This window comes from Somniosus microcephalus, unplaced genomic scaffold, assembly GCF_052327205.1.
Source record: "Somniosus microcephalus isolate GS21.2 unplaced genomic scaffold, FLI_Smic_1.0 unresolved_chr6, whole genome shotgun sequence".
Taxonomy (NCBI): domain Eukaryota; kingdom Metazoa; phylum Chordata; class Chondrichthyes; order Squaliformes; family Somniosidae; genus Somniosus; species Somniosus microcephalus.
This window is the reverse complement of record NW_028225184.1, coordinates 43,436,385-43,499,363: the sequence shown is the minus strand read 5'-3', so window position 1 is coordinate 43,499,363 and position 62,979 is coordinate 43,436,385. Positions and strand designations below refer to the sequence as shown.

At 45.2% G+C, this 62,979-nt stretch overlaps 1 protein-coding gene across 1 annotated transcript; it reads right to left on the bottom strand.

The window, feature by feature from the left end:
• Positions 1 to 24,008: 24,008 nt before the first annotated feature.
• On the bottom strand, positions 24,009 to 51,988 carry LOC147087244 (transducin-like enhancer protein 3). The gene is made up of 4 exons (XM_085978130.1): positions 51,917 to 51,988; positions 43,820 to 43,917; positions 26,434 to 26,497; positions 24,009 to 24,692 (listed from the first exon to the last, which is right to left on the bottom strand). The coding sequence occupies exons 1-4, from the start codon at positions 51,986 to 51,988 to the stop codon at positions 24,465 to 24,467; spliced, it is 462 nt and encodes a 153-aa protein (XP_085834256.1). The 3' UTR covers positions 24,009 to 24,464.
• Between the last annotated feature and the right edge of the window lie 10,991 nt (positions 51,989 to 62,979).

The window sequence follows — 62,979 nt, the reverse complement described above, 5'->3', positions numbered from 1 at the left end:
TTTAGAGCATGCCTTATTCTTGTACACATTATGTTAAAGCAGTACATGAATATTTTTAGACTTTGCATTATCCGATTGTATATCTTGTTACAGTAATAGTGTCTAGAAGTGCGGTGACCATGTCAAACTGTACACACAGGACTGACTCAACAACACTGTATTGCTCAGTACTCCCAACATTTAATTTTTCAGATAACCAATGATAGAATAATGGGTGGTTAGAGGCGCACAGCAGACATGTGTCATCAAAGGATGCTTTTGGGCCGATAGCACGCACATGGGCAAAACAACCAGAAGTTGAAGCAAAAACACAACCAAAATCTCACGGGGAAACTCCACACACAGGTCAGCAATCGAGCCCCCATCATAGACGACGATGAAGGCAGACAGCTATGTTGTAGGATGTGAACTGTACAAGGGAGACTGGGCATCACTGGTTATGTACAATGTGTAAAACCGCAACAGATGTCGAACTAAGGAGGTGTCAAAACAAGAAGTGGAAAGGGAGTCTGCACATTCCGACACAGCGACAGATACCAGGGAATGACTCAACCCATAATCTACGTCAAGGAGTTCAGAGGAATTACAACTCAAAAAAAAAATCAAGTGGTTTATGAAAGCTTCCAAGCACTTACATTAGGTTATAGTCCAGTAAAATAAATAAATTATATTTAATTTATTCTGGATAGTTGTTGTCAAGTCATTATCTGGCACCTTAGTAAACAATGGGTGGTCAGGTTTGACGCTAACATTTTTATTGCGTTAGTTATCAAGTCCTGGCGTTCTTGTTCTAGTGGGTACAATGCCTCTTTATTCATTGGAAATAATGTTAAATATTAGGTTGACACAAGCGTATGATGAGCTAGATTATACTTATTATTCCTTCATCGACGCTAGGTCAAACTCCTCAAAGTCCCTACTTGGCAGCGCTGTGGGAGTAACTTCACCGCATATACCGCAGCGGTTCAAGATGGCAGCCCACCTCCACCTTCAAGGGCATCTAGAGATTGGGGCAATAAATGCCAGTGACACCCACATCCTAAGAATGACGATATTAAAAAAAAGAAACACAGGCGTTGTCTGAAGTGCTGTGTTTCCAGTCCCTTGCACCATCTGCTGCTCAGTCAGCAGTGCGATGCTCACAGAAGGTATTAATGATGTTCATGACGACACACAGCAAGGTTAGCGAGATGTCATCTGCATCTGATTGTAGAGAAATTCTGTATCCGGTAAAAGATTCTGATCGCCACGAAACAAGGCCTTAATCACAGGCTTACCACTGGTAAAGGGGTGGGGGGGGGGGGGGGCGGGGGGCGCGCGAAGGAAAGAATGCAAAGGGTCAAGCAAGGAGCAAGAGGCAAGTAATGAAATCAGAGAACAAGTCACACTGTGGCCACCCTCCAATATCATGAGCTGTCTGCAGTGACACAAGCAGGACACCTGCCCACTCTCCCAATAAATAATGCCAAGCATAAAGGATAAAGATTTGGTGGCGAGGTGGGAACCCATCAAACCCCATACCAAGTTAATCAGCACTGTTATATATCCAAATGTAAGGACTACAAATCATTTTTGAAATGAACAAAAATAGTGTAGTTTAAAAAAAAAAATGAACGTCAATCTTAAAACAAGTCCGACAGAACCCTATAGGCTTAAACCGTAAACCCGATGAGGAATTTACGTCTCTAGATCAAAACAGGATCCTCCAGATCCATTTCAAATCCTCGCTGGCGCAAAAGCTATTTTACCTGACTGACCTCTTTGTTGGCAGCTACCTGAAAAGCAGTCTCGGGTCGAGAGGCTTTGTGAAAATAAATGTTCTGTCAAAAATCAATTTACTGTGTTCAAATGGACCACAGCACTTGACTTTTGTAGCACCGTCTGTATTTGATCATGTTTTCAAAGGCAATCCTTTCCACCCCCCACTCCCGACCTCTCTCAGTAGCCTAGGAAACCAGCAGAAAAATCAAGTCCTGGGAAGTTCAACGGCCAATTCTCAATGGACTGGGTTTGAATTCCCTGTAAACCACAGGAAATGAACAGATTATAGCACTCGCTGCATCAGCTTATACTCCGAGACCTTCATACTGTATTACACAACCATTCCAAGTGGATCCAAAGGAAAGCAGCCGCCATATTGTTGGAAGTACTGTAGTTGACTCGAAAACAAACCATAACCACAACATGGTCAGCCACTCGGCATCATTTCAACTTTGATAAGTACACATTTTAAAACCATATAGATTAGATAAGGGAAACGGAGTGGGGGGGGGGGGGGGGGGGGGGGAAATGGGTATTCTAACACTTGTGCTGTCCAGCAATTTAACCCATCAGAAACCTACTGTACTGCAGTACATTAAAGCCATATAATTCAAAACTCAGCATTCAGTGTTGCTTATATAGGGATGCTGTACTCAGCCTACTCACCAAGGGCTTGAGCTTATTTGCTGTTCTGTGCCGAGTTAACTGATGTCAGTTGGAGTTACAGTACTGACACTACAATTAGCTTCAGAAGTCATAGGCTAGGGGGAGGTGAAAGATCGGTCAGCGTCCCAGCTCCTGATCACGATTCAGCAATCCCTGCAGGTGACTGCGCTCCTAGGTCATTGGCTAAGAGGAAGGACTAACTTGGCTGTAAATAACCGCCTTCAAGGCCAGATAGCCATCTGACAATAACTGTCCAGGCTCTCATGTGGCAGTTGGGCGAGGTACTGGAAGGTGGCACAGAGTATCTGGAAATTTGGATATAAAGCTCTCTATTCCTTCACCCAAGTCATTAATAAATGCAGTGAAAAATCAAGGCCCCAGAATAGATCCCTGGGGAAGACCACTTGTGACAGGTTAGAAACATAGAAGATAGGAGCAGGAGTAGGCCATTCGGCCCTTCAAGCCTGCTCCGCCATTCAATGAGATCATGGCTGATCATCCAAATTCAGTACCCTGTCCCTGCCTTCTCCCCATATCCCTTGATCCCTTTAGCCTTAAGAAATATATCCAACGCTTTCTTGAATATATTTAATGAACTGGCCTCCACCGCCCTCTGTGGCAGAGAATTCCACAAGTTCACCACTCTCTGGGTGAAGAAATTCCTCCTCATTTCAGTCCTAAATGGCTTACCCCTTATCCTTAGACTATGACCCCTGGTTCTGGACTCCCCGGCCATCAGAAACATCCTTCCTGCATCTAGTCTGTCCAGGCCTGACAGAATTTTATAGGTTTCGATGAGATCCCCTCTCAATCTTCTAAACTCCAGTGAGTATAAGCCCAATCGGCACAATCTCTCCTCATACGTCATTCCTGCCATCCCAGGTATCAGCCTGGTGAATCTTCGCTGCACTCCTTCCATGGCAAGAACGTCCTTCCTCAGGAAAGGCGACCAAAACTGCACACAGTACTCAAGGTGCGGTCTCACCAAGGCCCTGTACAACTGTAACAAGACATCCTTGTTCCTGTACTCGAACCCTCTTGCTACGAAGGCCAACATACCATTTGCCTTCTTAACCGCCTGCTGCACCTGCATGCTTACCTTCAGCGACTGGTGCACAAGAACACCCAGGTCTCTTTGCACTTCCCCTTCTCCCAATCTATTGCCATTCAAATAATAATCTGCCTTCCTGTTTTTGCCACCAAAGTGGATAATCTCACATTTATCCACATTATAGTGCATTTGCCATTTTTCTGCCCAATCACCCAACGTGTCCAAATCGTACTGGAGTTTCACGACATCCTCCTCACAGCTTACCCTCCCACCCAGCTTTGTGTCATCTGCAAATTTGGAGATATTACATCCAATTCCCTCGCCCAGATCATTAATATATATTGTGAACAGCTGGGGTCCTAGGACAGATCCTTGCGGTACCCCACTAGTCACTGCCTGCCACTCGGAAAACAACCCGTTTATTCCAACTCTTTGCTTTCTGTCCGCCAACCAGTTCTCTATCCAAGTCAATACCTTGCCCCCAATCCCATGTGCCTTAATTTTGCACGCTAATCTCTTATGCGGGACCTTATCGAAAGCCTTCTGAAAGTCCAAATACACCACATCCACTGGTTCTCCCTTATCTATTTTACCAGTTACATCCTCAAAAAATTCCAGTAGATTAGTCAAGCACGATTTACCTTTTGTAAATCCATGTTGACTTTGTCCGATCCTGTCACTGCTTTCCAAGTGCTCTGCTATTACATCTTTTATAATGGACTCTAGCATTTTCCCCACTACCGATGTCAGGCTTACCGGTCGATAATTCCCCGCTTTTTCTCTGCCACCTTTTTTGAATAGTGGGGTAACATTAGCTACCCTCCAATCCATGGGTACTGTTCCAGAGTCTATCGAGTTCTGGAAGATGACCAGCAATGCATCTACTATTTCTAGGGCCACTTCCTTAAGTACCCTGGGGATTTATCGGCCTTCAGTCCCATCAATTTTCCAAACACCATTTCCCTACAAATACTGATTTCTTTCAGTTCCTCCCTTTCATCAGACCCTATGTTCCCCGGCATCTCTGGGAGGTTATTTGTGTCCTCCTTTGTGAAGACAGAACCAAAGTATGAATTTAGTTGGTCTGCCATTTCTTTGTTTCCCATTATAAAATTCCCCCGATTCTGACTGCAAGGGACCTACGCTTGACTTCACCAATCTTTTTCTCTTCACATATCTATAAAAGCTTTTACAATCAGTTTTTATGTTTCCTGCTAGCTTACTCTCATATTCTATTTTCCCTTTCTTAATTAATCCCTTTGTCCTCCTTTGTTGAATCCTAAACTGCTCCCAATCCTCAGGATTATTGCTTTTTCTGGCCAATTTATATGTCGTCTCCTTGGATCTTATGTTATCCCTAATTTCCCTCGTTAGCCACGGTTGAGTCACCTTTTTTGTTTTATTTTTATGCCAAACTGGGATGAACAAATTCTGTAGCTCATCCATTCGGTCTTTGAATGTTTGCCATTGCCTATCCACCGTCAGCCCTTTGAGTGCCATTCCCCAATCAATCCTACCCAACTCGCTCCTCAGACCATCGTAGTTTCCTTTATTTAAATTGAGGACCCTAGTTTCTGAGTCAACTACTTCATTCTCCATCTTAATGAAGAATTCGATCATATTATGATCGCTCCGACCCAAGGGGCCTCGTACAAGAAGATTGCTAATTAATCCTTTCTCGTTACATAATACCCAGTCTAAAATGGCCTGATCTCTGGTTGGTTCCTCGACATATTGGTCCAGGAAACCATCCCGTAAACACTCCAGGAAATCCTCCTCCACAGTATTGTTACTAATTTGGTTGGCCCCAATCTATATGTAGATTAAAGTCACCCATGATGACTGCTGTGCCCTTATTGCACGCTTCTTTAATTTCCCTTTTAATGCCATCCCCAACCTCCGCCTTACTGTTGGGAGGTCTACATACCACTCCCACTAATGTTTTTTTCCCCTTTAGTATTTCTCAATTCTACCCATACAGATTCCACATCATCAGAGCTAATATCCTTCATTACAATTGTATTAATCCCTTCTTTAACCAGTAATGCTACCCCACCTCCCTTTCCTTTTTGCCTATCTTTCCTGAATATCGAATACCCCTGGATGTTGAGTTCCCAGTCTTGGCCATCCTTGAGCTAGACAGGGAAAGGTTGTTCCCACTAGTTGATGGTACAAGGACTAGGGGGACACAGATTTAAGGCTTTGGACAAGAGATACAGGGGGACGTGAGGAAAAACGTTTTAACGCAGCGAATGATGACCTGGAATTCGCTGGCGACGGAAGTGGAGACTAGATAGCATTTGAGGGAAATAAACTTGCAGGGCTACGGGGATAGAGCGGGGGAATGGGACTGACTGGATTGCTCGACAGAGCCGGCACGGACTCGATGGGCCGAATGGCCTCCTCCTGTGCCGTGATGACTATACCCAGATACCAAGCCAGCGCTTGCAGGAGAGGGGTGTGACAATTGGACAGAGGTAGAATATTTCTTTTAGAACGTTTGCATTACCATGTGCCAGCAACATCATGCCTTGCTGCTAGTGGTCATTCCTCGACACACAATGTTGGCCTCATTTTTGTTTGGGTGGGGGGGGGGGGGGGGGAGACGACGGACAGACAAATCAGGTCACCTGACAATGAAAAAGCTTTTCTTTGGATACAATGATTGTTCCATCTTCAAATTCACTGAACTAGTTGACAGAGGCTGGGTCAAATCAGGAGGCACAGCCAGCTGTCCAGTTATCCAAGTGCTCAATACTACCACCATAAAACATGCACCATAAAACCTTTAGTAAGTAAATATTGATACAACTGACCTGTGGCAATTGAGCTTCTAGGAGCGTGGGCCTTACTAGACACTTGCTGTTCTTGCCATTAATAATGCCAGCAAGTCAGTAAATTTACTAATAAAAAGGTTATCAAAATCATATTTTATAGACATGCATTTATATAGCGCATCACAATGTCTCAAAGCACTTCATACACAACAAAGGACTTTGAAGTGCAGTGGCTTATGTTGGAAAAGTGACAGCCATTCTTCACAGCAGGATCCCAGGCACAATTTCTCTTTTGGGTGCGTGGCCCATTTAAACTCTCGCGCATGTGCGAAATTTCACATTTAAGAAGTCAAGACAGCTGTGCAGCTTTGAGGGACCGTTGATCCCAGCGCTATTCACAAGATGCATGACCAGTTTTTGGCGGTATTGGTTGAGGGAGGAATACTACCTGGGTCACTGGGAGAACACAAAAGCTCTTCGAGTAGTGCCGTGCAATCTTGAATATCTACCTCAACAACTGGAACAGGCAGAGGGTGGCAAAACTAAAAGACCCAAGTATAAAATTGGCTGGCATAGGTCAAGTTAAATAACTGCCTTACATTCACATTATCCACATGGCTTCAGGTGGGGTGGAGAGTATATATTGTGCTACACAGGGTGTCTCTGTTGTGTGGGACAGGCTGAATGGACCAGAGAGACTTTTCCTGTCGGTCATTGTCCGTATGTTCCATCTATCTAAAGGCCTGGATCTTGTTCCCCCTCAATATACTTTGAAGATAACCTTAGCATTCAATGCCCAGGTCACAATGCTTGGAATCGGTTGTGTTAGCGTGCAGGTACAGTAAGTAATTAGGAAGGCTTATGGAATGTTGGTCTTTATTGCAAGGGGTATGGTGTATAAAAGTAGGGAAGTTTTGATGCAACTTTACAGGGCGCTGGTGAGGCCGCACCTGGAGTACTGCGTACAGTTTTGGTCTCCATATTTAAAGGAAGGATATACTTGCATTGGAGGCAGAGAAGATTGATTCCTGGGACGAAGGGGTTGACTTATGACGAAAGGTTGAGCAGGTTGGGCCTATACTCATTGGAGTTTAGAAGAATGAGAGGTGATCTTATTGAAACATATAAGATTCTGAGGGGGATTGACAGGGTGGATGCTGAGAGGATGTTTCCCCTAGTGGGGTATCTAGAACTAGGGGGCATAGTTTCAGAATAAGGGGTCGCCCATTTAAGACAGATAAGGAGGAATTTCTTCGCTGAGGGTCGTGAATCTTTGGAATTCTCTACCCCAGAGAGCTGTGGAGGCGGAGTCATTGAATATATTCAAGGCGGAGATTGACAGACATTTGAACTACAGGGGAGTCAAGGGGTATGGGGGGGGGGGGGGGGGGGCGCGGCGGGGGAGAAAGAGAGAGCGAGAAAGTGGTGTTGAGGCCAAGATTGGATCAGCCATGATCTTATTGAATGGCAGAGCGGGCTCGAGGGGCCGACTCCTGTTTCTTATGTGTTGCTGCAGATCTTTGCTGTGGCAAATAAACAAAACCAATTTTATACACGAAACAGATAGAAAGGAATGAAAAGGTGGTAGACACCGTCACATTTTTCAACATTATCACAGAGAGGCACACAGTCAATACGACACAGCTAGGCAGGCCATTAAGCGAAGGCTGAGAGAGACATGGACCAAGCAAGTATACAGACAGCCACAGCTGAAGGTGAGTTGGGTGCAAAATGGCCCCGTGCCATATTAGCAGTCCTGCGCCAAGGGTTCCAAATTCTGGATGACAGCGTTTGCCTCGGTTACCAAGTGGGGAGAGTTTCTGAGTGGATCTGTGAAGTGAATCCAGGGGCAGACGGGCTCCCTCAAAAGAACACCGGATTCTCCCGGGAGAAAAAGGAGGGGGTGCCGATAACAGAGCGCTATGGGACCATTCACGGGGCACTCGGGAATTCAGATTTCCCGTAGAGCCGGTCTGCACCCGAGTGAAACCAAGTAATACACTCGGTCCTGGTTTCAGAAAAAAAAAGTTAAAATGCCCCCAAAAAAACCTGGACATAGTCACAGGAATAGCTACTATACTTGGACAACTTTGCTAAATTCAGGTTTCTGCCTTCACATAAACAGATTGATCTGTATTGACAGGTCAACCCATCACGGTGAAGTCGGGGCCATGAATTACGGACTCCCTGGAGAATATCACTCAGCTGGGTAACACGCTCCAGTACCACAACTTGTGGGCCTGAAGAACCAATGATTGCATATTGATCTAGGCTATTAACGGAATCAGAGAGGGTAGAAGCACCAGAATGCGAGCAGCAAGTACTTTTAACAGCAGGAACCTTGAAAGATTTTACCACAAGGCCATCAAGGGAGCAGATCAAATTTTTTAGACCAATTGTTCTTGAGGCATCAGCTATTGTGATTACTGGGATGTCAATGATTGAAATTTGTGTATATATGAGAGGAAAATAGAGAGAGGGGAATCTAGTTTTTCTCAACCCATGCTAAAATATTGTAAATTCTTCTGTGGGTATAAAGTCCTCACATTTAATCAAAGCAGGACTTTTTTTTTTTTTTTCCTTTTGAGTGTCTCATTTTGCAAAAAAAAATGGGCACAAAAGGAGATGATTTTGTTTTGGGTCCATTTATGGACCCAGCGCGTGCCCGAATTGAGAAGCCGGGGGACAGTCAGGAATCGGTCCTCGGGGCTTGTCTACACATTCGGGGAGAAGCAGTCACAACGGACAACTCACCCGATGAGAAAAAAAATCAATTTCTGCCCGTGGAGCTGGGAAAAGCTTTCCCGCTCCTCCTGGCTCAAGGAAGGTTACTTTCCGTTGGTGCCGAGGCCACTGAAGAACCGTGGGCGGGGTTTGCCCAGAGACCCGCCCCGCTCGGTCGGTAACTCATTTCACACAAGGGCGTCTGTCCTTCAACAAGTATTGGTCCCCTGGCATATGTTAATTAGGGGCCCGACACTTGCTTTAGGTGGCCACCCGGGACGCTGAAAATAAATTTAGCGTGGGACCAATGACAGCGCAGATTGGATGCAGGCCACACCACTGCTAGATTGGCATGCTTTGCGCTCATTTTACACCCGAGAAAACAGGCACTACACGCATACTAATTTCCACCCCAAACTCTTATTTCGCAGTCCTTTAGTCCTCACAGGCTGATTAATCTGTTTACTTAGCTACTTATCTCTGCACAGCCTGGCAGATGGCAAGCCAGTTATTAGAATGAAGTAACCAGCAATATCCAGAGCTGTTTGCTAATCACCTAAACATGGAAGTCCAGCTCCAGTGTGGGAAGGGAGCAGCTTCAGGCTCTCCCAACGAACACGGAATTGCCGTGTGGATACCTTAAAAGTAACATGCACCATCACTGTATATAAAGTGTGGAACAAGGTCATGATATATTTTACCGAAGAACAAATTATCTACAGGGCTTTACAGGTGAGAACAAGTCACATTCAGTTTTTATTACGAGGTTCTGGATTGTAGGATTTTTATTGGGGTTTTAGGGACTACATCCCAAGGTTCTGTTCAATCTCCTCTCCCCAAGACCCACAAACCACGATATGCTTTGAATCTGGTCAAAACAAAAACCTGTTCACGTCCCCACTCGCTTCCTAACGAATGAAAGTATTTAGTATTTTATTCATTCTCTCAATATATGGCTTGCATCATTAGCCACTTTTTACCATTCCCCTTTCCCAAAATCTCTGTGCCTGGCAACTTAATTTCCACCCCCCAATTTAAAAAATAATTAAGCGCTAGTAATTTCAATTCATGTTTGAATGTTTACTTTTGGGGTGGTGAGGAGATCAGAGGACAGGAGAGGAGGTGGAGATTGGTAGCGCATTTCACACCTAATCTAGAGCTGTCTTTTGTCTCCACTAGTCCTATCACCATCTCGTCTCGTTTTGAATACCTCTTAATGTCTCTTCTTGTTCTCTCCCAGCCCGGCCTCTTAATCTATTTCATTCCCTGTGCCTCTTTAGTCTTGATAAAAGGGTTTTGACCCGAAACGTCGACTCTAATTTCTCACCACGGATGTTGCCTGGCCTGCTGAGTTTTTCCAGCATCTTCTGTTATTATTCCGGAGATTGGTAGCACTGGGTTCTTAGTGTATAAATATCACAGGTGCTTTTTCCGTCGCTGCTCCTGCTCGGGACAGTCCTCGGACGATACTCTTACCCAGCTGGTGACGTTCTCCAACCAGAGATGGGCCAGTGAACCCAGAGGCAGGCCGTCACCCTAAAATTCTCATCCCGGTTTTCAAATCCCTCCATGGCCTCGCCCCTCCCCATCTTTGTAACAACCTCCAGCCCGACAACATTCAGCGATCTCTGCGTTCCTCCAATTCTGGCCTCTTGTGCACTCCCTATTCGAATCGCTCTACCATTGGCGGCCATGCCTTTAGCTGCCTAGGCCTTAAACTCTGGAATTCCCTCCCTAAACCTCTCCACCTCTCTCTCTTCCTTTAAGATGCTCCTTAAAACCTATCTCTTTGGCCCAGCTTTTGGTCACCTGTCCCACTAGCATCTCCTGTGACTTGGTGTCAAATTTTGTTTGATAACGGTCCTGTGAAGCCCCTTGGGTTGTATTAACATAACATAAGAAATAGGAGCAGGAGTGGGCCATTTGGCCCTTCGAGCCTGCTCCGCCATTCAATAGGATCATGGCTGATCTTCTACCTCATCTCCACTTTCCTGCGCTATCCCCAAATCCCTTGATTCCCTTAATATTCAAAAATCTATCGATCTCTGTCTTGAATATACTCAATGACTGAGCCTCCACAGCCCTCTGGGGTAGAGAATTCCAAAGATTCACCACCCTCTGAGTGAAGAAATTTCTCCTCATCTCAGTCCTAAATGGCCGACCCCTTATTCGGAGACTGTGACCTCTGGTTCTCCCCAGACAGGGGAAACATCCTCCCAGCATCTACCCTGTCGAGCCCTGTAAGAATTTTGTATGTTTCAATGAGATTACACCTCATTCTTCTAAACTCCAGAGAATATAGGCCTAGTCTACTTAATCTCTCCTCATAGGACAATCCCCCCACCCCAGGAATCAGTCTGGTGAACCTTTGTTGCACTTCCTCTATGGCAAGTATATCCTTCCTTAGATAAAGAGACCAAAACTGTACACAATACTCCAGGTGTGGTATCCCACTAGTTACAGCCTGCCAACCCGAAAATAACCCTTTTATTCCTACTCACTGTTTTCTGTCCGTTAACCAATCCTCAATCCATGCTAGTATATTACCCCCAACCCCATGAGCCCTAATTTTAATAACCTCTTGTGTGGCACCTTATCTAATTCCTTCTGAAAATCCAAATACATCACATCCACTGGTTCCCCCTTATCTATTCTGCTAGTTACAACCTCAAAAAACTCTTAACAGATTCATCAAACACTATTTCCCTTTCATAAATCCATGTTGACTCTGCCCAATCCTATTATCATTTTCTAAGTGCCCCGTTACCATGTCCTTGATAATAGATTCTAGCAGTTTCCCCTACTACTGATGTCAGGCTAACTGGGCTGTAGTTCAGTTTTCTCTCCCCCTCCTTTCTTAAAAATAGTGGGGTTACATTTGCTACCTTCCAATCCAGAATCTATGGAATTTTGGAAAATGACAACCAATGCATCCTCTATCTCTATAGCCACCTCTTTCAAAACCCTAGGATGTAGGCCACCAGGTCCAGGGGACTTATCGGCTTTCAGTCCCATTAATTTCTCCAGTACTATTTTTATTAATAATACATTTCTTTCAGTTCCTCATTCTTGCTAGACCCTTGGTTCTCCATTATTTCCGGGAGGTTTTTTGCGTCTTCTTCCGTGAAGACAGACACAAAGTATTTGTTTAATTTTTCTGCCATTTCCTTATTTCCCATTATAATTTCTCTTGTCTCAGCCTGTAAGGGACCCACATTTACTTTTGCTAATCTTTTCATTTTTACATACCTATTGTAGCTTTTACAGCCTGTTTTTACATCTCTTGCTAGTTTACTCTCATATTCTATTTTCCCTTTCTTTATCAATTTCTTGGTCCTCCTTTGCTGAATTTTAAAATCCTCCCAATCCTCAGGCTTACTACTTTTTTTGGCAACACTCTTCCTTTAATCTAATACTATCTTTAACTTCTCTTGTTAGCCACAGTTGGACCACTTTTCCTGTGGGGTTTTTGTGCCTTAAAGGAATGCATATTTGTTGTAAATTATGTATTAATTCTTTAAATGCTAGCCATTGCTTCTCTACCATCATACCTTTTAATGTAGTTTCCCAATCTACCATAGCCAACTCGCTGCTCATACCTACGTAGTTTGCTTTGTTTAGATTTAAGACCCTAGTTTTGGATTTAACTAAATCACTTTCAAACTCAATATAAAATTCTATCATATTATGGTCACTCTTCCCTAAAGGCCCCTTTACTACAAGGTTATTAATTAACCCTTTCCCATTGCACAATACTAGATCCAAAATAGCCTGTCCCCTAGTTGGTTCCTCAACATACTGATCTCGAAAACTATGTTGCATACTGATGCGCTATTAATTACTCATAAAAGACAGAGAGTTAGGAGAGTAACTAAAAGGCTTTTATTAACAAAGAACAGAGCATGCCTCTCGTGGTTGACTGGTTTCCAAGAAGGCAGGGGGCTGCAGAGCAGTCACCTTTATACCTGGGCATGTGGGTGGAGCCAGGGGCGGAGCCAGCTGAGGCATGCATAGATACAACAGTGTGCAACAACAACAACGGTGAACAACAATAACAGTGGTTTACCACACATACATTCCATGAATTCGTCCTCCACACTACAGTATTACTGCAAATTTGGTTTGCCCAGTCTATATGTAGATTAAAGTCCCCCATGATCACTGTATTACCCTTGTTACATGCGCCTCTAATTTCCAGATTTATACTCCGTCTACGTTAAAGGAGCGATTTAAATGCAAGTTGTTGCTGTCGCCAGACCAAGGCAACTGCGCCGCTCAAATACAGTCGAGGGCAGGAGAAACTCTTTGGTGCATCCTGGTAAACATGCCGACATATAGTTCACCAGACTGATTCCTGGGATGGCAGGGCTGTCATATGAGGAGAGATTGGGTCGACTAGGCCTGTATTCACTAGAGTTTAGAAGAATGAGAGGGGATCTCATTGAAATGTATAAAATTCTGACGGGGCTAAACAGACTGGATGCAGGGAGGATGTTAACCCTGGTCAGGGGGGTCTAGAATGAGGGGTCACAGTCTCAGGATACGGGGTAGGACAGAGCCGAGGAGAAATTTCTTCACTCAGAGGGTGGTGAACCTGTGGAATTCTCTACCATAGAAGGCTGTGGAGGCCAAGTCACTGAATATGTTGAAGGAGATAGAGAGATAGATTTCTAGACACAAAAGGCATCAAGAGGTATGAGGAGAGAGCGGGAATATGGTATTGAGATAGAGGATCAGCCATGATCATACAGGCTCGAAGGGCCTACTCCTGCTCTTATTTTTCTATGTTTCTATTTTTTGCTTCTTTATTTGTTCCAATACCACCCTCGCACCATCGTCCCTTTTGTCATTTAACCTCTCCTGCCTTCCACCCCATCACAGGCCTTCCCATTTGTTCTCTATTTTTGTACCCCTCGCCCCGCCTATCCCCGCCTCTACTTGTTTAAAACCGTTGGAACTGGAAAATGTTACAGCTGTTAACAAAGAGTCATCGGCCTGAAACGTTAACTCTGGTTTCTCTCTCCACAGATGCTGCCTGACCTGCTGAGTGTTTCCAGCATTTCCTGTTTGTATTTCAGATTGCCAGCATCTGCAGCATTTTGCCTTTCACAAGGAGAGCTTGTTCCTTGCCTTCGAAAGCAAACTACAGGCAGAAGCAAATGGCCACGGCAGCGAGTGCTAAACATGAGGGGGGCGCTGGGACACAATGCTTCTTTTTTTTTTTTAAATGGGCACAAGCAAGTTGAGCTTTCATCCTGCCCACGGGGCAGAAAGGTGGTTTTCACATTGTCGGCCTGTAGGGATTACTCCCCCCCGGCCCCTCACATTAAGGGAAGGCAGTCAGCCAGAACCTTTAAAAGTCCCACCTACACAGGGTTACCCATGCACAGTTGTCCCAGTGTTGCCACTGCGTGCATGTAAACAAGGGGCGGGGGTGGGGGGTAGGGAGATTCCAAACACAGGCACAGGCTCGTCAGCTGCAATAAGTCTTACTGGAAGCGTCACAGTTACTTCCCCTGACACATTTCGAAGAATCCTCGGACTTTTCTCTGACTCACTGCTGCAGGAGTTCTTGGTAGGACCGAGACGGAACTCGCAGCAGAGAATAGAGGCGGACACAATTTTAAATGCACCGTCCTCACTTTCAACCCACGATTACAAAAAAAAATAGCAAATAAATCTTGAAGAAAAGCTATTTTATTAAAATCCGGAGTTTAAAAAAAAAGTCACCACAGCTTTATGAGCATGTTCGGCCATTAACTTCAACTCCAACTGAGGAGCCGTGGCTATGTGCAAGTTGATTTATGGCACAGTTAACCTTCTTCTCTCAAGAGAAAGTGAAGGTGTCTTTACATTGATGGAGTGTCGTCAACTACAGACAGTGCTCCTGCCATCAAATGTAAATACAACCTGGCCATCAGGGACCAGGTGCCAGAGACGCACGCACACTGCCACGGTCTCGCAAGCTGCCATCAGGTCTCAAGATGCAACTACAAATGCTGAACTTTATCTTTTAAAGCACTGGGAAACTGCAGATCTCCAGCCTCAACCTGGAGCAGTAGCAGAAAGATAACCAAGGGGAAATGACAAGGTGGTTTTTGGCGGGGGGCGAGGTGGAAAGGAAGGGAAAAAAACCCGGCCTAAAATATAACCTGCCTGAATTCTGGCCTCTTGTGCATTCCCGATTTCCATAGCTCCACCAGTGGCAGCCGTGCCTTCAGCTGGCTAGGCCCCAAGCTCTGGAATTCCCTCCCTAAACCTCTCCTCCCCCACCTCTACCTTTCTCCTGCAAGACACTCCTTAAAACTTACCTCTTTGACCCAGCTTGTCCTAATCTCCCCTCTGGTGGATCGGTATCAACTTTTGTTGGATAGCACTCCCGTGAAGCATCTTGGGGATGTTTTGCTACGTTAAAGGCGCTACACAAATGCAGGTTGTTGCTGTTGTTATCATCGAGAGTCAGCTACCTCGCTCATGAATATAAAAACGCCATGGGAGAAGAGGCAGGGAATTTGAATTTGAAAACCACAGGCTTCTTAAATTTTAACGCCTTTTAAGATCATCAAACTAAACCACTTTCTAGATTCCATCCCAAGGTAGCGGTTCTGCAGTAAGAGCGAGTTGCAGCTCCCCTGCAGTGAAAGTAAATGAGGTTAAATGAAGGATTCTTCACTGTACGGCGCAGAGCATGCACATTACAAATGGAAAGAGCAGAATTATTGTGAGGAGGGAGTTGCCCAGCCTCAGAGCTAGTCTAAATAAAATAACCAATGATTGGACCTCATCACCAGAGCAAATCCCCATCCATGTCCAAAATAAAAAGTAAAAAAATCGCTGATTCCAAAGTAATGATGGAAGGACTTTGAAATGTAATTGATAATACCTTTTGCCTAACAAAAAAAAATCTAAGGGATTTGAATCCAAAGGGATACGGAACCAAGGCGAGAAAATGGAGTTAAGTTACAGATCAGCCACAATCTAACTGAATGGTGGAACAGGCTCGAGGGGCTGAATAGCCTACTCCCTGGTTCCCATGTCAAAATCTTGCAGAGATTTGTTTATTTCTTGCACATGATCTTGTGCTTCGATGCAATGTTGCAGAATAAACACCAGTATTTTTCTCTTCCCGCCCCCCACCCCCCCCCCGCCTCTTTCGTTTTGTATGAAAATGAGTCATTAATAGAAGGATGGTTGTGTATTACACACGAGCACACCCCTGTCCCTAGGTGGCTCCAGCAATTCGAGTAGTGACCTCTAACAGCAGAATGTCCAAGGTTCAACCAGAGTCAATTCACAAAAATAAACTGCCATGGGGGAAATAAGCAGGCAATCAATTTTAAAACTGCAATGTCCTCATGTTCTATGCCTTGGAGATTATTCAACTAATGCTGGTTTATGTTGAGTTATCTCGGGGTGGTGGGTAGAACACTACAATCAGGCTCAGTAACCCTGGGCTAGGGAGTGGGGCCAGGGGAAACAAAAAAAATATCAGCTGTGCTTTCCATTTCTCTAGAAGAGAGAAGGCTGAGGGGTGACCTGAGAGGTCTTTAAAATGACGAAGGGCTTTGATGGGATAGACAGAGAAAATGCTTCCGCTTGCAAGGGAGTCCAGAACTAGGATCAGAATTACAAGACAGACAGTCACTAATAAATCCAGCAAGGAACTCAGGAGAAACTTCCTGACCAGAGAGTGGTGTGAGAATGTGGAACTCGCCAGCACATGGGAGTAGTTGAGGCAAACAGCACAGATGCACTTAAGGGGGAAGCTAGAAAAGTACTTGAGGGAGAAAGGAAGAGGGAAGGATGTGCTAAACAACAACAGAAAATACTGGAAAAACTCAGCAGGCCAGGCAACATCCGTGGAGAGAGAGTCAGTGTTTCGACCTGAAACATTGACTCTGTTTCTCGCGCCACGGATGCTGCCTGGCCTGCTGAGTTTTTCCAGCATTTTCTGTTGTTATTTCGGATTTCCAGCATCCGCAGTATTTTGCTATCGTATTAGTGCAGGAGAAGGATATGCTAATCGGGATAGATGAAGGGTGGGAGGAGACTCGTGTGAAACAAACACCAGCATGGACATGTTGGGTTGAATCTGCGCTATAAATTCTATGCAATTAGGATTGCTGTCCATTGACCCTTGTTGTAAAATGTATTTGTTGGAGAGAATGTTTATTTAAAAAAAAAAAAAAAATCAACTTTCTTCCAAGCAAAGCCCACATTTCGTGTGACTGCTGCCGAGCAGATCACTTAAGTCTAACCTGCTCTTTGACACTCAACCACTGTGCAAGTATTGAACCAGTACTTAGTGACAGCACACGGCCTCTTGTCTGCACCTCTTGTCTGCTACAATTCCAATACGAACAGAGCTAGCCTCCTTTCCCCTTCACTTCGAGTGATCGAGCTGGGAGTTCCAGAGAGGGGACTACACTGGTTGGTTTCTACTGTATTTCGCAGTCCCCACACCCCTGTGGTGTTTCCGACCATCAAGTTCCATCACTCGCCCCAAATGGCGTAGGGTTGACTTTGCTGAAGTGTAATCGAAGCCCAGTCCATTGTGTAGCACACCAGCGATAGTAACAACATGGATTTATGGCTTTATTACGCCTTCTCTGTAGAATGAATGCAGTCTTCACACCAATGGATTCGAAAATAAATTTCAGAAATAATAAATCAGAGCCATAATGCACAGCTGCATTACAGCTCTATAAAACAACTGTGTCAAAGGAATGTAAAACTGCTCGAGCTCCCAGCTTTGAAGGGCAAGTGGGACAATGGCTCTTAATGGGTTACCTTCAACTTTCTATCCACGTCTTAGAAATAATTCAGCTCTGCGGGTACAATACAGCACGATCACCGAGTGACAGAAAGCATTCGCTTTGCCGGCGCAAAAGTGACAATCAGAAGTGGACAATATTTTGCATGCCTGCTTTTTGCTCCGTGTTATCATGTGCTCGTCCCTCGACAATGGGGAATATTTTGCCAGGTTCATATCCCCCGCCTGTGCTGACTTTCGCTAATCTCAGTAAGTGATGGTGGTAGGAGCACTACAACTGGATTCACGTGCCTGATTTTTTTTTTTTTTTTTGGGGGGGGGGGGGAAATGCAAGGGCTCCTGATCAACGGTCCCTTGAAGTTGCGCGACCGCGCTGCCGTCTCAAGGTCCCGCGCAGCTGGTGAGCCAGCTTCTCAATGCAAAAAATACGCGCATGCGTGGGGGAAGTGTGGATGGGCCGCGCCCAACCACACCCCCCCCCAAAAAAAATCAGGGGGAACATTGCTCCCGATTATCCAGGGACACCTGCTGGGAACGCTTGCGTGGACATCGGGCGGGGGCAAGATTAGGTTTGGCTGCGATGTCCCCCCGTGAAAGGAACAGCCTGTTGATATTCACCACCAAAATTCACGTACGCACACACGCATTCTGCACCGCCCGCACACTCCGCACCGCGCGCGCACACACACTCCGCACCACAATGCTTGGGGAGGGCTAATTGGTGTCCTTGAAAAATACTGCAGCAAGGAGTCAATGTCTTCAGTAAAGACCGAGATTAGACAGACAAGGGAAAACAAAACCTCGAGTACAAACAGTACGTTGGTCAAAATGTGAAATTACTGAGTAATTTCCCCTGCTGCCAACCCCGCCCTCCCCACCCTCACACCCCAACCGACTCTGAAAATTCTGAATTGAACCACTGAAGGTTTGGCTCACTTCAATTAACCTCCTGAAATTCATCCCGTCAGGGGTCAGGTTTGATGCTCATCCTGCCAGCTGGTTGCCAAAATTACAACCTCATTAATTTGTTTTCCGAAAACCCTGTAGATTAAAACGCTATTCAATCTTGTCACTCTGCGAGAGATTTCAGAGACTTTCAACTGAGGAGTTTTATCAACATGGAACACTCAGTCCCAACAGCAGCCTGGTAACCATGTAACCAGTAACCAGACACTCAACGTTGATTAAGAGAGGGCCATCAAGTAAACAAAGTGACCAAATTCTCTGCTAATGGGGCTACAACAACAACTTGTATGTTAGCACTGTTGCCTCACAGCGCCAGGGACCCGGGTTCGAATCCGGCCTCGGGTGACTGTGCAAACTCCACACAGACATTCTCCCCGTGTTTGCGTGGGTTTTCTCCGGGTGCTTCGGTTTCCTCCCACAGTCCAAAGATGTGCGGGTTAGGTTGATTGGCTATGATAAATTGACCCTTAGTGTTAGGGGGATTAAATACATGGGGTTACAGGGATAGGGTGGGATATGTGTTGGTGTAGGGGTTACGGGGATTGGGTGGGATATGTGTCGGTGCAGGCTCGATGGGCCGAAATGGCCTCTATCTGCACTGTGGGGTTTCTGTGATTCTGAACGTATTAAAACATCCCAAGGCGCTTCACAGGAGTGTTATAAAAAAAATTTGACACCGAGCCATAGGAGGAGATATTAGGGCAGGTGACCAAAAGCTTGGTCAAAGAGGTAGGTTTTAAGAAGCAGCTTAAAAGGAGGAAAGAGAGGCGGAGAGGTTTAGGCAGGGAATTCCAGAGCTTAGGGCCCAGGCAACAGAAGGCACGGCCGCCAATGGTGGAGCGATTATAATCAGGGATGCTCCAAGGTCAGAATTAGAGGAGCGCAGATATCTCAAGGGGGGGGGGGGGGGTTGTGGGGCTGGAGGAGATTAGAGAGATAGGGAGATGGCGAGGCCATGGAGGGATTTGAAAACTAGGATGAGAATTTTGAAATCGAGGCGCTGCTTAAACCGGGAGCCAATGTAGGTCAGCGAGCACAGGGATGATGGGTGAACGGGACTTGGTGCAAGTTAGGTCATGGGCAGCAGAGTTTTGGATGACCTCAAATTTACAGAGCTACATCACAAAAGGAGATTTTATGCTTTTATTCAAGGATTTTGGGTTCTTCCCCAATAATTCCTAAGCAGTGATTAACCAACATCAGTTACGTGCAGGACTTTTTTTTGTTGCTGTCCTGTGCTGGTGCCAAACACTCTTTATCCAAATGGGCAGTCTTGACCATAAGCCAAGTCAGCGAGTGTTGGTGGAGAGCGTCACAGTCAAAGCTCAGTCCTCCGCCGCACCCGATGGCTACAGCATCAGTCAGGAGCGAGAGCCCTACCCACTGGCTGGCTGCTGCAGCACTGGCAGGTTCTTGGTGATGCTCCCCACGTTCAAATAGCACCCTAAGATTTTAGGGGTAGAAATTCATCTCGGGCGGCAGCGCAAAAAATGGGGCGTTATCGCAGAGGACGCGCGTTGTACGTCTCGGCCCGTTTCAGTTCCATTAACTTGAAACGAGAATTGGAATTAAAACAGAAAATGCTGGAGTGGAAATGGCACAGATGCTAAAAATGGCATCGGGTAACTGGCACCAGGAGGGGAGCATTTTAATCACTGGAACTTTTAATTCGGCAGTGGTTCATCAATTTCAATATTATTCAGTATGTATGGGATTTTGAGTGTGCGTTTTGTTTATTGGACATTGTGGTGTAGAAATGAGTCTCGTGCGGTAGCACACAGGTTGCGACTGCGCCCCACCCAATAAAGGCCAGCGACCCGAAACGTTAACTCCGTTTCTCTCTCCACAGATGCTGCTCGACCTGCTGAGTATTTCCAGCATTTTGCGTTTCTATTTGAGACAGATTAATGTTTTGGGTTTAAGTTTTCAATCAGAATGAAAGATGTGCAAGGCCCTTGGCAGGGCTGGTGAAAGAGAGGGGGCGGGGAAGAGGAGAAACAACCAACACAGACCATCAACTTCCCCTGTGTAATTGGAGGATCTGCCGTCTCTTCTGCCCTCAGCCTTTTCTTTTCTTCCCCCACCCCTAAGGGACTTGCTTATCTTTCAGTTCTGTGGAATGCTTCAATGCTAATCTGCCTTTACTGATACAGATTGTCCTGCTGCATATTCCCAGCAGTGTCTGTTTTTGTTTGAAAAATGCTTAAATTAAAGCATTCACAACCCAAAACATAATGCGGAATATAATTAAAGACTCCTATTTTAGATACATAGAAGATAGGAGCAGGAGTCGGCCATTCGGCCCCTCGAGCCTGCTCTACCATTTAATGAGATCATGGCTGATCATCCAAATTCAGTACCCTGTCCCTGCTTTCTCCCCATATCCCTTGATCCCTTTAGCCTTAAGAAATATATCCAACTCCTTCTTGAATATATTTAATGAATTGGCCTCAACTGCCTTCTGTGGTAGAGAATTCCACAGGTTCACCACTCTCTGGGTGAAGAAATTCCTCCTCATCACAGTCCTAAATGGCTTACCCCTTATCCTTAGACTGTGACCCCTGGTTCTGGACGCCCCTGCCATCAGGAACATCCTTCCTGCATCTAGTTTGTCTAGTCCTGTTAGAATTTTATAAGTTTCAATGAGATCCCCTCATTCTTCTAAACTCTAGCAAGTATAACCCAATCGACCCAATCTCTCCTTGTACGTCATTCCTGCCATCCCAGGTATTAGTCTGGTGAATCTTCGCTGCACGCTCTCCATGGCAAGAACATCCTTCCTCAGATAAGGTGACCAAAACTGCACACAATACTCAAGGTGTGGTCTCACCAAGGCCCTGTACAACTGCAGCAAGACATCATTGCTCCTGTACTCGAAACCTCTCGCTATGAAGGCCAACATACCATTTGCCTTAACTGCCTGCTGCACCTGCATGCTTACCTTCAGCGACTGGTGCACAAGGACACCCAGGTCTCGTTGCACTTCCCCTTCTCCCAATCTATTGCCGTTAAGATAATAATCTGCCTTCCTGTTTTTGCCACCAAAGTGGATAACCTTGCATCTAGTTCCCTTGTCTAGATCATCATTTATATATATTTAACCAAGGGAGTATAAATTGCTCACACATTTCAGCTTCCTGATTTATGATATTGATACAAGAGTGTCCCCAACTCATGGCTATTGTTAACACGGTTCCAGGGATGTATTCTTCTATGTAATGACCAACTAGCAGAGCTCAAAAAGATGTTCCTTGGTCATTGCCAAGCTCCTTGCTCCTCACGGAGGACCTGAAGTGTTAGCACAAAGCCCATTTAGTCCATTGATACCAAAATGCTGTGGTAAATACTGCACTGAAGCCAATGCATCGTAATGTGCGATAGGCTTGCTGGAGACCCTCAATTCATTTATCACATCAAATTGCTCCCGCCACTGCCGCAAGTGACAGGCTTCCACCGACCAATATTTCACCTTCATGTTGACGGCTCGGAATGCTCTCTGCGGATGCAACCCAGGCTTGAAAGGATAAATCTCCAGTCGCACTGCTGGGTGCTTTTGCACAGAGAAAGCAGACAGTTACGTGGAATCTTCACCCGCCCACCATTACTCTTCACTGAAATCCCAAGGGCACTGGCTCAGTTAAATGTTGCAGGGGTCACTGGTGGGACACATCTGGGACACATCTGGAATACTCTCCGCTTGCCTGGATGAGTGCAGCTCCAACAACACTCAATAAGTTCGACACCATCCAGAACAAAGCAGCCCGCTTGATTGGCACCCCATCCACCACCTTAAAAATTCACTCCCTCCACCACCGGCGTACCATGGCTGCAGTGTGTACTATCTACAAGACGCACTACAGTAACTCACCAAGGCTTCTTCGGCAGCACCTCCCAAACTTGCAACCTCTTCCACCTAGAAGGACAAGGGCAGCAGGGACATGGGTACACCACCACCTCCAAGTCACACACCATCCTGACTTGGAAGTATATCGCCGATCCTTCATTGTCGCTGGGTCAAAATCCTGGCACTCCTTCCCTAACAGCACTGTGGGAGTGCCATCACCACACGGACCGCAGCGGTTCAAGGCGGTGGCTCACCACCACCTTCTCAAGGGAAACTAGGGATGGGCAATAAATGCTGGCAATGCCCTGATCCCATAAAAGAATTTAAAAAAACATCTGCTGGAGGGGAGTGGAGTGAAGACGACATTTGCGGAGTTGAGCCAAATGGAATAACTGAACGTGAATAAGGCACCCAAACAGTGTAACTATGCCAGCAGCTCATCATACTTGCCAAACTATCCTATTACTCCCACCCTTGCTCCAATTCAAGAAAGTACAATTTCCAGAGGTCTTCAAGCACAACGTATTCCAAGGGCAGAGTGCCCCATGAACCCATCAGGATATACTGTGACCATCTGAATATTCTCTTCTCCCCCTCTTCCCCCATACAAAGTCGAGTGATATGGTAGCCACACTGGGTACCAAAGGAGATCCTGAAGCATCCTCTGGTGCCAATGGGTCACCTTTCTTCACAACACTTTCAGGTCAACACTAGGCACATCAAATATATCGGTAGCAGAATGCAATAGGAGAACTGTTTTATTTTTTATTTATTTTTTTAAAATTTGTTTTTATGGGATGTGGGCATCACTGGCAAGGCCAGCATCCCTAGTTGCCCTTAAGGTGGTGGTGAGCCTCCTTCTTGAACCGCTGCAGTCCCGTGTGGTGATGGTACTCCCACAGTGCTGTTAGGTAGGGAGTTCCAGGATTTTGACCCAGCGACGATGAAGGATCGGCAATATATTTCCAGGTCAGGATGGGGTGTGACTTGGAGGTGGCGGTGTTCCCATGCGCCTGCTGCCCTTGTCCTTCTAGGTGGAAGAGGTCGCGGGTTTGGGAGGTGCACCTTCCGTGTCTTCAGAACATCCCAAGGCACTTCACAACTAACAGATTACTTTTTGAAGGGCAGTCACCGTCGTTGCGTAGACAAACACAGCAGCCAATTTGTCCATAGCAAGACACAACAGCCAGCAGTGCACTGTTGGCTCAAAGAAATGGGTACGGTTAAGCCCAAGGGGATGTAATATTGCACGGCACACTTCTTGTGGGCGCGGAATTCAGCTTCCCGCGATTCGTCTCCAATGGCGACAGGCCTGGAACCGCCAGTGCTACGGCCTAAAGATACCCAGCTCAAACTGCCCTCTACAGACATGACCCAGGTTCGGAGGGATGCAACGTGCTGGGTCTGCTCCACAGCTCGAGTGGACATAAAGGGGGGGGGGGGGGGGGGGAAATCAGTTGGAACCCCAGTGGCAACTGTGCGTCCTCGTAACATAAGCCACTTTATCGCCGTGGACAATTCAGGCAAAACCATTTAATAAACTGGGAGTTTTATATTGTAATGAGGGGGAGCAGACACATTCTACCAGAAACTAGGGAATCTTTAGTACTCCACTTTTAAGATCCTACACAGTGGGAAATGAGCCCCCAAAAGATATTAACTCACATTAACGGTTCATTATATAATGTCACATTTGATTTCCCGGAACATGAGTGGAAGGAGAGAGTAAATCATCCAACAATAGGCGCGCAACTGAAGTCATCGACATTTACTTTTTTAATATTTAATAAAGGTTGAAAGCTCCGAAGCACTTTATAAAAAGTAATAATAAATGAGACAGTGCCCCATTATTAATTTATCATTCAAATTAATCTGTCGGCATTTTCAATTAAAAAAGAACATTTAATTATTCATTGGTGCATAATTGGAAACTACAAAGAGAGAAAAGTTCGATTTACAACCAGGCTCAATCATGAAATTTGTCACATTTATGGTGGGTCTAATTTCAGGGAGAATAAATAGGTTCTGTAAACACCTCAATGACAAGCAAGTAGAAATGTTTTTTAACAAAAGAAAGCCATTTACCTGTTTGTGCATTTCGATGTTCAAACCATAAGACATTTCATAATACTGGAGAAATCAAACAGATAAAAGAATAAAATGTTAATGTCTTGCACTCTTCTATTATAGCAGAGCTCCCCGTGAATGTATTGAACGCCCAACCACACGGTACAGCGATTAAGATGCACATTTCTGATCTGCACTTGCTCATGCACCAATGCCGAGACAATCAGCTACATATGCTAGGAGCATCACTTCTCTAAAGCCAGGTTCCTTGGGGGGGGGGGGGGGGGGGGGGGGGGCAAGTGCCATAAAACACAATGCATAATGTGAACCTGATGCCAAAGAGAGACACCCTCACCTCTCCTGAAGGCAGTACCTCGTGCTCAGATACAGAGCCACAGGCACTGTCTGCCTTTTGACAAAGACGGCCATTCGTGTTTGAACCTGGACACTTTATGGCCATGGGAAGACCTCCGCTGATTCAGATTTGTTTTCCCGCCATCATGTCTACAAGTACACAACATCTGGTAAGGTCGGGGGGGGGCGGGGGGGAGAGAGAGAGAGAGAGAGAGAGAGAGAGAGAGAGAGAGATCACTGGATAGTGATCAGGTATAGAAACTTCACAACCTAGGGCAGCAAGGCCAAGTTCTGTCCTGGCGGAGGTCTGATAATGCAACTTGGGCCAGGGATTGAAACTGGAACCTTCCGATCTGGTCTTGACTGGAATTTAGTGGATAAAACAAGCAGAACTTGGACCAGGACAGGGTAGATGTTGGGAGGATGCTTCCCCTTGGCTGGGGAGTCTAGAACCAGGGGTCACAGTCTCAGAATAAGGGGTCGGCCATTTAGGACTGAGATGAGAAATGTCTTCACTCAGAGGGTGGTGAATCTTTGGAATTCTCTACCCCAGAGGGCTGGGGAGGCTCAGTCATTGAATATATTCAAGACAGAGATCGATAGATTTTTGAATATTAAAGGAATCGAGGGATATGGGAATAGTGCAGGAAAGTGGAGATGAGGTAGAAGATCAGCCATGATCTTATTGAATGGCGGAGCAGGCTCAAGGGGCCAAATGGCCGACTCCTGCTCCTAATTCTTATATGTTCTTAAATACTTAAAACCATGTAGAGTTTGGTAGCCCATGTGTCCCCATGCATATTCCACAGAACAGTGAAAGGAGGGTGAAATCAAATTAGGCAAGAATGCAAATGAAAGCCAAGGTGGTCACACAGTCCATGACATTTTTCACATACAGATGTATGTAAAAGGAGAGCAAGGTAGCAAGCATTCTCCACTCAATATTCAGTCCATGGGACTGCACTCTACCTGGAAAAGAAATCTCATTACTCACCCCAGAAACATAAAACAGTGTCCACTTCTCCAACAGAAAAATGCATCAGTGGTAGTGTTCATGGAGTGTTAGGAGTACATTCGTTTGAAATGGGTGTGTATAAAGTAAAAAGGAAGTTTTTCAGTGACCCACAACGATCACCTTGGTGACAGAAACTGGTGGCAGGCGGTGCCCAGAAACTCATTCTTGGCTGAAAGGCCCAAGGCCTCGAGTCAATTGGTCAAAGGAGTCTACATCATTCCAACACTAAAACATACATCTTTTAATAATAAAAGATAGGAAAGAGTGCAAGATTACCTGGTGCTTTACAAATCAAGAAAGATTTATAGCTCCTTAATCATTAAGAGATACCCTCCAGCTAGATTTGCAGTCCCAAATACCTATAGAACGTGAGGTGGACTGTCTGGGTCGAGTCCAACCCCTTTGTCAAGCCGGAGTCAAGTAAATGGCACTTACCATGACATAATGACGCTGCATTTCCGTCTTTTCACTGGCCAGTTTGTCACATTCCAACTTGAGGCTGTGGTGATTTAAAAAGACAAAAAGAGTTTTAAAAAAAAGACAAATTCTAAAAATAAAAATTATTTTTTCTTCTCTTCCGGTTTCATTTCAAATTCAAAGTCTGATCAAGCCCTGCCCTTGGGGAAATGAAGTCTAAATGCGTCACATTTTTGTACAATAACCAAATGCATTACACCCCGTTTAAGAAAAAACAATCGACCGCTCTGCCCTCCTGCCAGCACCTGTTGAAATGCAGTGCACTGATGCCAGCAGCCAAGTGGCAATGCTTCATACCAGAGTCCCGTGTGCTGGTGGGCTATTTGACCATGGGAGGTCCCATGGCAGACCCCAACAAAGTCTTGACCCCGACATCCCCCCACACAAGCATATCCCGCCACGGTCGCTACACATGAAGAATGGAAACACCAGTCTGGTTTCTTCTCCTCCACCCTCCCCTTAGACCAGGGGTACTCGAGCCAATTATAAAAAGTTTACATTGCCACCCTGGCAGAAGTCTGCTCACTCCGTACAGACTGGGATTGAATGAGCAGGGCGCGGCATCGCAGTCAGCAGTGCATTACAGGAAACTCTTTTATCCGGCACCGACGGGACCGGCGCGGTGCCGGTTGATCATAAAGTCCGGATTACAGAGAGGTATACTTACCAAGGTACGAGCGCCCCGTACACGGCCACAGGTGCAGGAGTCCCGGTTACACGGCACTTGTGCAGGAACCCTGGTTACACTGCCACAGATCCAGGAGTCCCTGTTGCACAGCCACAGGAACCCCGGTTACATGGCCACAGATCCAGGAACCCCGGTTACATGGCCACAGATCCAGGAACCCCGGTTACACGGCCACTAATATATAGTAAAACTTACCTGAACCTACTCCTGAATTTTGCCGGTTAAGAGAGATTTCCAGATATTTAGGTGCCGGTTAAAAAAAGTTTCCTGTAATCCACTCGGACATTAAGCAGGGTTTCTGCTCACCTTCCGCCAAAGTTACGGTGGCCATTGGGCAGAATCTCTGGTGATAAAACACCAACAGGAACTGGTTGGGCCAAATGGACCATTTCAGTTTGTTAAATCTATGCGACTGTACGATACTTCACCAGAGCAAACCCAACTTGCTTCCCCCCACCCCACCCCGCAAAGAAATATAAACATTGCAAACTTTTAGACTTTTAAAGCAAGCTCAATAAATACTGAAACCCATTAATACAGAAGATACTAAACCACAGTTTAAGTAGGAAGTTTCACCATTATCACCCTGGTTTAACATGTGCAGTGTTATTGCCAGGATTATTTAGCGCACTCTTATCAATATGCTTTACAAAAAGTCGCACCAGCTAACTCTCATCAATACTGTGCTGCTTGGGTACCAACTTTTGCCTGTGCCAGTGGGGCAGGCTCCTGAAGCGGGGCAGTCACACAGCCTCCTGAAAACCAGAATGTAAACGTCGCTGAGGCTGGCAGCTAGGAAGCCCCGCTTCACCCACCCCCAGCGCTTCAGGCTTTGGCAAGTCCCAGCAAATTTATTTCATGGTTACAGCTGGAGCCACCAACACAGGAATTAGCACAGTACGAAAGGCAGTTTTAAATCAACGTTTTAACAGGACTTGAGCACTACTGGATCTATCCGCTCTCCCCGCCCGCCCCACTTGGCGTTACACAGCTCGGGGTGAGCACTGGGATCAATAATTGAGGAGCGCCAGTGAGGGCAAATACTGGGATCAGTGAGCAAAAGGTAGGATTTTCCTGCCCCCGCCTTCGGCAGAAGAAGTCCAGCCCCGGGACTGCCGGGATCTCCTGCCCCAGGCCATTTACACGGCTCATGAGGAACCCAATCATTGTCGAACAGCCCACGTGTGAGCAATGCCACGAGGGATGTGCTAGTATTAAAGCAACACTTCAGCTCCATATTGTTTCTCCCCCCCCACCCCACCCCCCACGATGTTAGAAAACCTAGAAATTAAAGACAAGAACCTGAATTTATATAGCGCCTTTCATGTCCTCAGGATGTCCCAAAGGACTTTGCAGCCATTGAATCACGTTTGAGATAATAGAGCAAATGACCGCATAATCTGCTTTAAAAAAAAGCATTGTGGGCTCTTTCACACCTACCCGAACAGCTAGTCGTAGTTCGATTAGGCACTTTACAGCCTTACGGACTCGATATCGAGTTCAACAATTTCAGATCATAACCTCGGCCCCCATCATATTTTTATATATTTTTTATCCACACTTTGTTTGTGCCTTTTCCTTTTTTTTTTTCTCTCTCCCACATGGCAGCTGTCTTTCATTTCGCCAGCGTATTTCACTTCATCTAGAGCCATCCTTTGTCTCTTTACCTGTCCTATTACCATCTTGTCTCACCTTTAATATCTCTTACTGTCTCTTCACCACCCCCCCCCCACAGACCTTCCCTTTTGTTCTTTCATCCCCTCCCCCATTTCCCAGCCCTCAAATTTGCTTTTTAATCTGTTTCATTTCCTGCTTTTTTTCCTCAGTTCTGATGAAGGGTCTTCGACCTGAAACGTAAACTCTGTTTCTCTCTCCACGGATGTTGCCTGGCCTGCTGAGTTTTCCCCCAGCGTTTTCTGTTGTTAGTAGGTTTGAAGCCTTGTGTGAAAGATGGCACCACTGAATAACGCAGGACTGGGAGACGTGTCAGCCTGTGTGCTTAAATCCTAGAGTGGGGCTTGAACCAACTGACTCAGGGGTGACTAACGGAGTCGAGCTGAAATGTGATATTTCCATTGAGCAAACTATGAAGTGTCATCAAGGCGTTTTTTAGTTACTCTTCGCAAAACAAGCCAAAAGGTTTTGACTCCAGTCAACAATAACTGGTACAGCTTCATGCAGAACGCGGAAGGCCCAAAGCACCCTTGGACTTTTGCAGACCATACTGGCCTCACAGCAGACTCCATTACAAAGCACAGGAATGACTCAGTGCAGCAGAGGACCTCCAGCAGGGTTGGCTCCCATCACTGTGCCTCGCCAGACTGCGCGATGAGTGAGTGTTAAGAGCCTGGGGCAATATTTCAGTGAGTCACTCTGTATAGGGATACTGAAGAATAAATGTGTTCTGGAATGGGAGTATTTCTGCTGCCAAGCGCGAATGGAAAGCAACACCTCGCTTGATCATCACAAAGCACTCTATGTACAGTGATTAAAAACGGTCCAAGAATTAATATGCAGCACCTAAGAGTCGATAGTGATGTACTTTTAAAGTCGCTAGAGTTTCACACAGAATAAAATCAGGGCTAGAGTTTATTTATTTTAAGCCTTTTTTTTAGGCACAGGAAACAGATTTAATAATATTTGCCGAGAGACACAAAGAAGAAAAACAGACTTGCATTTATATAGCGCCTTTCACGACCTTATTAGAAGTAGCGTTGGTCAAGAGATAAATATTGGCCAGGACACCGGGGAGAACTCCCTGCTCTTCTTCAAATAGTGCCATGGAATCTTTTATATCCACCAGAGAGCAGGCGGAGCCTCGGTTTAATTTCTCAGCCAAAAGATGGCACCTCCGACAATGCAGCACTCCCTCAGCACTGCACTGGGAGTGTCGGCCTCGATTTTGTGCTCAAGTCTCTGGAGTGGGACACCCCCATGTGCTTCTGACTCAGAGGCGAGAGTTACCCATCGAGCCATGGGTAGTGGCTAGTTTGGCAGTGTGAGCTCCTGGGGTTTTCTTTTAAAAAGAAAAAAAAGTCACTGTAAACCCCTTTTTCACTTTAAGAGGGATTGTAGTTTAACCAATTTTGTGGCTGCCGAAATCCCTGCGATTTGTTTCCTGGTGGTTTAGCACTATTCGTGGCTGCACATCCTGTGAAAGCAACATAGGTTAAACCAAAATTAAAGCTGTACGAAAGATTAATATCCCTCAGGACAATATGTAGTAGGTGGCAATTCTATAACCAGGTTCCAATGACATTGTAAAAAGTGCTACATCCCCACCGACACCTGGGAATCCCTGGCCCAAGACCGCACAAAGTGGAGGAGAAGCATCCGGGAAGGCGCCGAACACCTCGAGTCTCTTCGCCGGGAGCAAGCAGAAGCCAAGCGTAAGGAGCACACGTCAACCCAAGCACCCCACCCACCCGCCCCTTCAACCACTGTCTGCCCCACCTGTGACAGAGACTGTAGGTCCCGCATTGGACTCACCAGTCACCTGAGAACTCATTTTTAATGTGGAAGCAAGTCATCCTCGGTTCCGAGGGACTGCCTAAGAAGATAATCTATATATTTTTTAAACTCACAACATCGCCCCCACCTTCCACTCCAACCCTTTGATCCCTGGGGCACAGATCCTTTGTGGAGAGAGACCGGAGACGGGACCAGGTGACTGATGAGTCCAATGCGGGACCTACAGTCTCTGTCACAGGTGGGGGCAGACGGTGGTTGAAGGGGCGGGTGGGTGGGGTGCTTGGGTCGACATGCGCTCCTTGCGCTGCCTGCGCTTGGCTTCCGCTTGCTCCCGGCAAAGAGACTCAAGGTGTTTGGCACCTTCCCGGATGCTTCTCCTCCACTTTGTGCGGTCTTGGGCCAGGGATCCCCAGGTGTCGGTGGGGATGTTACACTTTTTCCAAGGAGGCTTTGAGGGTGTCCTTGAAGCGTTTCCTATGCCCACCTGGGGCTCTCGCTGTGCCGGAGCTCCGAGTAGAGTGCTCATTTTGGGAGTCTCGTATCGGGCATGCGGACAATGTTACCCGCCCATCGGAGCTGATCGAGCAAGGTCAAAGCTTCGATGCTGGGGACGTTGGTGCGCCCGTCCTGCCAATGGATTTGCAGGATCTTGCGGGGGCTGTGAGTTTAAAAAATATATAGATTATAACACCAATGTTCCCTGTAACTTTTTTGGGTGCGCGGTCCCCTTAAGGGGCTGCGCGGGCAGCCCATTCAAACTTCCACGCACACACGGATTTTCCATCGAGAAGCCGGCAAGCGCCTTGCGCGGGAGCGTCAGACAGCTGCGTGACCACACGGCTAAAGGGGCGCTTTAATTAGAACTACTACTTTTTTTTTGTAAGATGCCCAATCGGGTGGGAGGAGGCTGCAGTGGAGCGTAAACACTGGTATAGACCAGCTGGGCCGAATGGCCTGTTTCTGTGCTGCAAAATCTATGCAACGTACGCCATGCTCCAAAACAAAAAAAAGACTAAAGTGATGTGAAAAGGCTCATCAGCAACCAGCACCAGCAATCCCACGTGGCGCAATTAATTTTTAAAATCTAATTATTAAAACACACACACACATTTTTGACTGCAGCACTTTTGTTAATAAATTCTCAAAGAGGTCAGAAGCGGCAATGATCTTACTGACAAGTATACAAACAGGCCAACGGTAATGACAGATTTCAGATAACAATCACAGCGGAACGCTCATACATACAAATCACTCGGCGCGTGAGATAGTGTTAATGTCATGGGCTCTGTATTCAGGATGCCTGCAGAAAACAAGGGCCACGTCTTTACTGCAGAGTTTAAAAACAAAGCAACACCATTGTATAAATGCCAGATCAGATCCACCGCAATTTTAGCCTCTAGCCTTCCAGCAACTAACTGCTAATCTGCTCCCAGATAGATTACACAATGCTACATGTGGCCAGGACGAGGGACTCAATCAAAACTACAATGAATACCCGAAACGTCAACTCAAATTTCTCTCCACGGATGTTGCCTGACTTGCTGAGTTTTTCCAGCATTTTCTGTTGTTATTTCGGATTTCCAACATCTGCAGTATTTTGCTATCGTACTAATGAATTTCTCTCAACTTGACAGACTTTTATCTTCAGATGACAATGCGGTGCTAAAGCGGCCCCAAATGTTCCACTCCCTAGTGTGGATACTGCCGCCTTGTTCTGGTCTCCACGGTAACCTGTCCAGGACACCCCTAATGCGACAGCGTGCCTCGAGGTAATTCCAAGCTTTAGCTGGGAGCAGGGGCGTTAAATCGGTTCTTGGGGTGGGGGGGCGATGCGGGTAAAGTTGCATTTATTGCCCAGCTCTACCGGCCCTGAGGCGGCGCGCTGGGCAATGGTCCAGTTAGGCTGCGCAGCCTTGCAGCGGTCTGGAGGTCCCGCGCAGGCCGCTCAACGGCTTTACAATGGAATTTGAATGAGCCGCCCAGCCCATTAAAAGCACGGTCAAGTCAGGACACCAATGTTAATGCAAGCAGACTGACAGTGGACCTGCTCAGCATGGTTAGCGTGCTATATGAACAGGCACTGGTTGAGGTGAGGGAGGAATGTTGGTCAGGATTCCTCTCTGATCTCATCTGAATAGAATGGAATGGAATCTAAACATCATCCAAAGGACAATCAGGACATTTACGACTACTCCCTCCTTTGTCTTCTGATTTCGGATGGAATATGGCCGCCACCTAGTTGGGGAGCGCACGCACACACACACAATAAATCAATCACAAACTTCACTCCATGCTTCTCAATCTCATCTAAATCCAGTCCTACACCACCATTCTTTCACTACTCCAATGAGATGCCAGTCAATGGGTGTGTCCAATTTGGCCTCTAAATGGCTGTCCGTTTGAGATTTCCAACTATGTACAACTCAGAACTATAGGACAGCAGTATTTAAGTGATTGTTAGACTAGCCATTAGGTGCTCCTCCTCTTCAGCAAATTTAGTTGTGTGCACAGTGCCCGTGACAAACTACCAACACTTTAATGTCACCTTCAGCCACAATGGATGAATATCAAGTTTATCACATTCACAAATTCTCACCCAACAGGCTGCAATCTTTAAGATGCCATAACCAGGCGTATTAGTTTATCAAATACTTTAGCAAATGGACGGTGTCAACACTTCTGATGGCCTTATTGGGCCATATTTTCCTCCGGTTATTAACTTGAAGACATGCTTAACATCTGCTGCTGAAACTCTCATCCCGGCCTTTGTTACCTCTAGACTTCACTATTCCAATGCTTCCCTGGCCGGCCTCCCATTTTCCACCCTTCATAAACTTGAGCTCATCCAAAACACTCTGCTGCCTCGATCTTAACTGACACCAAGTCCCGTTCACCCATCACCCCTGCGCTCGCTCCCTATCCGGCAACACCTTGATTTTAAAATTCCCATTCTTGTTTTTACATCCCTCCATGGCCTCGCCACCCCACCCCGCCCCACCATCTCCGTAACCTCCTCCAGCCCTCCGAGATCTCTGCACTCATCCAACTCTGGCCTCTTGCGCATCCCCGATTTTAATCGCTCCACCACTGGCGGCCGCGCCTTCAGCTGCCTAGATTAGCCGATGCATAAGCAGTGGAGCAGTATGGGTAGAAAGCATTAACAAATGGGTGGTGGCAACTTTCACCATCGCCTGGGCTTAATCTGGCGGAGCAGACCGCCTGCCCGGTGTGGAATCGACCCAATTATTAACCCGCCAGGTGAAAGTGAAAATGGTCTGTGTTTAGCTCTGATCTCAGGATTGCTCCTGTCTGAAAATGGGTTCAAGAAATTTCGTAATTTTTGTTTTAAGGGAGATTTTAGCTTATTCAAAGGTGCCCTTATAGGCCAATCATGAATTCATGCAGAATTGTGGGGGCGGGAGAGGTAAATAGTCATATAGGCTAGAAGTGGAAACATTCTGTTTGCCCCTGTCCGAGCTCTTCCCCCCTGGTTCAGGCTCTTTCTCACTGTAGATTGTAACTGTATTTATTATGTTGCTGTGGTGGAATCAGTCAAACTGATACCCAGGATGGCAATGTTTGTTTTTTAAAATTGTAACGCACAGTAACGTATCACTGCTTTAATCATGTTTAATCGTCTCCACATCAGCCTGCTTTTTTTTTTTTTTTTTTATAAACTGTAGTTTCCCATTTTGGTCACTTTTATAATTCTGAGCTTTGACCACCGCACTAACGATCTGTACCTGGGCTTTCAATGACCACTTCCGTGATACAATGCAACATGTTTTCAGGCGAAATGATAACAGGAACACATCGGACACCCCTGGTTTAGGAGGCCAAATCCCAGCTGGAAGTGCATTGTGGGAAGCCAAGCCAGTGATGTCCCACCCAATAAATTTAATGGGCAAAAAAAAAAAAAAAAATCACAAGCTGTGCGCACGTGACATGCTCCCCACTGGGACTGCGGAATTTGCCCTCGAGTTTCATATCATTTTTATGAAGCACTTGTCGAAATGACGAGTCCTCATTTTGAAACCAGAGCACAAAAATCTAGGCCGACTCTCCCAGTGCAGTACTCAGGGAGTGCTGCACTGTCGGAGGTGCCGTCTTTCGGATGAGACATTAAACAAGTTGGCCCCTCAGTTGGATGCAAAAGATCCCATGGCGCTACTTCGAAGAGGAGCAGGGGAGTTATGCCCTGGTGTCCTGGCCAATATTTATCCCTCAACCAACATCACTGAAACAGATTATCTGGTCGTTTATCAAATTGCTGTTTGTGGGAGCTTGCTGTGTGTAAATTGGCTACTGCGTTTCCTACATTAGTGACTACATTCAAAAATACTTACAGCAAACTCTCGATTTACCGGCACCTAATCTCAACCGGCAAAATTCAGGAGTAGATTCAGGTAAGTTTTACTTCATATTAGTGGCCGTTCCTGGAGCTGTGGTTGTGTAATCGGGGTTCCTGCACTTGTTGCTAAGCAACAGGGACGCTTGGTTTGTGGCCAGGGTTCCTGCAGCTGTTGCTAAGCAACAGGGAAGTCTGGATTTGTTGCTGTGTACGGAGCTCTCGTACCTTTTAACTATACCTCTCTGTAATCCGGACTTTGATAGGACCGGCGTGGTGCCAGTTTGTCAGTGCCGGATAAAAAAAAAGTCTCCTGTAATTTGCTATAAAGCGCTTTGGCACATCTGGAGATAGTGAAAGGCACTATATAAATGCAATTCCTTCCCTTTTTATAAAAAAAAACAGGGCCATGAAGTCAGCGAGAAGTGATTATTGAACGACATCTGATTTTTAGAAGCATCTATTCAACCTAGGGTTGCAAAGGGGTGGAAAGTTTCCGGTAAATTTCCGGAAATTTTCCACGGGAAGTTTAGCTTGGGAATTTTGCCCAAAAAAGCACATGCTAGCATAATATTGTTTTTTTTTGTATTTCCCCACAGGTCCTCTCTTAAAATTACTAACAGAGATGGAATCTTAATTATTAAGGAATTTCTTAATCAATATGTTTATCTTCTTACTTGGCTTGTTTTAATAATTACAAGTTTTGCGTGTGACTGTGAACAAATGTGTCCTGATTGGTTGGATGAGTGGATGAGCAATTAGCTCCCTCTATTTGTAATATTTGCATATCAAATTGTGATTGGCCTGCAGGCATCTGTAAGACTGCTATAGTTTTTTTTTAAGATCCAGGTTAGGGGTCCTGAGGGAAGTCATTTTGTTTTCTGCTGATGTTGTGATGATGCAGTAAGTAAATCAGACTTTATACCAAATAAACCAGTTACTTGTTGAACTCTGTTGTCCTTCAATTTAAAATATACAAAATAATACACTATTGGTGATGTAGCGTCGTGTGTACAGGTCATGCTTCCATCACATGGAGCATCAGCAAAAATGTACTCACCCTGTTGCAATCGTGCTGATCGACCGCAGTTCGACACACAGATGAATGCCCTTTATTTCTCTGCATAGAACAATGCCACGTTTACCATCGGATGTGTGGAAGCATTTTACCCCAGGCATTAAAGATGGAAAGACTGTGTACATGTGCAAACACTGTACAAAGCCATATGTAAAGAATGCCACAAAGATGCAGCAGCATTTATCCAAATGCAACAACTTCACTCAAAGCTCACAGCAGTCAGCCCAGAGTTCCTCTGCTTCCATTCAAGAAGATGATGGTTCTCATTCAGCATCAGGCTCCTTATCATCAGCAACTCCTGGCCCACTTGGAAGGTTCTTTGATACAATGGATAACCATAGCCAGAAGAATGCAGATGAGTGCCTTGCTCGAGCTGTAATGCAACAGGCTCACCCCTCATGCTCACAGCCAATGTGTACTGGAAGAGATTTTTCAATGTTATTCGCCCTGCATACGGTCCTCCCACCAGACATGCTTTGTCTACTTATTTGCTGGAGGCTGAGTATAACAGAGTCCAAGGAAAGCTCAAAGAAACAATAGCGATGGCAGACTGTGTTGCAGTTACTGACAATGCTGCGAATATGAAGGCTGCTTGGGCTCAAGTGGAGGAGGCCTACACTCATATTACGTCTATTGGGTGCGCAGCTCATGGGCTTAACCTGCTCCTCAAGGACATCATGGGTTTGAGAACCATGGAAGCACTGTACAAGAGAGCCAAGCAAGTTGTTAAGTATGTCAGGGGAAAACAGGTAGTTGCAACAACCTACAACGCCAAGCAAATGACAAAGAACAAGAACACCACACTGAAGCTGCCCAACAACACTAGATGGGGTGGTGTTGTCATAATGTACAACAGCCTTCTGGAGGCTAAGGAGTCGCTGCAAGAAATGGCAATATCCCAGTCTGGGGATATGGAAACCACCATCAAGAAAATACTGCTGGATGATGTGTTTTGGGAGAGTGGTTAGCAGCCTTAAACTACTCTCACCAGTAGCATCTGCAATTGCTCAGATTGAAGGAGATGACGCTGTCTTGTCAGATGTTCTCAGGCTTTTTACTGATTTAAAAGAACAAATCAGCATTGCCCTACCCACATCCCTGCTGCTCAAAGCAGGGGAGAAGGCAATTGTTCAATTCATACAGACGTGTCAAGAATTTTGTGTCAAGCCAATTCATGCTACAGCATACATGCTGGACCCAAAGCATGTTGGGAGACCAATACTTTCTGGAGAACAGATCAACAGCGCTTACAGTGTGATTTCTACCCTCTCACTCCATCTCAATCTGGATGTGGGCAAAGTTCTGGGAAGTCTGGCAAAGTTCTCTACCAAGCAAGGTCTTTGGAATGGGGATGGGATATGGGAATCATGCAAGCATATCAGTGCACATACCTGGTGGAAGGGACTTTGTGCATCTGAGGCCCTGTCACCTATTGCATCGGTGATACTCCAAATCCCACCTTCATCAGCGGCCTCTGAACGAAACTGGTCACTTTTTGGGAATACGCATACAAAGGTGCGCAACAGGCTGACTAACAAGAGAGTGGAGAAACTGGTGGCTATCCGGGCGAACCTACAACTTATTGAGCCAGATACAGAAGTGTCCACCACACAGCTAGACACTGACACAGAGGAGGAAATGGACACGTCAGAGCCAGAGAATCAGGAGGAGCAATGAGGAGTAGAAGACTCAGAAGACTCAAAGGGACAAAATAAGGACAAATTACAGGCTAAATAAGCTGACGCTCTTTTTATTTTATTTTAGATGGGTCTTTTTTGTGGGGGTTCAATAAAGTTCAAAATTATAACCTAAATAAAGTTTTGAAAGCCTGTTTTTATTTGTATGGAACAGTATGTCTATTTTGACGACAAAGATAATAAGGGTCAGAGACAAAAACCATCTGTGCAAAAAAACTCAATTCCCAAAATTCCCATGGAACGTTTCCTCTTTTAAAAATTCCCAGAATTTTGCAACCCTAATTCAACCTACAGCCGATTTCCTTCATCATCGATGGGAGCGATGGCCAGATTTCTAACTGACAAAAGGGCACTGCTGGCCAGCAGCCCCGTGTAATGGTCGAGCTGTACAGGACTTTGTGAATGCATTGGCTCGTTTTAGGCAACTTGCAAAGCAGCATATTTTCTGTATTCAATGATGACCTGAAGAAAGACGGTGGGGATGTTGCACTTTATCCAAGGAGGCTTTGAGGGTGTCCTTGAAGCGTTTCCTCTGCCAACCTGGGACATCCCAGTGCAACATCCCCACTGACACCTGGGAATCACTGGCCCAAGACCGCACAAAGTGGAGAAGCATCCGGGAAGGCGCTGAACACCGAGTCTCTTCGCTGGGAGCAAGCGGAAGCCAAGCACAAGTCAACCCAAGCACCCCACCCACCCCTTCAACCACCGTCTGCTCCACTTGTGACAAGAGACTGTAGGTCCCGCATTGGACTCACCAGTCACCCGAGAACTCATTTTTAATGTGAAAGCAAGTCATCCTCGGTTTCGAGGAACCGCCTAAGAGAGCGAAGAAAGAATGTACCTTTTCGTACGATACAATGCTATTATTTGGAGGGCAGGGGTGCAACGTTCCCTCGAATTGTTTTTTGGGTCGCATGGCCCAGTCAAATAATCCATGCATACGCGGTTTTTGCATTTCAAAGCTGGTGAGCCGGCTGCGCAGGAGCTCTAGACAGCTGCATAGCATTAAGGGGCATTGGGGGTGGGGTTGGGGGGGGGGGGGGGGGGGGGGGGAGAAGGAAGGAGAGGAGACTGTTGAAGCAGGAACTGCTGTGGCCAATGCACACAAGTTCTTAAATTGTGGTAGAGGAGGGAGTTTACATAATTTTTTTTTTATATAAATAAAAGAAATGTTTACATTTTTCTCAAAAGGTCAGAAATATACAAAAGTCTAGAGAGATTGAGGGCTTAAATAATTGTTTTAAAAAAAATTAAATGGGCTAGGCTAATTGGATATAATAAAACATTAACTTCGTTGAAACAAAAATAAATCAGTGAATTGAACGCAGTGTAGACCATCTCTTACTAATCTATTTAATTTCAGATCAAGTTTATGTAACCAGAAATGAACAATTCAGCTCATGGGTTTCCAACAAGAATCCGTATTTCGACAAGAAAAATACGTTGAAACAAGGAAACAACCACAACAACTACTTGTATTTATATAGCGCCTTTAATGTAGTAAAACGTCCCAAGGCGCCGCACAGGAATATTTTAAGACAAAAAAAGACACCGATCCACAAGGATAATTTAGGGCAGGTGACCAAAAGCTTGGTCAAAGAGGTAGGTTTTAAGGAGCATCTTAAAGGAGGAAAGAAAGGTAGAGAGGTGGAGGGGTTTAGGCAGGGAATTCCAGAGCTTAGGGCCAAGGCAACAGAAGGCACGGCCACCAAAGGTTGAGCGATTATAATCAGGGATCCTCAAGAGGGCAGAATTAAAGAAGCGCAGATATCTTGGGGGGGGGGGGGGGGGGGGGGGGGGTTGTGGGGCTGAAGGAGATTACAGAGATAGGGAGGGGCAAGGCCATGGAGGGATTTGAAAACAAGGATGAGAATTTTGAAATCGAGGCGCTGCTTAACCGGGAGCCAATGTCGGTCAGCGAGCACAGGGGAGATGGGCGAACAGGACTTGGAGAGAGTCAGGACACAGGCAGCCGAGTTTTGGATGACCTTAAGTTTACGTAGGGTGGAATGTGGGAGGCCAGCCAGGAGTGCGTTGGAATAGTCAAGTCAAGAGGTAACAAAGGCATGGATGAGGGTTTCAGCAATTTTATATGCTAAAAGTAAATAACTACACAGTACATTTTAATATACCAAGCAGTTCCATCTTTGTGCAGGGACTTTGTAGGTAAATCAGCTTTGCCCCAATTTTCATTCAGCTATTACACAAATTGTGCGCTCTGCACAGCTGCATTGCTGAACTTTCTTCGGCACTGATATCAGTTAAGTGGCTCATTCGCCGTTTGAAAAGTGTTAAAAAGGATGATTACAGATGCATAGTGATTGGCCTTTTGTTACTGTGCTCACTAATGAAATCACATTGTATGAAATGGCTCATTTAAAAAAAAGACACATGCCTATCATTTTGTTAGTGAGCAGTACAAAAAAAATTATTAACCCTTTTCTTGAGCGTATAAAATGTAGACTAATGTTCTACCCAGTTATCACCCGATTTTAACATCTTACGGTCAACCTACACACCCTAATTTATTCCAGGCATATCCAGGATAAAAATGATCATCCTGGATTGAGGAAGAGAGCAGAGATTGAGCAGTTAAAATCACAATTAGCTATTGGAAAGCAACAAGCAGGCTAGATTCCATTCAGTTAGGGTCGCTACTGAATCAGGAGGAGGGAAGCCTCACAACAAGGCCCAGCTAATTTTGAATATAATTAGAGAGGAAGCCTCCCATTTGGAGGAACATAGCTCATCTCAGATGATTGGGAGAGCCGGGTGGCTATTTACAGTGTTAAGCCACATTTTACAAGGAACCATACAGAAATAAGCTTTCCTGCAATTGTGATATTTTGTGTGTTTAAAAAAAAAGAAACTGGAATTTCTATTTAAAAAGAGCCCACTGTGGGGGTTCTTAGAAAAATATATGCGGCATCATGGAATTTCTCCAAGATCTTGTCAATTCATATGTTCCACAGGCAGGCACGGTAGAAGGGCCACTCCTCAAGGGTTATCGACAACATCCGAGGAGATAAACGTTGTCTCTGGTACAGGCGGTACTCTTTCAGGCTTACTTTAAGCACAAATACAAAAAGAAAATACTGCAGATGCTGGAAATCTGAAATAAAAACATAAAATGCTGGAGATACTCAGCAGGTCAGGCAGCATCTGTGAAGAGAGAAACAGAGTTAACGTTTCAGGTCGATGAGTTCTGACGAAAGGTCATCGACCTGAAACGTTAACTCTGTTTCTCTCTTCACAGATGCTGCCCTGACCTGCTGAGTATCTCTAGCATTTTCTGTTTTTATTACTTTAAGCCCAACTTGACAGAGGCTCCAAGCACATCCTGGAGCTACACTCCCAAAATACTAATCATATAAACAGTGATGCACGTCTAGATATCCAGCACATAGTTACTGAAAAGACCTCTCTTAGCAGTGAGGCATCTGAAAGTCACCATGCATTACCAAACAGCAAGAGCAGAACTCTACACCCATAAAGGCCATAATTGCGAAAGCAATCTTCAAATCAATCTGGCATATCAAGTCACGTGTCAGATAAATCCAATCTTAGGGACCAGAAAATGCACCCAGAGAAGCACTAATCCAAGAAAGTGGAGAGGAATTCTTAATAATTGGAATAATCCAGTTTCCATCAGTCAATAAAAAAGTAGTTGGCTTGTTTACCAAGACAATGGGCCCTACCAAGATAAAATCCTTTAATGGCCCATTAGGCCAACACCCTATAAACATTTCTCTTTTACTTCCTCTTCTTGTTCGAATGGATTTCTTTTGTGAAGGGCAAACCCAGTCAATATCTTTGGTGTACGTTATGATTTTTGTTCATTTGTAGATCTCCAGAAGACCTGCAGGAAATATTATGAATTTCCATAGTAGACTCCACAGCAACGCAAAACGCACAGAGCAGCTGAATCCAAATTGAAACCAGTTCAAGCTCGAGCTTTGGGTGCAAGTCTACTTCAAGTAAGGTATCATCAGCTGCTGAACAGTTCAAGATTTAAAACAAAAATCATGGGTATTTAGGCCCCAGTTAGATTCTCTTCAAAAATGTTCTTGAAATGTTGCCGATGCCAGCCCTTCCTTAGTTGCAGTGGTGGTGGGCCTTTTTTCTGAACTTTTAGGTAGCGATGGTTTTTAATACCCAAAAGGTTTGCTTGGCCATTTTACAGGGCATCAAGACACAACCACAGAGTGTGGGACTGGAGTGACATGTAGGCCAGACTAGGTAGAGTTGACAGGTTCCTTTCCGTAAAGGACATGGTCATAAAAATTCAACTTGTTCACCAAACTGGTGCTAGTTCACAAATTAAAGTCAATTCCACAACTTACCACGGTGAGATTTAAACTCAACTTCTGGGTTGCGAGTCCAGCACCATAACCACGACACTACCATCCCCATATACAAGTATGTACACACAGTACTCTGTGTCCCCCATGACTTGAAAGCACTATGGGGCCAACTGTAAATGTCAGACTTGGCTCCGTTGAAAGCACTTTCACCTCCGAGTCAGAAGGTTGTAGGTTCAAGCCCTACTCCAGAGACTTGAGCACATAATCCAGGCTAACTGCATCAAAAGGTAGCATCTTTTAGACAAGGTGTGAAACCAATGCCCCATCTGTCTTCTACTCAGGTGGACGTAAAAGATCCCACGGCACCACTTCAAGAGCAGCAGGGGAGTTCGCCTGGTGGCCCGGCCAATATGTATCCCTCAACCAATGCCACTAAAACAGATTATCTGGTCATTTATCTCATTGCTCATGGTCTACAGAGCAGTAGTGATACCTGCCCTGCTGTATGCCTCAGAGACCTGGACCATGTACAGGAGGCACCTCAAAGCACTGGAGAGGTACCACCAACGCTGCCTCCGCAAGATCCTGCAAATCCATTGGCAGGATAGGCGCACCAATGTCAGCGTTCTTGTTCAGGCCAACATCCCCAGCATCGAAGCTTTGACCACGCACGATCAGCTCCGATGAATGGGCCACATCGTCCGCACGCCCGATACGAGACTCCCAAAACAAGCACACTACTCGGAGCTCCGGAACGGTAAGAGAGCCCCAGGTGGGCAGAGGAAATGCTTCAAGGACACCTGCTGAGTCCAGTATAAATCACTGGACACAGACAACAAGAATAACTTTAACAGGTCTTTACTATTCGGAGGTCAGGGCTGAACTGCCCAGCAAATCACTACAACGTTTATATACCGGTGTGGCCACCACCGGTATTACAGTATACAGCAGCCAAGAGAAAGTAGTACATCTCTTAAGGTAGTTCTCTTAAGGTGGAACAGGTTACATACACCACAACACCCTCAAAGCCTCCTTGAAAAAGTGTAACATCCCCACTGACACCCTGGCCCAAGACCGTACAAAGAGGAGGAGAAGCATCTGGGAAGGCGCCGAACTCAGTCTCTTCGCCGGGAGCAAGCGGAAGCCAAGCGCAAACAGCACACGTCAACCCAAGCACCCCACCCACCCGCCCCTTCAACCACCGTCTGCCCCACCTGTGACAGAGACTGTAGTCACCCGAGAACTCATTTTTAATGTGGAAGCAAGTCATCTTCGGTTCCGAGGGACTGCCTAAGAAGTTGTTCATGTGTAAATTGGCTACCAAATTCTCCTACATTACAACAGTGACTACACTTCCAAAGTACATAATTGACTGCGAAGTGCTTGGGAACATCCCGAGGACATGAAAGGCATGATATAAATTCAAGTTCTTTCTCGCTTCCCCCTCGATTTGACAGCACTCTGGGGCCAACCGTACAATTTGGTGTGACTGGTGTGCACAGGTCTAATGCAGCTATCTATGCCAAACTAGTACTTGCAGCATAAGCCATCACTCAAAGGCTGTCTTTGGGATTCAAGCATTAATAATAAAATTATTGGCATCTTAATGTGCACTGAAGCTTAGCTGGAATGAATTGCAGCTTTCACCTTTCAGTACTTACTGCTGCGCTGTCGTTTATTATCCTAAAGTGAAGTGGTTTCCAGTAACATGCAAGCCCGGCACACAACTTTCAGTCAAAGAAAAAATCTCATTACCTGTGATACTGCGCTTGCAGAAACTGAAACTCATCTTTGATTCGATCACAGGAGTCCGAGGTAGTAAACTTCAACTGTTGTGCTGACTGTGATGGAGCCTTTAAAAAAATAAACCAAGGAGAAAGTTAATTAAGAGACAAAATGACTTGGGATAAAATTAGTCACACGGACCTCCGTGCACAGAATACAGGTGCAGGTGGGTGTTACGGATGGTACATAATATTGTAAAAATGCAGAACAAAATGCTGCTTCAAGAGTTATTGATGCTGGTCGCCTGATTTTCTAGTCTCAAAGCGATAAGAGTTCTGTGACAAACTGAGGAGATTTCATTAACATGCGTGTCAAACAGTACAGTACGGTAGCATAGTGGTTATGTTACTGGACTAGTAATCCAGAGGCCTGGATTAATGATCCGAGTTCAAATCCCACCACAGGTAGCTGGGGAATTTAAATGCAATTAATTAAATCTGGAATTTTAAAAAAAAACTAGCATCAGTAATGGTGGCCATGAAACTACCGGATTGTTGTAAAAACCCAATCTGCTTCACTAATGTCGAAGGAAATCTGCCATCCTTACCCGGTCTGGCCTATATGTGACTCCAGACCCACAGCAATGTGGTTGACTCTTAACTGCCCTCTGCAGTTCAGGGCAGAGGCTCACTACCACTTTCTCAAGGGCAATTAGGGATGGGCAATAAATGCCGGCCTCGCCAGCGACGCCCACATCCCATGAACGAATAAAAAAAGAAAAAAAATGTCTATACGCGAGAACCAGTGCTTGGTGATTGCCTTGAGCTTCTCTCAATCTTTAATGTAATTTGTGTGTGGGTATCAAATTCACCCACACCCTACTAACTATCCCTTTTTTCTTCCCCTCCCAACCTTTCCGCCCACCCCCCCTCCCCGTCCCCTGCTGTCCTGAAGGCATTGATTGCTCGCTGCTTTTGGGTGCATGGCAGCCAGTTTTCCCTCCACTATGTTGCCAATGTCGCCATTCTTCACGTTTTGAGCCTACACCGTGAGCGATGGCAAGTCATTCAACTGTAGGGTTAGAACGGGAGAACTGATCGAGTCATCACCCAACACTCTTACATGTGCACCTTCCAGCAAAGGTAATTCAACAGTAATCAGGAGCGGGAACCCTGGCTGATTTCTCCTTCCTCTCGCAAAAGATGTGCCAAGGCTAATTGGGCGAGATCAGCTAACGCTAACGGGCCAGGAATGGAGCCGATGACCTTACTTGTCTTGCTAATAGATATTATAACGCTTGGATTTATATCAGCTCAAAATGTCTCCAGACACCTTACATAATGAAGAGCCCCTTGAAGTACAGCGAGTTTTCACAGAGCTCATGGTCTTAACGAGCTGAGCCAGTGGCAGCCTCAACTATCTCCTCTTAATTGAGATAGCCCAATATTAAACAGCAATTGCACGTAAGGTTCCCAATGAGGAAATTAGTTGATTTGCTATTCCACTGAAAAACACCAATGCCAAATTCAAATTCCACACTTAAAATGGAAATGTAGCATTTCCATTTCTGCTCAATCCAAATGGTCTCCTCAGATCACAGTTGGGACAGGGAAGGCAGATGGTCTGTTGCCAGGTCTCTGTCAATGCGGTTCTAGAGCTGAGCAAAAAAAATAGCACACGGCAACCACAGAAGTTCCCTTTCCTCCCAGCCACACGGATTGGAACCTCAAATGATATGGGTTAGTCAAACTGTTACATGCATGTTGGGACCAAGGTTCTCAATGTATTTCTGAAAACTAGCATCATTCAGCATAAACATAGTCCTAGATAATGTTTGTTATGGGTCAGAGGGGAGAATTGATTAGAATGGACAGCAGGCGAATGGGAACACCACCACCTCCAAGTTCCACACCATCCTGACTTAGATGTATATCGGTGATCCTTCATCGTCGCTGGGTCAAAATCCTGGAACTCCCTCCCTAACAGCACTGTGGGAGTACCTTCACCACACGGACTGCAGCAGTTCAAGAAGGCGGCTCACCACCACCTTCTCGAGGGCAACTAGGGATGGGCAATAAATGCTGGCCTTGCCAGCGATGCCCACATCCCATAAAAAAAAAATTTTTTAATAATGAATATGGGTTATGCCAGTCTAGAATTAAGACATTTAAACTCCAATACACGCGTCCAAGTGCGTTGCTTTGGTCTTGGTCAAGTGTTAACTACAGCAGATAGTGAATGCAAATGACAACCAGAAGTGGCCTTGCTGCAGCTCAGCCAGCTTTGATTGCCAGAGGCCGAGGAAGGCAAGACAACTCAGTGAAGTGCGAACGTAGAAAACAAGCACCAAGTTAAGAGAGAAGAAAAAAAAAAAATCACCATTCTGGCATGGCGTGGTGCATACTGAAAGATGGCCAAACGGTGTTTGAACAGGCCAAGCGGTACTCGGCTATTTCTGGCTTTCAGTAGAACTTTCCCCCCCCCCCCACCACCATCAAAAACCCAGCAGGGCTGCCATCACTCAAGCCAGAGTCCGTCGTCAATGCAGTCAGCCATTTTTAAGTAAGTCGGTAAGTGTAAAAAGGTAGCTTATAAAAAGGAGGCTCAGAGTGCATGGCCAGTCTGCCGACAAATCCTCCGCTTTCCGCATGCTTGGCACACAATTTAAATATCAATGTCCTATGCATTATTAAAGGCACCTTCAGTTCAAGCTACATATTAATGGCTCCAGTATGGGAAAACAATTTCGATGCTGGAATAAATATGGCCTCCGGCTGCTTCAAACAAGAGATAATGTGTTCGCCGTTTCAACACACAACCTGCATGGTCTCACACTACTCTGCTGACGGTGGAATGAGCTGTGCTTTCAGGAGTGCAGGTCAATCGCCTTTTATTCCCCACAAGCAACATCAGGTGCATTGCATCTTATTGGAATAAAATGAGAAAATCTAGATGAAATGGAAACCGACAGATTTAGAAATTGCAGAAGTGTTTTCCTCTTGTAAGATTTCTACAGATACTGAAGAATTGAAGTTCTTTTTAATAAAATTATTTTTTTTCCCCTGCTTTTCTCGTCTCCTCTCCCCCGCGGAAACATTTGTGCCCACAGAGTCTTGAGCAAACCCAGTTAATCCTTGAAATGGTCAGAATGTGCATGTTGTCTTACTCAACGGGCAGTAACGGAGCAGGTTAAGAGTTAACCTGCCTTTGAGGTCGGTCGCTCGCTCAGACTCCTATCCTGCCTGGGCCGGAGCCAATGCAAAGCTTTTCTGAAGACAATAACGTCAGGTTAGCCGTTTTAAAGCCCCCAATCGAATGTATGCGCTGGAGGGCAGCAGGGCTTGAAATGAACACAAGTCCAGTACACCAAGACCAGTACATTTAGCAACAGCCACTGGCCTAATTCATCGGTGAACCCATCCCATCTCCGCTGCAAGATTCCACCGAGTTGACTTCGGCATCTGCCTAAAAGCTGGCCAACCATCTTGAAAATCCCTACATACACAAGGATTATGTACATCATTAGTTAACACGTCAATATAGAGAGAATATTCTGACACAGGGCTCGCTCGCCCGAAACATTATCCCACCTCTTTCACCTACTGCTAGGTTGCCAACTCGTGGACATATTCCTGGAGCTCACATCACATGACCACCCCCTTCCAACTGCCAGTCGAACGGCCTTTTTTCACACACCGCCCCCCCCTCCAAAATTCTTAATAAACAATAAAAAGTGTTCAAAGGAAAAGTGACTTCTCCTGTAGCAGTGTCCTGGAGATCAATCTTCAATTCCAGGAAACTCCAGGGCAATTCTGGAGGGTTGGTGACCCTACACGCTGAGCATCTCCTACATTTGGGTTCGGCTTTCAACACCCTCGTCTATTCTGTTAATTTCCCCCCCCAACCTCCTCCCCCCCACCCCCCAATTTGTTTTTGATACAGCGATGGATGACTTCACTGGAGGAATTGCTGGGGTGGAGTCACGAAACCAGACAGCGCGAGAGTGCCGAGTTAGTTTAAGTGGAGACAAGTCATTAACCCAGGAGTGCTTCAGTCATCAAGTCGCTTCAACGGTGCGTGTGCGGATTGTGCAGCCTTGCTTCACTCAGCTCATTAATTCCTCCCAGCTTGTCCTTCTAAATAATGCTGTCAGCACTTATTGCTTATACAAAAATAAATCTACGCAAAATACAGAAAAGGCATGTTAAAACTCAATCGCTAAGCTCAAAATTTTATTTATTTATTTATTTTAAACGGGGTACAGATGAAAGAGAGTTAGGCCAACCCTTGTGCTCATGTTGACTCCGTGTTTCATTATTCTATTCACAGCTATTCTGAACTTGCAGCTTAGAATCAGTCGAATGCACAATTTCCTTTCATAAAATATTCTATCTGCCACTGTTGGAAAAGAGCAACTCTTAATTGAGTTCCTGATGAACTTAGTGCGGTACTACCCCTACTGTAAAGGGCCTGAATATAAGAAAATTCACCAGTTGCTGCACAGGCCGGCTTGTGGGGAAAGAATGGCTGCAAGGTTATGGGTGACATTGCCATGGTTACTAGACCACAAGAGTGCAACATCACAGCTTCTTAGGATAAGCTTCAATTGGCAAATAAGAGTTGATCGTCTTATACAGGTCTATATTTGTGAAGGATTGCTGTCACAGCCCAGCGCTGTATGTTTCTCCCAGGTCTACATGCATTATGCTGCTAATAGCTTGAGGGAACATTGCACAAGTGTTGCAGATAAAGCACCACTTTATATTTCTACAGCACTCTGCACATCGAGGATGACATTTCATAGTGTTTTACTGGGGAAGAGTCAGGAAAAGAAGGAAACACCAAGCAGTGGAGGAAAGTTAATTGGCTGGGAACATGGTCAAGGAGAAAAGGCTTTTAAAGGAAGCTTCTGAAGATGGGGGTGGGGGAAAAAAGAGACACATAGCGTGGCTGCAAGAATCCAGGCTCTTAAGGTGTGGCGTCTGGAAGGACGCGGCGGCAGTCTGGGGAGGCTGGGGTTGTTCTCCTTAGAACAGAGATTTGATCGAGGTGTTCAAAATCATGAACGGTTTTGATAGAGTAAAAGAGCAGGGTGAGTGGGCCTAGTTGGATAGCTCAAAGAGCCAGCACAGGCATGATGGGCTGAATGGCCTCCTTCTGTGCTGCACGATTCTAGGATTCTATAAGCTGGGTGGACAAACTGGAATTTTGGCAAGGGAGCCAGGAGGAGAAATTGTGTCAGAAGCAGGGGCCAGGGCGATGTAACCCGCTAGAAATACAACCTTTGCCCCACCTCCACCCCTCAGACCCCTGGTAAATCAGACGTCTATTGCCTTTGAATGCTTCAACCCCACCAACCACAATGCTACGTCGCAACAGAATAAAACTCTGTTTTCCACACATCGTTCTTTACTGGGCAGATAACTTGCTTCTAGGCCATTGCAGATGTTCATAAGATCACAAAAGATAATTACGATGAATGAGGCAATTTGGCCCATCTTAGCTCCATCCAAATAGACTCCAAATTCTCCCTGCTGCAGTATCTAATTATTTCTTCACTGACTCCAGTGTTTACGCCTCCACGACTTAACCCTGGAGTCCATGAAAAGTGTCGATCACTCTGTGGAAAAGGACTTCCCAATATCAGTGCTAAGTTTGCAATTTACCAGTTTGAACCTGTGCCCTCTTGTACAATCTTGCAATTCAGTTTAAGGTAATTTTCTGGATTTACCATTTCCGTGCCATTTACTACACTGTACATCTCTACAGGATCACCTTTCAAGGCTGATGAACTCGAGTGTGGTTCTGAAACAAACTGCGAGGCCCAGGCTGCCAGAATCCCGCTCTCTGTGGGGAAGTGCTTGGCTCCACCGAGAGATCCTTAACTCTGCCACACAGGAGGGTTATGGAGGTAGATCGACATTCTGCCACTTTGTGACACAATGCACAAGTTTCAACATGCTGCACCACCCAAATCTATTGTGTAATTATTGAGTAGATTGGGCCTATACTTTGAGTTTAGAAGAATGAGAGATGATCTCATTGAAACATAAGATTCTGAGAGGGCTCGACAGGGTAGATGCCGAGAAGTTGTCTCCCCTGGCTGGAGAGTCTAGAACTAGGGGGCCTAGTCTCAGGATAAGGGGTCGGCCATTTAGGACTGAGACGAGGAGGAATTTCTTCACTCCGAGGGTTGCGAATCTTTGGAATTCTCTACCCGAGGGCTGTGGATGCTGAATCTGCATATATTCAAGACTGAGTTTCTAGGGGAATCAAGGGATATGGAGATCAGGCGGGAAAGTGGAGTTGAGGTCGAAGATCGGCCATGGTCTTATTGAATGGTGGAGCAGGCTCGAGGGGCCATATAGCCTACTCCTGCTCCTAATTCTTGTTATGTAAATTCTCCTGTGGGGCCGGTGTTGCTTACGCAATGCTTAGTGGTACGTTTCTTTTTGCCTTTAACTATGCCCGATTTGGTTTCTCTGGTCCAGAAGATAGCTTCCCTGCATGGTTTTTTTTTTTTTAAAAAAGGATCATTCTCCTTCTCCAGTCATCCCTCAGACCTTTTGTTGTACATCAAGAACAGACTTAGCTCCCTTAACCTGTCTTCATAGCTATTGATTTAGAATACCTTTAATACATTACTACTGAAGTATTAAGCGTATGGAGTCGGTAAAAGGAGAAACAAGTGTGAACACGAAGCAAGGTACCAAAGTTCAGAGGTCGTACAAAGGGTGCGTGCACAATTAATGAGTAGACGAGCAGCTCCGAGAATGGGACTCGCCCCAGCTTTTGAAGATTCACACTGACCAGAACCGAGCCATCACACACACGCACAGACTCCAGTGAGATTTCGTCAATTTTGATTGAACATTCTTTCAAAATTCTCAGTACAATGCAATGCAGTGTTATCCAGAGCCTGGTCTAAAGGGCCCACAGATCTGAGAGTGCAGAGCATGTGCCAATGTACACACTGAGCATAAATCCAGGACTGACTTTCAGGCAAAAAACCTTGCCCATCAACCCATAAGCCTGCAGCATCTGCAGTGTAAGTTTGCCATGGTGATTGGAGAGCTGCATTTAATCAAATAGGGCAAACTTTGAGCAGGCAGCACAGGGAAACTATCAGGAGCATCCATTTGGGCAACTAAGCATCAAACAAATAGCCTGGAGCATTCATTGGACCCTCTGTGGGAAGCTAACACTGGACATCACAGGTACAGGTAACCATTAGACGAGTCAAGGATACATGAAATGCATGATTGTAATGAGGTAGGGTGCTGCATTAAAAATTGGCACAGAAATGTACAATGGAATGTTAAGTAAGACTTGATAGAAATAGCGATGGTAGCCTTAATGACAGGTATTTGCGATTGGGCAGTTAGGAGACAAGGGACAGACAGAGAGGGACAGGGAGAGAGTGTGAAAAATAGCCTTTCACAACCACCAGACGTCCCAAAGCGCTTTACAGCCAATTAAGTACTTTTTGAAGTGTAGTCACTGTTGTAATGTAGGAAACGCAGCAGCCAATTTACATACAGCAAGCTCTCACAAACAACAATGTGATAATGAGCAGACAATCTGTTTGAGTGACGTTGATTGAGGGATAAATATTGGCCAGGACACCGGGGATAACTCCCCTGCGCTTCTTTGAAATAGTGTCGTGGGATCTTTTACGTCCAACTGAGAGCGCAGATGTTTAACATCTCATCCGAAAGACTACCTCCAAAAGTGCAGCACTCCCTCAGGACTGCACTGGAGTGTCGGCCTGGGTTTTTTGTGCTCAAGTGAGAAGAAGAAAAAAAAAAGAGGGACGAGTTTAGCGGGACTAAAGAGTCTTGAACCCAGGCTGGCTCACTCATCTTTAGCACACACCAAATAAGTAACCCTCTGAACTTTGTTTCAATTCTTATAAATAATGAATATAAATCAATATCATCAATGACCTTTAAGTAACCTTTAAGTCTAACATTCATATCTTTCCCCCAGGTGCTGAAAGCAGCCATTATGATTACAATCAGAGTCTGCCTAAACAGATGCTGCTAGTATGGGAATGTCAAGCTCTATTCATTTAAATAAAAGCCGTCTGCCGGAGCAAACAAGAATGAATTCAGGCACCAAAGTTACTTCTTTACTGGCCAGCAACGCTACTCCTGTGGTTGCTGCCAGGACTGTGCTAACAATTATTTTAGCAATCATGTTCCATTTGCAAACTTATCACTAGGATTTCCGTAAAGTGCTAGCAGCAGGCTGAAATTTTCATACGATGTCCGCCTGAACTGTGGAAAACCACCCAGCGCCAAGTTGGCCTTCCACAATGTGTGGCATGACAGGAGAGAGGATTTCAGCTCCGTACTAAGTACTGGTGGTAGCAGTGGCGGGAGTGGGTTGAGGTGATGAACTAAGAGCATCATCAACAACTACAGGAAACTTTTTTTTTTTTTTTTTAAATCCAGCACCGACATGGTTCCGGTTCATCAAAAATTCCGGATAACCGAAAGCTATAGTAAAAGATACGGAGCCGAGAGCTCCGTATAAAGCAACAAACCCTGTTGCTTAGCAACAGGTTCAGAACAATGGCCAAAAGTTCCAAGTATCTCTGTAGCTTAGCAACAGCTGCAGCCACACCCTTGCACAGCAACAGATGGAGGAAGGCAAGTAATAAAACTTACTTGAACCTACTCCTGAATTTTGCCGGTTAACCGAGATTTCCAGTTATTTAGGTGCCGGTAAATCGAAAGTTTCCTGTACTTGCATTTATATAGCGCCTTTAACATAGTAAAACGTCCCAAGGCGCTGCACATACAAATCAACACCGAGCCAAAGGAGGAGGCATTAGGGCAGGTGACCAAAACGCTTGTTCAAAGGAGGTAGGTTTTAAGCAGTGTCTTGAAGGAGGAGGAGGAGGAGATATAGGGGAAAGAATTCCATAGCTTAGGGCCCAGATGGCTGAAGGCACGGCCACCAATGATGGCCAAAGGGAGTGGGGGGATGCACAAGTATATTCAAAGCATATTGGTGGAAGAGTGATTATTCTAATAACACATGGGCACCAATACACTAAAGCAGGACTGGTCAAGCTGTGTGTCTTCATGGGGTACATAGATACATATCATGAAGCCTCAAGGACCACAAATAAGCCTAGAATTTCAGATCTGCATTAAAATAGCCAATTGGACCATCCAGGGCATAAAAATATTGCTAATTTGCATAAATATTTCAGTTGCTGGTCCCAACGGATCTTGGCATCGGATTTATCCATCAGTGAGGTCAACAGTGCCAAAAACAGCCCATTTCCAAAACTTCCAACCGCACAATATTCAAATACAGCAAATCAGCAACTAAAAAGTACAACCACAAATTAGATCGAATTGCATGGGCTGTGACAGCTGGATTGCCAGGGCTCATGGTCCAAGTGTGGCCTCAAGACCACTGGTAGTTGCCCCTCTACCCCACCCCCTCAAAGGGCATTTTATATTGGACTCCTTGCAATTCAGATTCCAGGAGCCCAACCTCAGCGAAGGGGGCTCCCACATTTACGTTATTGAATCCAGCTTCTGTGGATCACGGGCAGACTTGGGAGCCCCAGGACCGTAGAGTGTTTGCAAGGGCAGGGCCCTCGGGGTCATCAGATTTCTGTCTGCCCATTGGCATTCTATATCTGTTGACTCACTAGTATATTGCCCAGGTCTAGGGTTGCAAAGGGGTGGAAAGTTTCCAGTAAATTTCCGGAAATTTTCCACAGGAAGTTTAGCTTGGGAATTTTGCCCAAAAAAGCACATGCTAGCATAATATTGTTTTTTTTTGTATTTCTTTCTTTCCCCCCCCCCCCCCCCCCCCACAGGTCCTCTCTTAAAATTACTAACAGAGATGGAATCTTAATTATTAAGGAATTTCTTAATCAATATATGTTTATCTTCTTACTTGGCTTGTTTTAATAATTACAAGTTTTGTGTGTGACTGTGAACAAATGTGTCCTGATTGGTTGGATGAGTGGATGAGCGATTAGCTCCCTCTATTTGTAATATTTGCATATCGAATTGTGATTGGGCTGCAGGCATCTGTAAGACTGCTATAGTTTTTTTTAAGATCCAGGTTAGGGGTCCTGAGGGAAGTCATTTTGTTTTCTGCTGATGTTGTGATGATGCAGTAAGTAAATCAGACTTTATACCAAATAGACCAGTTACTTGTTGAACTCTGTTGTCCTTCAATTTAAAATATACAAAATAATACACTATTGGTGATGTAGCGTCGTGTGTGTACAAGTCATGCTTCCATCACATGGAGCATCAGCAAAAATGTACTCACCCTGTTGCAATCGTGCTGATCGACCGCAGTTCGACAGAGATGAATGCCCTTTATTTCTCTGCATAGAACAATGCCACGTTTACCGTCGGATGTGTGGAAGCATTTTACCCCAGGCATTAAAGATGAAAAGACTGTGTACATGTGCAAACACTGTAGAAATCCATATGTAAAGAATGCCACAAAGATGCAGCAGCATTTATCCAAATGCAACAACTTCACTCAAAGCTCACAGCAGTCAGCCCAGAGTTCCTCTGCTTCCATTCAAGAAGATGATGGTTCTCATTCAGCATCAGGCTCCTTATCAGCAACTCCTGGCCCACTTGGAAGGTTCTTTGATACAATGGATAACCATAGCCAGAAGAACGCAGACGAGTGCCTTGCTCGAGCTGTATATGCAACAGGCTCACCCCTCATGCTCACAGCCAATGTGTACTGGAAGAGATTTTTCAATATTATTCGCCCTGCATACTGTCCTCCCACCAGACATGCTTTGTCTACTTATTTGCTGGAGGCTGAGTATAACAGAGTCCAAGGAAAGCTCAAAGAAATGATAGCGATGGCAGACTGTGTTGCAGTTATCTCAGATGGGTGGTCAAATGTACGAGGGGAGGGCATCATAAACTACATTGTCTCCACTCCTCTCCGTGTTCTTCAAGAGCACAGACACGAAGGACAACAGACACACAGGCACATACATTGCTGATGAGCTGAAAGCGGTCATCAACGATCTTGGATCACAAAAGGTCTTTGCAGTAGTTACTGACAATGCTGCGAATATGAAGGCTGCTTGGGCTCAAGTGGAGGAGGCCTACCCTCATATTATGTCTATTGGGTGCGCAGCTCATGGGCTTAACCTGCTCCTCAAGGACATCATGGGTTTGAGAACCATGGAAGCACTGTACAAGAGAGCCAAGCAAGTTGTTAAGTATGTCAGGGGAAAAGAGGTAGTTGCAGCAACCTACAACTCCAAGCAAATGACAAAGAACAAGAACACCACACTGAAGCTGCCCAACAACACTAGATGGGGTGGTGTTGTCATAATGTACAACAGCCTTCTGGAGGGTAAGGAGTCGCTGCAAGAAATGGCAATATCCTAGTCTGGGGATATGGAAACCACCATCAAGAAAATACTGCTGGATGATGTGTTTTGGGAGAGAGTGGTTAGCAGCCTTAAACTACTCTCACCAGTAGCATCTGCAATTGCTCAGATTGAAGGATATGATGCTGTCTTGTCAGATGTTCTCAGGCTTTTTACTGATTTAAAAGAACAAATCAGCATTGCCCTACCCACATCCCTGCTGCTCAAAGCAGAGGAGAAGGCAATTGTTCAATTCATACAGACGCGTCAAGAATTTTGTGTCAAGCCGATTCATGCTGCAGCATACATGCTGGATCCAAAGCATGTTGGGACACCAATACTTTCTGGAGAACAGATCAACAGCGCTTACAGTGTGATTTCTACCCTCTCACTCCATCTCAATCTGGATGTGGGCAAAGTTCTGGGAAGTCTGGCAAAGTTCTCTACCAAGCAAGGTCTTTGGAATGGGGATGGGATATGGGAATCATGCAAGCATATCAGTGCACATACCTGGTGGAAGGGACTTTGTGCATCTGAGGCCCTGTCACCTATTGCATCGGTGATACTCCAAATCCCACCTTCATCAGCGGCCTCTGAACGAAACTGGTCACTTTTTGGGAATACGCATACAAAGGTGCGCAACAGGCTGACTAACAAGAGAGTGGAGAAACTGGTGGCTATCCGGGCGAACCTACAACTTATTGAGCCAGATATAGAAGTGTCCATCGCACAGCTAGACAGTGACACAGAGGAGGAAATGGACACGTCAGAGCCAGAGTCAGAGAATCAGGAGGAGCAATGAGGAGTAGAAGACTCAAAGGGACAAAATAAGGACAAATTACAGGCTAAATAAGCTGACGCTCTTATTTTATTTTAGATGGGTCTTTTTTGTGGGGGGTTCAATAAAGTTCAAAATTATAACCTAAATAAAGTTTTGAAAGCCTGTTTTTATTTGTATGGAACAGTATGTCTATTTTGACGACAAAGATAATATAAGGGTCAGAGACAAAAACCATCAGTGTGCAAAAAAACTCAAAATTCCCATAAATTCCCGAAAATTCCCATGGAAAGTTTCCTCTTTTTAAAATTCCCAGAATTTTGCAACCCTACCCAGGTCCTTTCTGCAGCTATCCCTTTGGGTAGCTGATTCTATCACTGGGAATTATAAAAGTTCCTGAGAGTGTAACAGTATTTACAAGGAGGTCCCCAGGAGTGCAATGGTATTTACAACGGGGTCTCTGGCAATGCAACAATATTTGTAGTTGGTCAACAGGGATGCAATGAGGTTTACATGGGCATCTCCCAGAGTGAAGATATTTGAGGGTTAGCTCCTACAAGAGGGCTGTCTCACAGGAAAGTCTGAAAATTCCCTCTCCCGTATTTGCTGGCTTGATAAGGCTTTTTTTTTAATAAATAAAATGGCTTCATTAAAAAAAAAATCACTTAATAAGCACAAGTCCATTAAAATTGATCAATATATTTAAATTAAATTTCCCCAGCTCCTTTCCCCACTCCACAAAACACAACTTCATTGGTGAATCTGTAAGGAGCACTTCATGCAACTAACGTTCATATTCACATTCAATGATGACCTTCTATTTCAGATGTGAATCTCATCACTTGAGTTATTTGATCAGCGTCCCTCCTCAAATTTTTATGACTCCCCATGCACTCTATCTGCCCAAGGCTGCTTGCAACCTTCATGCTTCCTCAGTCAGTCAGCCAGCAAGGATGGCGGTGGGACTGTCTCAGCCACAGATTTCTCCATGGCCACCGTCAATGTGGCTCTTGATGCACTCCTGCCGGGTGCAGCTGCTCCTTCCGTCGTGAACCCACTCACCCGGAGCTTGAAATGCTTCCCCCCCAACTCTACAGTATCGAGTAACCTCAACTGGCGATGGCCAACAAATGAAAATAAGTTCAAAGGTCAGTAGAGTCTGAGATTTGAACACGTAGCTCTGAAAGAATCCAACCTGCCACTTGATGAAGCTTTACATTGATCCCAACTTTCTCCGGTAATTTTATTCCCATCATTTTGGTTTTAAAGGACACCAAGCATTGATTGCAGTCATTGATTTACAGATGCTCCCAGTCCCATTTGAAATGGGCGACTTCAATAAGCTACATTTATATTGCTTTACTCCAGTGAAAACAATATATTGATTTAGCTGCAGAACTGCTGCGGTTACATAATCACAATGTGATAATATTAGTATCTGGGTTCAAACAGGTGGGCTAACGGAACTGCCACCCTTGCATTGCTGCCTCTTGGTGAGGGCTAGCAGGCACCTTTCCTTTTTCTTTAAACTAGTAAATTGCTCCATGGCATTGGCCAGAGTCAGTTGATGAACAGAAGCTTTTTACATACACAAGATGGCGACGAGGTGTAAGAAACTTCAGAAATTCACTCAAAAGCACCACCTACTGGCCACAGCCTGCATCTACATTGTTACAGGCAACTGTTTACATACAGAATTTCCATTTTAAACATTAATCTAGGCAGGTTTGATGTTGAATGTCAACAGAGGAAAAACTAACAACAGGCAGAGTGCACAAACAGAAGGTCTTTAATACTGTATATGCAGCACAATGGGTACGGCAATGGGCAAACGGTGATTTTACTTTTGGTGGAAGACTTGCTTTATTTTGGAAAAGACGACAGCAGTTCCAGCAGACACAAGAGACGATGATCGGGAAAGACTGAAGGGTTGCTAGGTCAAAATGAGAAGGACAGAATTGGAAAAGTTAATTTTGCAAGTCTAGCATTGAGTTTTATCGTAGAGGGGTATCAAAATTGGCCTCTGTGCATCCAGAGACAGTCAACCAGGGCTTCCCCCCTCCTGATCGCCACCCAATAACTCCTGCTGGGAAGTGTATACATGATGAAAGATTGGGCTCAACTGGGATGGCCCCCGCGAACAAATGGCCTACTAATAATACCCTTTAGGCTCAGACATGAAGAATGGTCACATGGGGGAGGTACTCAGCAAGGAGTCACCAGGGAAAAGGGGCCAGAGGAGAAACACATAGAAAAGAAATGTTTTTTCATGTGTCTGAATCAGGTCCAGCATCAAAGCCACCCCAAGGTGAATCTCTTAATCCTGCAACCGCATAAAAGCCAGTCCAAATATAACCAGTTCTGAATGTTGATTCAGGATTATATTCATCTTAACTGTGGCATATCCATAACTTTATGAGGCGAAATTGCAATGAAACTTCGCTGGACAGGCTCATGGGTCAGAGATAAGTCACTTAACACTACGAGGCCGAGTCTGCCGCCTGTGCTCTTGTTCAGCAAGGCTCTGTGTTGTGGAGTAGAACCACCCACCGTTTACCATATGAAGCAAATCTGTCGCACTGATTCCATAATCAAAGTCAGCACAAAACTTTTTACTCTCCATTTATCGATAAGATAACACTAGTGTCTGGCCTACAAGTGCCATCAGGTTTATTTAGCAAATTGGTAGTAATATGTTACACGGGGGGAGGGTGGGGGGGAATAAACCTCACACTTAAACCCAATATATTTCCTGTGCGATCTTCATTCATCACCCCAAGTTAGTCCCATCACCAGTGACAGAGCTGTAACCACTAACATACAGCTTTAAACCTTCTCTGCAGACACAACCCACATTTCAAAGGCCTAAATGTACAATTGTGCTGCTTAGGTTTCCGGTTCAAGTGGACAGACTACAAAAATTGCAGAGGTCCCGCAGTGCGCTTGACCGAAATCCCACTGACGACGACAGTCAAGCCTGCAGATTTTTGAACACAAGGACGTATTCAGTTCATTCCACATTAAGCCTTTCCTTTGAATTGGTATTCCAAACATTTCCACCTATAATCGTGTCCTAGATCTAAGCCTGAACGCAGCTATTCCCTCTGGAATGAGGCAATTAGTCATAAGATTCCATTTACTGCACGGGGCCAATTTATTCCAGAAACTCACTCCTCTTCCGTGTTTAATTTTCAGATTACTGGAGTGGTCTTCAGGCAATCAATTGGCCCCTCATTCACTTGCGCGTTAGCGCCAACGATTTCCTGCTCCCACTTTATCCATTCCCTTCATCACTGAACATCGGAATCACGTGCCATCTTCCCACCACCAGAGATTTCTCACAATAACCCGAACACACTGAAGGGTGGACATTCTGAACTCCCAAAATGGTTAAATAGTACAGCAGCATTTACTACAGCGGGTGAAGAATTTACTGCCTTTTCACAATACTGCATGTTGTGTTTAGCGAAGCCAGTTTACTTTTCACAGCTAGATTCTGGCTTGTGAAAAAGACCTATACATATATATTTTTTTTAAAACACAGATGCTTCCAACCCTGGGTACAAGAAAAACACCCACAAATTCTCTGGGCAGAGAACCACAGACCTCTAATGAAAGAGTGTTTACACAAGACCATATTTCAGCCGCCATACCAAATTTATTTTCAACCTCTCTCAGCCTTGTATTGAACACTCAATTCAAGAAAAGTGTGGTCTAACTAGGCTGCTCCCATCACTTCCTTCGAGAACTTATAATATATATATGCAGCACTAACCACGCTGGCTTCTTCTGGTCTGCTGACACACCTGCCTTGTCCATCAAGAAAAATCAGCAATCCAGACTTGCTTTTTTGCCTAGAAATTTGCGTCCTCTTACTTACTGGGAGTAGAGGGGAGAAAGACAGCAAGAGTCAATATGCTGTTCCGACACCTTCAGAAAAGGACTAAAACTGCTGCAGCAATCATAAATCCTGTGTTTTATTCCATGGTGCAGTGATGAAAAGGGATTACCTTGGCTTTTTTTTTTAAATGATAGAAATTTGATTAGCATCGTAGGAAGAGCTTGCAACCCTCCATTTTAACATTCTTGAGAAATGATCATAAACATCTGCTATGAGAAGAATTACCTCAGCAACTGTGCAAACTGCAATCAAAATGGCAACCCATAAGCTGACTAACAAGGTCAGTCAACAGCTGTTGTTAAAGCAGAACGTAATCCTAACTGTTCAGCTATCTCCCTTTATACCATTTCTTGGTATCTTAACTAGCCTCTTCAGTTCCCATGTTTTACATAGAATTACATAGAAGATACAGCACAGAAACAGGCCGCTCGGCCCACTTTTATATCCTGTTTTTTTTTTAATGGCTGTTTAAGGAAACCTGGGAAGAGACATTCGGTGATTGAATTCTCCCTGCAATGATATCATGAATCTTCACTCCAGTAACTGGATGACTGCAGCCGATGGGCCGGGCCTGAGCCTGTCGGCAAGTCCCCTGCACCCCCCACATTCACCAGGTCACCACAGGGGAATCCCAAGCAAAGCGCCTCTTCCCAGGCCTCTCGCACACAGCCATGTCAAACTACAAATCAAACATCAGAGAGGAGAGACCGGAAGAGACTTGCAGATCGCTCCCCTTGCAACACTTACTACCATGTGGCAATTCAAATACACATGTTTTCCCTTAAATCCATAGTTCTTTGAATTAAAGTTTCAGTTTTGACACATTCCAGTTTAACAACTTGCTGGATGTTAAGCATAGAATTCTGCATGTACAACAGTGAATGAACCAGAAGACAAGCTATTGAAGGTTTCAAAGGATGTCCTACACAACAATAAAGTACGAACATCACCTGAATCCACAGATGGCATTACTGCCTTGTAACACATTGCCAGTATTAATTATTTGATGTTTTCCTCCCCCGCCCTCCACTCCTTGAAAGTTTATTTTCTTTGTTCAGGGGATGTGGGCGTCGTTGGCAAGCATTTAAGTGTTGATGTATCCTGCAGTATGGTTCCACTATTGTCAGCCATGGTTCAGTTGTGAGTCAGGAGGTTGTGGGTTCAAGTCTCACTCCAGAGACTTGAGCACAAAAATCTAGGCTGGCACTCCCAGTGCAGTACTGAGGGAGTGCTGCATTGTCAGAGGTGCCGACTTTCGGATGAGACCTCTCAGGTGGACGTAAAAGATCCCGCGGCACTATTTCGAAGAGCAGGGGAGTTATCCCAATATTTATCCCTCAAATCAATAACAAAAAAAAATTATCTGGTCATTATCACATTGCTGTTTGTGGGAGCTTGTTGGGTGCAAATTGACTGCCACGTTTCCCACATTACAACAGTGACTACACTTCAGAAGTACTTCATTGGCTGTAAAGCGCTTTGGGATGTCCGGTGGTCATGAAAGGCGCTATGGAAATGCAAGTCTTTCTTTTCTTTCTAGCATTGTAGCCCTCTGGTAACTTACCCAAGTGCCCATTCCGCAAGTTGGCAGGCTATTCATCATGGAGGGCATCACAGCAGAGCCAGATCTTGTGCTTACCCAACGTCCACACAAATGCACTTTCGAGCACGACTTATTGGATAGTGAACGAGAGCAAGAACCCCCATCCGATTTTTTTTCCTTCCCAAGGCCAATTCAGCTAATTCGGCACAGACGCAGAATTAAACCTGGGACCACTTATTCCATGTAGGCCGAGCAGTACCTTTACTCACTCGACCATTGGGAGCTGTGAGTTTATCCAGTGAATATCTGAGCTGCCAGGACCAGAACAAGATCTCATTTTATCGCCGGCTGTGATAAATTGGCATCCCTTATATGGACGGTGGTAGGAGCCTATAATTGGCCTCAGCGCTCTCAAGTTAGGGAGGATATAAAAACAGCCAGGGCTCCCGATTGCTATCCAGTGGCTCCTGCTTTGAATATCAGGCTCTGCTACAATGCCGCCCTGGTCGAATAACCTGTCATCATCAAGATGCATGCACAAATAATAGCCATTAGATGCAGGCACCACTGGAACCACACACCCAACAAGGGATTAGCACTCAGGAGAGAAAGGTAGGAGAGAAAACAGACATCGGAACAAATGGCTAAATATAGATTCTAAGTACCAGGGAGTGAGCCACAAGGCAGTGGTTCCATTGAGGGGTACAAAGCTGGATTATCTGAAATCAGAAAGTGGATTACCATCTCGTAACGTAGTGCTAATACCGGCTAGTTCACAAACTACAGACGAGGAAGACCACTCGGAAACAACCTACATCCGCCCTCCCTCATCACAACATCCAGTCAACTCTCAAATGATAGCCAGGTTTTTGCCTCCGCTACCTTACCTAGGAGAACATTTCACTACTAAATGACCCTTGGTATGAGGAACTTCATGAGTTTGAACAGGTACTCCCCTGGCTTACCATCAGAATTCAATTTGAAATTAGGCTTTACTTTTTCTATACCATTCACCATCTTGTATGCTGCTATAGCACCGATCAGTTGTCTCCTTTCAAATCCAAAAAGCTCTTGTTCTTCTCGTCTTACGTCCTGATGCTAGGGGCCACTCATTACTCTTATCACCTCCAGACCTTGAATGTCTCCCTTTTAATGTGTTTATTTACACTGCACAAACCTTAAATCATTAAAGTTTATTTTGATGCAATACCTTTACTGATGGCCTTGAAGATGAACACTATCTGGATAGAACACAGCTAGAACACCAGGTGCTGAGACTAGACCTGGAGAATATGCAGACACAGTGGTACAGCATTGTACTTGGCAGCAGAGTAATGGAAAACAACATGTACACTATAGATTAGACATCAGATTCAACATCAACAGTACATCATGTACTTTTAGGCCCATAAATAAAGTTTTCCTTTTCATGACTGAGTGATTCCTTCTCAAGAGCAATGCTGTCAACACAGCGTTCCCACTAGAGGCTATTTTCCAATATAATTAGCGGTTCGGCAGTAGATTTACCACAGAAATGTCTTCTCCACAAAAGGACATGACCTCAGTGATAAGAAACATTGCA

Excerpts from the sequence above, each read along its gene's own strand:
- LOC147087244 (XM_085978130.1), bottom strand. The coding sequence starts at position 51,988 with ATGATTGCTAAAATAATTGTTAGCACAGTCCTGGCAGCAACCACAGGA. Across the intron at positions 26,498-43,819 it reads CTGCAAGCGCAGTATCACAG|CCTCAAGTTGGAATGTGACA; the intron begins GTAATGAGATTT and ends AAATCACCACAG. Across the intron at positions 24,693-26,433 it reads TGCAGCGTCATTATGTCATG|TATTATGAAATGTCTTATGG; the intron begins GTAAGTGCCATT and ends TGATTTCTCCAG.